Genomic DNA, 51,348 nt, shown 5'->3' on the forward strand with positions numbered 1-51,348 from the left:
AATCCCTCACACTGCTGAGGGCAGGCAGCAGAGGGCACCCGTCCATCGCAGGCCCGGCAGGGAAACACCATACAAAAATCCAGCCCTAATATTATAACGACAGCACCTGTCTGCAACCTGGGCCCCCCCCCCCAATGCCAGGTGCTGCCGAGGGCTGGGCTACCAGGGGGCTGCAGGTCGGGAGTGAGGGGCACCGACAGAGCTGGGAGAAGCCCAGGGCAGAGAAACCAGGGGGCTGGTTTTGTCTCTGCTGCTGTTCCCAATCTGGGTGGATTTACACTGACAATGGACAGCCCTGATTGCTGGAACCTTATCCCAGACCTGGGCCGGGCGGGGGGAGGCTGCCACACACAGAGTCCCCCACCCCCAGCCTCTCAGACTCCATGCCCCCATCATAGACCTCCCCACAATGACATCCCCGGGACCACCTCAGCCTCTCCCCCACTGACTGCCCACCCTCCAAAGTGCAGACCCCTCCCTTCACAGGTACAACACAATCCACCAGCTTGCGTGCACACACGCACACACACACACAGCAGGCCCCGTCCCCTCCAGCAGGGGGCAGCCACACACCCACCCGAGCTCTTAACATACACACACACACACACACACACACACACACCCCCTCCCACAACTGGCCCCTGCTATGGAGGGATTGCACTGCCCCTGGGGCCCCTCTCCAGCCCCCGCTGACCCTGCCCTGACTCCCCTGCTGGGGCCTGCCTTGGGGGGCGGCTGTGCCCAGAGAGGGGGAGGCCGGGCGGGGGAACCGATTGGTCGAGGCAGACACCCCCCCCCAAGAGGTGGAGTCAGAGACAACTTAAAAGTTGGGGGGGGCGGGCACAGGGGGTGCAGGGCGAGAAGGAGGCAGCACCGGGAAGGAGGAGGAAGGGTGCAGGGTCCGGTGACGGGTACCCCCAAACTCTCAGCTCCACGGCCAGTGAGTGGGGAACCCCTGGCCCTATGGGACGAACCCCTTCTAGGGAGAGGGCAGAGAGAGGAGGGGAAAGGAGGATCGAGGTGCAGGGATAAAGAGGGGGAACCTCTCTCCAGCCAGGGGGGCTGGGTGCCAGGACTCCTGGATTCTCTCCCCAGATTTTGAAGGGGGAGCTAGTGGTTAGAACAGGGGCAGAGGGCTGGGAGCCAGGACTCCTGGGTTCTCTGCCTGGCCCTGGCAGGAGAGTGGAGTCTGTGGGTTAGAGCGGAGAAGGGTTGGGGCTGGGAGCCAGGACTCCTGGGTTCTCTCAGTGGCTCTGGGAGAGGAGTGGGGTCTAGAGGTTAGAGCGGGGGGGGGAGGGGCAGAGCTGAGAACTAGGACTCCTGGGTCCTACCTGATCCCTCAACGTTGTTACTTGGCTCTTCCGTCCAATGCTGTCCTGTCCCCAGGGGCTGAGCCGGACCACCCAGCACTGACCCTCTGGAGCCATGGCGGGGGCTGGCGACTCGAACCGTGAGTGGGGTCCCAGGGGAGGGGGCCTGCCAATACTCCTTCCCCATGCAGAGTTGGGGTGGGGAATGGGTTCTCGCCTCAGCTCTGGGACGGGTGTGATGTCTAGTGGTTAGAGCGGGACTGGAAGCCAGGACTCCTGGGTTCTTTTCCCAGCTCTGGGAGAGGTGTGGGGTCTAGTGGTTAGAGTGGGGGGGGGAGGGCTGGCAGCCAGTTCTGTGGCACATTAATGAGAAAGCAGCTTGGCACAGACTCCCCGGGGCTCAAATTCCTTCCCTGTCTCCCCCCACCCAGTCCCAGACTAATTAGCCTCCCGGGTGCATTGTGTCCCCCGGGATGCTGCATTCTCACGCTCTCAAATTCGGCAGGCCGGGTGGGGAGGGGTGATCAGGTTCCCCCCACTTAATCCCGGGGATCACACCTGGGAATTACAACAGCCTCTGTCCCGAGGGGGGGGGCTCTCAGAGGCTGCCACCTGCCTGCCGAGACGGGACCTTGCCCTGCAGCCTGTCCCAGTGGCCCAGACCACGCACTGAACTACAGGGGAGTGCTCCCGGTGGCAGAGGTATTAGGGCTTTTACCCTTGCTTAGCCACTAGGGGGCACAGCACACAGCCACGGGGGCACCACGCACTGCAGGCAAACAGGGTGACAGAGGTTAAAAATATCCCCCCTCAAAAGTAGGGGTGAAGGCTGGAAACCCAGGGCTTGGCTAGGAGGGGCTAGCAAGTCAGGAGTGAGAGGCACTGACGGAGCTGTGGGGGGAGCCCAGGGCTGGGACAGCAGAGATCCTGACCCCCCCCCTCCCCCATCTCCCTCTCAGACATTATCAGCTCCCCCTACAGGAAGGCTCCAGAAATGCCCGGCCTGGCAGGGGGGGCTCCAGCTGCTCCCCCCTCCCTGCACTTTGCTACCCCCACGCGCCGGCGCCATCGCACCAGCTTCACCCAGGAGCAGCTGGAACAGCTGGAGGCCGCCTTTGCCAAGAACCATTATCCGGACATCTACGTCCGCGAGGAGCTGGCGCGGGCCACGCGTCTCAACGAGGCCCGGATCCAGGTACCTGGTGGAGGGAAGCAGGGCACGGAGCTCAGCCAGGGGGCTCAGCGTGGGCACTCTCCCTTGGCAGGGAGCGCTCGGGGGAAGGGGTGTTATGTGCAGCTGTTCCCCAGCTGCCACACCCCAGAGGTAGCTGCACTCAGCACTGGGCAGGGCATTGCTGAGGTCCCAGCTGGGCGTACTCGTGCATGAGGGGCTCTCTGGGCTGATGCGGCTGGGTCTGGACAGCGTCCTTCTCTTTCCAGGTATGGTTCCAGAACCGCCGGGCGAAGCAGCGGAAGCAGGAACGGGGCCTGCTGAAATCCAGTCCCCCCCAGGGCCTCTCTGTCGGGCCGGTGCCCACTCCCCCACCCCGGCAGTACCAGTACACCCCAACCCTGGGTCCCCACCACCACCTCCCCCGCTTCCCTGCCTCCTACCCCCCAGGGCTCCCGCCTCCCCCTGGGCAGTTCCCATGCCCTCACCCGCCGCCACCCTCCCGTGCCCCCGAGGACTGGTACAGCTCCCTGCGCGCTATGACTTCCCCTCCTGTCCCCCCACCCCCCATCATCTCTCTCAGCCTGGACCCAGCCACCCACTGGAACTGAGACCCACGGGGGGCTGGATGCAGCATGGAACGGTCATAAAGGTGTTGAAAGGCCTCTGCCTCCGTCTCCTTCATTCCAACACATGGGGATGGCTCGCCAGGCGCTGAGACGCAGCCACCTCTGGGGTGGGACAGCTGAGGAACAGCCGCATATAACATTGCGTGGGGATTACTCAACCGGCACTGAGATGCGCTGCCTCTCATTATTCTTATTGACTATAATAATTCAATATGGGCAAACAGGACATCAGAAGTAGTAACATTTTTTTCTTTGTGCTTTGAATGGGCTAATTTCCTAACAGCAAGAAAAGTTATGAGCAAAATAGACGGGGAAGAAACATGTAGATAGTAAAATATGAATGAAAATGGGCCGTTTTCTAAGAAAAGTTTACCAGATGATCAAAAAGCCATAATTCAAGAAATCAAGAAAGTGGATACACTTGGCTAAAAGCACATGCTCTTTCAGAGGGGAAGTGAAGGCATCCATTAGAAATTTAAAAAGCCACATATAACAAAAGGAAAAAGGAGGAGATACACAGCAATCAATATAAATTAGAAGTATAGAAAATGATAAGAGAAGCTAAAGGCAAGAGAAGAAACTCTCTGGTTGGCTAAGGACATTAAGAAGGAGACGTTTTTTAAGCATATCCGGAACAAAATAGATCCTAGCACAGATGGAGATAAAAAAAATGTTAAAAATGGTGCAGAAAAGGCAGAAGTGTTCAGTCAACATGTCTGTCCCATATTTGGCTAGAAGCAGGATGAGGTACTCAGATCAAATGAGGGTGACTGAGTGAATAGGGAGAGACGGGACGTTCTTCTTGAATTGTGGCCATAAGGCAATCAGAGCAGGACTGACTGCCGCTATCCTGCACCATAGGCAATTGACATCAACTTCACTGAATCCAAATAAACCTAACTGACTTTGGTTTAATACCTCCGGGGCCGTTGTGTTCCAAATGCAGTTGTGTGTGCGTGAAGGGCTGCACAGGTAATCCCTCCAGTTAGTGGCCCCTTTGAAGCCATAGGTGCAGGTGGACTAGGTCAAACTGGATTCCCCAGGTACCAAGAGATGATCTGGGGAGAACAACCTGGTTTTAACCAGGCTCCAGGCCTCCTTCCTGAGCCAGAAAACAGTCAGGAATCCTTCTTCACAGAAGGCCCCAAGCCTTCGGGAAAGGGTGAAAGGACTGGGCCGACTGAAGTCCATACGACTGCGGGCTTGTTCTGTGATGAATAGTAGATGGGTGATTCTCAGCGAGTCGGTTTGCCGTGCGGATCGGTTCTCAGCCCTGCGCTATTTAACTTCTTCATCAGCAAGCTGGAAGAAAACATAAAATCAGTGCACAGAAAGTTTGCAGAAGATACAAAAATTGTGCGGGGAGAGGGAATAACAAAGAGGACGGCTCTTGGATCCGGAGCGATCTGGATCAGTGGGTAAACTGAGAACAAGCAAATGATATGTGTTTTAATACAGCGAAATGGAAAGATTGACATCTAGGAACAAAGGATGGCAGCTGGACTGAAAGGCTGGGGGACTCTCTCTGGGAAGCCATGACTCTGAAAAAGATTTGGAGATCCTGGAGGAAAATCAGCTGAACAAGAGCTCCCAGTGTATAAACAGAGGAACCTCACGTCAGAGCAGGGAGGTGGCTTTCCCTCTGGATTTGACTCTGGTGCAGCAGCTGCTGCTGCGATCCTGTGTCCAGTTCTTATGGCCACAATTCAAGAAAGACGTGGAACAATTGGGGAGGGGTCAGAGAAGAGCCATGAGGATGATTAAAGGGTTAGAAACCCTGGCTGAGAATGAGAGATTCCAGGAGCTCAATCTATTTAGCTTAACAAAGAGAAGGAGAAGGGGTGACTTGATCCCAGTCTGTAAGTACTGACATAGGGAACAAATATGTGGTAACAGCCCATCAGCCCAGCAGAAGAAGATCTCACATGATCCAATGGCTGGAAGTTGAAACTGGACAAATTAAGCCTGGAAATAAGATGTCCATTTTTTACCATGAGAGTAATGAACCATCCGGACAATTTCCCAAGGGGCGCAGTGGATTCTCCATCACTGGTAATTTTTCAATCAAGATGGGCTGTTTTGCTATCAGATCTGCTCTGAGAATGAGTGTGGGGACACTCCTGGGCCTGTGTGAGACAAGAGAGCCAGAGCAGATTGTGACAATAGTCCCTCCCAGCTTGGGAATCAACGAATCCATTCGTTTTCTCCTGCCCGATCCCAGGGCAACACTAGGGGATCACCGGCTCGCTTATGAGCACGCACATGCGGCTCTGTCCTGGTTTGTGTCATGTTTTCCCTGTAGCGTTTTCACCGTAAGAATAAAAAGACTAAAACCGGCTCGTCCAGGACATGCGGTGAGGGATCTATAACTGGGGCACTCATGCTGTGAACCGTCTCCAGCGAGAAGGCGTGCGGGGGTGCTCGGGCAGCCAGCCTCTGCTGGGCATCATGCGGCAAAGGCAGGGATCTGGGCAGCTTGGAGGCACTCCATGAGAGAAGAAGGGAGTGAGACGGGGGTTCCCACTCAAGCAAGATGACGGCCAGGAGAGATGAAAACCGAATGGTGGGGGGTGGAGGGGGCGTGCTACGCCACAGGGGTGTTGTGTTATGGTAGGGTCTCTTGGGCGTGCAGAACTCCTGTTTATTATGGTAGGGTCTCTCAGGACCATAGCAGCTGGTTTGTTATGGTAGGGTCTCTCCTGGCTGGTTTGTTATGGTAGGGTCTCTTGGGACCTAGCAGCCAGTTTGTTATGGTAGGGTCTCTCCTGGCTGGTTTGTTATGGTAGGGTCTCTTGGGACCATAGGAGCCAGTTTGTTATGGTAGGGTCTCTCCTGACTCGTTTATTATGGTAGGGTCTCTTGAAACCATATCAGCTAGTTTGTTATGGTAGGGTCTCTCCTAGCTGGGTTGTTATGGGAGGGACTCGGGGGACGGGGGAGGGAGCGTCCCGGGGGCGGGCGGGACGGCAGGGTCTCTGCATAGCCGACCAGGCCACGTTGTTATGGTAACCAAAGCTCGGGGTGGGCACAGGGCAGGACCCGGATGTCCGCGCGGGTCGGGGGGAGAGCGAAGGTTCGTCAGCATTCTCAAGCAGAGAGCTGGGGGAGGGGGGAACTGAGTTCTGAGTTAGTGGAAGGGACCCGGATGTTGCCGGAGCGGGTTGGGCTCAGCGGCGCTCTCAAGCAGGGGGCGGGGCTCAGGGATCCAAAGGACCCGGATGTTGCCGGGGCGGGGCTCGGCCATGTAAGGAGCCGGATGTTACTGGACGGGCGGGGTTCAGCGGGGTTCTCGAGCAGGGGGCGGGGCTCATGTATGGAAAGTACCCCGGATGTATGCGGGGGGGCGGGGCGGGAAAAAGTGACCTGTTGTTCTCGAGCAGGGAGCGGGGCTCAAGTATCGGAAGGACCCGGATGCCCGCCTGTGGCGGGAGCGGGGTTGAGTCATGTGTAGGTCCCGGTTTGGCGGGAAAAGGTGGCGCACGATGGCAGTTGGGCAGGACCCGGATGTTCGCCGCGTGCCAACGTCCCGGATGGGCGCCGTTAGGCTAGCCGCTCCTCCCCGGGAGTCCCCGCCCCCTTCCCTCGCGCGTGCGCCTCTGCGCTCGGTCCAATGGGAACACAGAATGCGCATCACGTGGCATGTGGGCGGGGCCGTTATATAAGGCTCGGGCGGGCGGCGCCTCGGCCGCGTTCTCAGCAGCTCCAGCCCGGGACGGTTCTGCTCGGTGAGTGGGTACTGTGGGCTGCTCGGTTGGGGGCGGGGGCCGCTTTCCTCTCCTCGGTGGCTGGCTGGCGGCCAATGGCGGCGACTTCTCGTCCTCTCGGAGGGGAACCGGGAAGCTCACTGAGGCCGCAACGGCGGCCCGGATGCGCATGCGCGGCCGGCGGAGCTCTGCTGGGGCGTTGGTGGCTAGGCCTGGGGTTCCTCGTCGGTTCGGAGTGGGAGGGGACGGTGCGCGGAAGCGGCCTCAGCTACGCGCATGCGTGGGGGGTATCTGAGAAGGTTGGCGGCCTGGGGCTCCTACGCGGTGGGGGGGGGGGTTGTGGAACGCGGGGGGCGCCTGCCTCGTGCTCCGTTAGGTTCTGCGGGGCGCCATGGAATGGCCGGCGTTCCACCCGGCGCTCGCCTCGCTACCGGGGCCACGTGACCGCCGCCGCCATCTTTTCTGCGCGGGACACAAGATGGCGCCCGTTGGGGGGGGGCGGGGCCATGTGGACTCCCTGAGCATGGGGGGAGTTGGGGTTCCGGGGGTGGGGCGTGTGGAGTGCGGGGCAGGTGGGATAGCGCTGGGGTGGGTGGGAGCAGAAGGGCCTGCGTTTTGGGGGGGCTTGGAGGAGGGTGTGTTGAGGGCCGTGGGCTGGGTCAGGGTTGCAGAGGCAGACTGTGGAGAGGTGTCCTGGGCTCTGTGGGGCAAGGGCACCTGGAAACAACCCTGGTCTTAGAGCTCTCGATTGGCCCCGTGGGCAGTGGGTTTGCGAGCTTCATCCGGGATGCACGCCGTGCCCCAGACCCTGGGGTCCCTGCAGTTACAACTCTCCCTCGATTAGTTAGCCATAGGATGGAGGTTGGCAGATCAGTCTGGGAGCTGGTGGTTCGATTCCCCCCCACCAGAGACCTAGAAGGAATGTTAGGGTCTGCATGGTGCTGTTGTGGAGCTTGGGTACCCGCAGTCCCTATAACTATCCAACGATCCTTTTTCCTGTAGGGCCTCAGGAGCAGACAGAGAGGGGGGTCTGAGGGTTGCAGGCTCCATAAGGCCCCCAGGGAGAATGGGAACAGCGGTGATGTCCAGCTGTTCTCAAGGAGTATTAATTGCTCCCTGCCCCTGGGGGAGATGGGGATGAGAGCTCTCTGCTCCTCACCAATGTGGGGTGGGCTGATGCTGACTCCAGAGTGAGTTTCCTGCTGCAGTTCTCCTTCTCTCCTCTTCCCCCCACACCCCCACCCCCCCCCCCCGCCTTTCCATGCCAGGGATGTTCTCAGCCTTGGGACTTGAGGGGAAACTTGGTGCAGCTTTGGGGTGTCCCTCCTAACCACCTTGCATCTCCTTTCCAGACTCCTCCTCCTCACCATGTCTTCTGAAGAAGGAAAACTCTTTGTGGGTGGTCTGAATTTTGAGACCGACGAACAAGGCCTGGAACAGCATTTCGGCACTTTCGGCCCCATCTCTGAGGGTAAGGATTCGGTTATATCTCTGCACTTGGTCTCTAGGGCTGGGTGAGGAGTATTGGTTTTTCTGGAGCCAGACTCCTGGGGGTCCAGTCATGGACTCAGATCCTTATTGCAATAGGTGCTTAGACCTCTGTTCCAAAAGTCTGTTTTATTCTAAGCTTTAATACCGGCTGCCTAGTAAGACTTACAGATCTTGGTGTAAGGACATATGCCAATACCTCATGGCAGGTTCAGATACTGTGGTGTGGTGTTGGGGTGTCTCTAAGACCAACATCAAGTAATTGACCAGTATGTAATGTCTGCAATACGTAAGGATGATCTGTAGACACATGCCAATTCCTGTGATGAGTAGGCTCAAATAATTTTTGGGTAATCATACTTTATTTCATCTTCCAGTGGTGGTAATTAAGGATAAAGAGACCCAGAGGTCCAGAGGCTTTGGCTTCATCACCTTTGCCAACCCAGAGCATGCATCGGATGCCATGAGGGCTATGAATGGAGAGGTGAGGCTTCCTGCAGCAGAGGGAGAGTTAGCAGCGTGGTCTGTCCATGTCCATCTGTCCCCCGTCCCCCCCTTACCCCCAATTGAATAGCTCCCCATTTCACAAACATATCTTGTTTTTCTGCAGTCCGTGGACGGACGTCAAATCAGAGTTGACCATGCCGGGAAATCTTCCCGTGGATCCAGAGGTGGCTCATTCGGAGGCAGGGGACGAGGTCGCGGCTACTCCAGAGGTGAGTTGAGCAGCCCTGCTATTCTGAGCTGAAAGCCAGCCGGACCTTGGGGGGAAGAGCATTCATGTCTTTGTCCTTTGTGCTGCAGGAGGTGGAGACAGAAGCTATGGTGGTGGTGGCCGCTATGACAACCGAAGTGGAGGTTACGGCGGGTCCCGGGATTACGGTGGCAGGTAACTGATGCACAGTGGTGGCTGGTACCCTGCTGGTGACCAGTTAGAAAGGGTTCAGGGAGAGCCATTGGAATGATGGATTAGCAAACTTACTTAGTGAGACTCCAGGAGCTCAATCTATGTAGCTTAACAGAGATAACGTTAAGGAGTGACTTAGTTCCAGTCTGTAAATCCCTATGTGGAGATCAACACTTAGATATTGGACTCTTTAATTGAATAGAGGTCTAACACGAGCCAGGTGCTGGAAATTGAAGCTAGACACGTTCTAGAAATAAGGCATGTGGTTTTTAAGCAAAATATGTTATCTACTGGAACAACTAAGCGAGGGCTGTGGGGATCTTCCATTGCCGCTAAATTTTAACACAAAACTGGGTGTTAAAAAAAAAAAATCTTCAGTTCCTTCTTAAACTTGGCATGCCTGTCTTGTATGGGTCAGATTAGATGACCACTGTGTTCCATACGCCCTTGACTGTAAGGGCAATGGAGAGCCAATGTAAAATGCTTGTGCATTGCTTTCAGAAGTCAGGGAGGATATAACGACCGCTACTCCTCCGGAGGCTCTTACAGAGACAATTATGACAACTGAGGTAAGTGGAGCTGAGAGAATGAAACACAGCACTTCTCTTGCTTAGCAGGTGTACTTAAACCTTTGCAACGCACCATCTTGTGCTGAGCAGTGGCCGTAATCAAGGCTTAGTAGCCGGGACGCCTCTCTTTATCCGCCTTTAACGAGCCTGTCCGAATCTTATTGCCAGGCCTTGGTTCCGTTACCCTGGTCGATAGCTAGCATTAAATGCATGTGGAGGCTTAGAATTCCGTTTAATGCCAATGACCGTCATCGAGTGCCCAAGTGACTAGCTAACTGGGGGAGGGGGAGTCTTGGAGATTCCTAGCCTCACTGAGCCCAAAAAATGTCTAGGAGTTGGTGAAATGCTACAAACATGTCCGTATGCTTCAGTGCCTTTACGATTGTACCTGCTTCTTGTCCTCAGCTCGCAACGAGTAAAAACCCTTCCTGACTCAAGATCGTCCTTCCAATGGCCGTATTTATAAAGAGTTTTGGAGCTACGCTGAATCTTATTGTTTAGTTTTATCTACCTGTATCTTCCCTTTTGTAGTCTTGTCACACACAGCCTGACAGCTTCTGCTACGAGATGGCCCGTTGAGACTTTCCTCAAGAAAGCTCTTGTTTATTTTCGAGTGGTTTTTTAAGCATTTTTTAAATCTCTGGTTTTTCTTTTTTCTCCTTTTGATTTGTCAGCAACCCAAGGTTTCTATTAAATTGCCAAGATGGGGCCCTGAACTCACTTTAACACACTGTGCCCACAAGCTGGAGTTTTTAAAACAAAGTGCAATGATACCTTGGAGTTCTGTTCCTTTAGTGTATAGCAAAGGAGGGATAAAGTTTATGGCAGCCTTTAATATATCTAAAGGGACATGTGACTCATACGTTCAATTGGCAGAAAAAAGGTATTTTCACTGTACAATGTAACAATCTCCAGAACTTAGACTTGCAAAAACTTTCCACAAGAGGTTCTTGAAAATGTTTGTTTATATTGTCCTTTTTTACTGGAAGAAATGCGCATAATTCCATTGGTATTGTATTTGAAGTGGTGAAGGAATTCCTGTATTCCGTTCTCTGGCTTTACGAAGCCTATTAAAAGACCGTCTGAAACGAACTCTTTGCTCTCGACATTTTGACATTTCGTTGCGCTGCACAAGACAGACAGAGGAGGGAGTGAGGCTAGGGTAGAGAAGACTGTTTCTGATCCCATCTTCGCTGACTTAAGTGTCACTGTACGTGGGACCAGAAGGAAGTCTAGTCTGGCCATGATCTGTCAGTATAGCGCAAACATTAAACCATATTATCCCCTCTGTCTGCCTTGTTGAGCAGCCTAAAATATCCCAAGGGGGTTGCAGTCGAATTCTGCTTCTGAAGCTCTGCAGCCACATCAAGGACAGATTCCAAACTAAACTGGCAAGGATGCTCAAATCTGGGTCCAAATTAGCCTTAAAACCAGCACAGGTTTTGGATGCTCTCTGCAGCGTCTTGCAATCCAAATGTTGCGGTCTTGTGCTGCCGCACGAGAGACCAAGCAAAACTTCTGAGCCTAAGCTGGAAGCTCTGGCATTTGGATTTGGTGGTGGAGGTGATTTAGGGGCATCTTTGGTTTCCTTAGAAACCAAAATGAGATGCAGCTGGCTGGCCAGTGACGCCGGAGGATCTTGGATTGTCTAGGCTACTCGGTTCCTAAACAGCATGAATCCGTAACTGAAGTGTCTTGAACTTCAGCCGGCATGTCCATGTCTTCCATTAGTACTCTCCGGTCTTTGTAGCAGTGGCAACAGAAGCTGGAAAAGGGACAGTAACTTAAACCACTGTCGCTTGGCTCCCCAGGGGCCTGAGTCTCATGGAGCCTGACCCATATGCCATGGGGATATGGATGCCCTTCGCTCTGTGTTGTGACACTAGCTGGGAGGGTGTATTTGCCTGCCCTTCCCAGGGTGCATGGGAAATAAACCCGGCAGAGATGAAATCCTGCAGCCTCATCCAGAGATGGTGAACCAGGGAGGTGACTTCCCTGCTTGCAGGGCAGGCCCATGGCAGCAGGATGGTGTACCAAATCATTCCATTAACAGGCTCCCCACCTTGGGGGCATCTCGACCTCTTCTCGTTTTAAGGGCTGTAATGCTTTGATCTGTCGGCCAAGCGGTAGAGGTGCCGCTCTTGGACTGGCAGCCATGGTGGTTAGCACAGAGCTAGGGTCAGAGGCAGTCAGATGGTGTCGGAGGGGTAGGTGGGCCTGTTGTAGCTAGCCTTGTCCTGACCTTACCCGCTGTGAGCATTCTCTGCTAGCGTATGGAAACCAGTGTCCTTCGAGACCCCGAAGTGTGTTGTGACTCTCCTTCAGTGCGATCCGTGTGAGACGAAAGCTGCTCTCTTGCCTAGTTCATATGTGGATATAGTCCTGTAATTCGAGGTAACTCTTTTGCTCGTGTCCGCATCTTCTCCAGAGTTCGTCCCTAGGGTTAACGCCGTTTTTTGACTGACTTTTTTGGGGGCATGTGAGTTCTGCCTGACCCCTACCGCTGTTGGGGGGGAGGCAGTCTGGACTGTACAGAACACCCAGCCTCCCCCTCGCGATCATTGCCGTTTGGTCCAAGACTCTTTAATCCATGCCTTGTGCAGCCCTTGGACTTGTGTCTGCTGGGAGGGGCTGTTTCCAGTGCAGCAGGGAGTGGGGGGATGCCATGCCGGTGCCTCTGGACCTGCCAGGTTAAATTGCTATGCGCTGGTGACAAATAGACACCTTTTTTTGGTAGGTTCTCAAACGTGGGGGCGGGGGGAGCCTCCGTAGTGACTGACTCTCCAGGGCTGGCCAATGGGTGGCATTGGCCAGCCCTGGAGTAGCCTGCTCAGACCGCCGGGTTCAACCAATGGTTTGTAATGTGCTGGGCAAGTGGAGAACAGCGAGTAACACTGATTTGCTTTGGCAGGTTGAAGAAGATGGTGTGCTGGCTGCTCTAACCTGAAAAGAAGGGGGATGGAGACTGGAATGGACAGTTCGGCCCAAGGTACAGAGCCTGGCTGTGCCCCACATCTTGTGGCCAAGGGCATAACCACTGTGGCTATGGAGCAGTGTTTTTCCCCCAATACCATGGGGCTGGAGTCGAAGTGGTTGGGGGGGCAGTGACTAGCCAGAAGGACATGGCTAGCGGTGGGGGTAACTTACCCATGATTTTGGAAAAGAAATCGCTTGCCCAGACCCTCCTGAAGCATAAACCTGTTCCTCTCATTCCAGGGCGGACAGCACGCGCAGGAGTCGCCGCGAGGGCACCCGCACGCTTGAGCTGGCCAGGCCCGGTGGCCACGGTTGGGGGTTTCAGGCCCTGCTGAGCCCATTAGCCAGCAGGGATGCGGACAAGCTGATCCTTCCTAGTCCAGAGTCCTTTAGTGTAACAATAAAGGCTGTTGGACCCAGTGTTTGTGGTGAGCTTTAATTGGGGGGCAGAAGGGCTGAGGAACAACTCCTTTTGGTACCCCTGCATGGGGGGCCAGTCTCCTGCCAGCCCAGAGGAGGAGCTGATGTGGGGCTGGCAGTATCATCACTATTGCCTTGTCTGTGCCCCAGAGCCTGTGGAGTGATGACAGCTGCAACCTGAGAAGGGAAGGTGGCTAATGTCCCGGGGGTGCATGTTTCTGCCTTTCTCTCCCAGTAGCTCTGGCCTGCTGGTCCGAGTGGAAGCTGAGCAGGTGCCCAGAAAGGGGCCTTATTTAGCCTGCTCAGAGCTTGACCCTTCCTGTTAATGCCACCACTCCTTTCCCCTGGAGAGGAAGCAGGTCCCTGTCAGAGGCCCAAAACTTAAGCTCCTCGAGCCGCTGGCCTCTAACCATCTCCATCCCACCGGGCTCACTGGCCAGACGCTGGCACCAGTTCTGGCTCAGGAGGAAGAGACAGGGCTGGGCATAGCCAAGTGCAGTCTCAAATCATGGCACTGCTGCTTGGGCTACAAGACTAGGGCAGCCATTCCTGGAAGGAGGCAAGCAGCCATGGCTCCTTGCAGCCAGAGGCAGGCTCTGTCAACCCTCACTGGAGCTGCAGGGCCAATGGCTTAAACTGCCAGCCAAGGCAGGTGGGCTGGAGTGGGAAGTGCCTAACAGCCCGGCCCTTACTGGCCAGGTATCTCAGCTATGCTGTGCAACATAGGATGCCTTGGGCACAAGGGGGGCAGCGTCTCTCCATTCCCTGCCTGGCTATTTAAGCTCTTCTGGGGCCAGCAGACCTGGGGCGGCTTTGCCAATGTGTCAGGTGGCTGCCTATCGTCCAGCAGTTCAGAGTCTCTCCAGTCCCTGCCTTTGGCCATGGTTCCAAGGGCGGAAGGCACCAGTGCTGTGTACAGCAAACAGTCCCTGGCCGCTCCTCACGGCCGGCCTGCCTCAGAAGAGCCACTCCCTGGGTGGAGGGCGTTTATTGCCCACTGAGTGTGCTCAGAGGGGGGTGGGAAGGAGTTTTACATCTTCCTGCAGGGCTCCTCCCTGCTTCCTCATTGGGCTGGGGCTTTCCAGCCTCAGCTGGGTGTGGAGCCTTAGGGCCTAGGTTGCTACATTGCACCACTTGCTTAGGCCAGCAGAGCCTGTGGCACACTCCCCTACCATGGGGTGAGGCCTAGCCCTAGTGAAGCAGCCTGAAGCATGGCACCCAGCCACTGCTCCCAAGGCCCCTCTGTTGAAAAACCTCCTCTCCTGACAGAGCTGTCTCTTGGGCTGAACTGGGCTCAGTTTTTAACTTGAGGCAGCTGGGGCCAGTGAGGGGAGAGTGGGTGCTCCCGGGGGGGTGGGGTGTCCTTCCCTAAAGCCCCAGTGGGGAAAAGCCTTTTCCTTCCCTCCCTCATTGTGTGGGGCACCCTCCCAGCTGCCCCATCCCCAGCTCTTGGCCTAGGCAGTGGGAGGCTGAGGCAAGAACTGTAGCGTGTGTACCCCCTTTCCCCAGCCAGCATAAGGTGAATCCCCACGTTTGTCAGATTTGAGCTGGGCCTCCTTCAGGGGGTGGGGCCTGCCTTGCTCGCTCTAGGGGGCAGCGCTCGCGCTGACTGAGGGGCCCTACACGAAGAGCTCAGCGGGCTGGGCTGCCAGCGGCAGGCGTGGCACGGCTCCAGGGGTTGGCTGCTATGCCCTAACTACTAACCAGCTGTGTGGAAGAACCCAGGGAGCCCCCACCCCCTCCCAGCTGGGTACTGGGACTTGGGCAGGTGACAGGGTCTCCTCCTGGAAGGAGCCCCCCAGCTCCACCCCACTGCAGCGGGCACCAGCTGCCTGGTAGAGCTGTTTGCACCAGCTCTAGGTGGGGCAGAGCTGGCCCCCTCCCCGTCCAAACCCCGCAGGGGGTGTTAGTGAGCCCCTCCCTTAATGATCCACAGTACTGTGGGGCGGGCAGGCAGGCGACACCCCTCCCTGGCACCCCCTACCCCACCCCCAGCCCCCAACAACCCTCACCCTTCACCCACAGGGCAAAGTACGGGGGGAAGGGCAGGTGCAGAAGGCTACGCAGCTCTGCACGGATGCACTTGGGCACAGTTCCGGGGGGGGGAAGGTCTAGGAATCTCCTGCGTGAGGGGCAGATATCGGGTGGGGGGGGGGCTGGTTTTCACCCCCTATTTATAGTAGTCCCGCCCCCTGAAGCCTCCAGCCAATCCGGAGTCCAGTCTTCGGGCCCGGCTAGCGCGGTGGTCCCGCGGCCCACCCGCCAATCAAGGTTCCAGGCGGGGATAGGGGCGAGGCCTAGGTTCTGTCCGTCACTCTGCCTCTGCCCGCGAATCAGCGTTACTGGCACCTAGGGGGCGTGGTCTTTAGCCTGTTGTCTGCGCTGGCCATTCCAGCCAATCGGCGTTCCCGGCAGGAAGGCGGCTTTTCCACTAGCCAGCCCGGGCTTCAGGCTGTGAAAGGGCGTGATCCTGCCGCTGTCTGTCACTCAGCCAATCAGCCGTCCAGGCTCTTGGGGGCGGGGCCTTGTTTCCCCTGGCCCTGTTCTGACTCAGCCAATCAGCGCTCCCGGCGTTGCGCGGGGGCGACCCCGCTGGCTAATCAGGGCTCCTGGCTGTGAAGAGGCGTGACTCTTTGTTTTGCCGGCCAATGGGTGTCGCGCGCTAGTGGGACGTGACCGTTGAGGGTGGCGAGCTCCTCCCCCCCAACTTCCGGCCGCCAATCAGGGCTGGGTGGCGGAAAGGGGTGTGGCCTGCGCAGCCTCGCTCTCATCCTCCTCGCTTCTCCCGCCGTCGCCGAGGCAGCAGCACTTCCTTCGAGCTCCGCTCCAACGTGTCTGGTGAGCGATATCGTCCGCCCGTTCGCGAGGCTTGGAGTGGGGGAAGACCGGGGGGCAATGGAGAGCGCTTTGCCTGGGGGGTGGGGGTCAAAATGGCGCCGTTCGCCTCCGCCTTGGCTGGGCCTTCGCGGCAGGGGAAGTAGCGCTGCGCATGCGCGGCGGGCGCCGAGGCAGCCTTGCGCTTGCGGCTCTCCCCTGCCTCGAGGCGGGACACGGCGCCTGCGCGGAGGCGGTTGGGAGAAGGCCGCGAGCGCTTTGGAGCCGCCGCGCATGCGCGGCTGAGGTGGGGGAGGCGCGCGCCAGCGCGCGCTTTCTGCTGCGGAGTTTGGGTGGTTGCCACGTGCGGCGCCGCCGGCGGGGCCCATGTGCTCGCTGCCATCTTAGTGAGACTCGGCGGGGGCGGCCCCTTCCCGCCGGGGGGGGGGATTGTAGCTCCCCGTTAGATATAGTGGCGGCAACAGCACCCCCCATGTGCTGCCCCCTCCCCCTCTGGAGGGAAGGTGGCTCCCTTTGTCCCCGCAGCCTGGCGGGAGCTGCCCGCCCCGCCCCTCATTGTGGGGGCTGGGTCTCTAGCGGCCTGGGGGCTGCAGTGACTCCCCCGGCATCGCTTGCAGCAGCCCCTTTGCGCCCCCCGCGGGCTGCTCTCGTGCCCCCCATAACGCAGCTGGCCGCTGAGCTCTGGGAGAGGGCGATGGCCGCCGCTGAGGTCTGGGCTGGGCTGAGGGAGTGTGCCTGGCCCTTCCGGCCGGTCCCTCCGGGCGCCAGGCTGAGGCCCGGCCTTGCCGCAGCTCGGTTGGTTTTTCGTGCTTTAGCGGGTGGCCCTTTGTTTCAAAGCGGGATTTTTTTAAGTTTTCACAGCTGGGGGGGTTAGCGCTAAACTGTTCGAACCCAGGTTGTGAGGCCACGAGTCCGGAGAGGCAGCGCTGCGCAGGGATTCTTAAACCTAACGCGGGTCCTTCCTCCGCCGACATCCATCTTACTGCCTCTCCGCTCATGGCGCGTCTCCGCTGAAAACGACGTTGATTAACATTTACCAATAAAAATCAAATCTGGCCCTGTTCTTTGTGCTATCATCGTGCCATGCGGCGGGGGTTGCCCCTATGCAAGGCCCTGTAGGAACATAGACCAGCCATCGAAGTGTAAGGGGAGATAAGCAGATGGGGGAGTACAAGGAAACAATGAGGCAATATTGATTGGTAGTGGTTCAGCACAACAGCCTGAGGGTTGAGTGGGGTTTTTTTTTTTTTTTTTTTAGTTTTTTTTTTAGTTTTTTTTTCCCCGGTTGGTATCATGGTAAAGGAGGGATTTTGGGGAACTCCCTAGATGTTTATGGGGAGTGCTCCTGAGGGGGAGGGGGAGCATGGGAGGAAGCATGAAAGGGCTTGTTTAAAAATGTAAAGTGGGAGATTGGCTAAGCCAAGATGGGAGTCAATAGCAAGTGAGGGATGATGGGTAGTGAAAGGGCCTCGAAAGTGAAGACAAGGAGCTTAGTAGAGAAGAAGTCAGGTGAGGGACATGGGGTAACGTGGTCTGTAGCAGCTCTGAGATCTCACATGCAAGAAATGTCCCTTCGTCTCACTTATGACGTCGCTTGCACTGAGTTCCTGAGTCTTTGAAAAGCTTAAATAATGCCTGCCATTGCAGAGGATAATCTGGGCAAACCAGGCCCGTACCATTGGGTGTTCCTGCATGAGAGGGAAACTGGCCTGGATGACACAACTGGTCTAATGTGGGGCAGCAGCAGAGGTGGGGTGGGTGCTGGCCTGGGTGGGTAGAGTGTCTGCAAATCTGCAGACATTCTCTTTATATCCACGGATCGGATGCAGATACAAATGTTATATCACGCTCTGGATGGGACAAGTGATCTGATGGGGTACAAGGCAGGAATACTGGGCTAGATATACATTTCATTGATCAGACACATGGACCATATACTGGGGTAGATGGGCCTGTTGTTTTCAGTGCCGCTGGGGCTATTAGTGGACACTTTTCCATTAAGCCAGGAGTTAATTTTGGAGCTTCTTTGCTAACAAACCACTGCTGCAGCCCAAGTCCTTTCCCCAGCCGCCTGCAAGCCCCTATCCTGGTGCGCTCTGCTGACCAAGTGTTTGCTTCATCCACAGGTGACTTCAGCCATGGCATCTGACGAAGGCAAGCTCTTCATCGGAGGACTCAGCTTCGACACCAATGAGCAGAACCTAGAGCAGCTGTTCTCCCCCTATGGTGACATAGCAGAAGGTAAGTTTGCCTGTTTTCCAACCCCACAGCAGAAATCAGCCCCGTCTCCCTCACTAGGAACGCAGTGATGTCCAAAACTCAGCTTTGCTGGTTTTCCAGCCATGGAAACGCATTCACCCAAGCACAAAACGTGCAGCCTGCCTGTTAGCGTGGGGGCTGCCTGCCTATACATAAAGGGAGGCAGGTTTGCAGGGTTTGAGTGAAGTTTTGGGAGAGAAGAAGTTAGCATGGTTTAAAAATTTCCATGGTTGTTTAAATAATGGGGTCTGAAAAGAAACTGGGTCTCTTCATGGAAAGCGTCTATTTCCTGCAGGAAAAACACCGATATTTCAGCTGAAAAGTCCAGAAAGTTCTCAGTTTTGGCCTGAAAAAAGACTGTCTCGGGCTCTGATTCAGTGGGACGCTGCCTCACTGCTTCCATTCTCTGTGTTGTCTCAGCTTTCCTGGCCAGCCCATGATGCCCCATGGTCAGAAACTCTCATAGTGCACTATGGGAGGAGAAAGGGGGCTCTGTGGGAATAGTTATCTGGCTGGACAGAAGAATGATTGCATGAGGCTTTGCACTGCCATTTTGGTTCAAAATACTTTGATATGCAGACTTTGTCAGAGGATTGGCATTTTTCCATAAAAAAAACTTCAACAAGAAGGTGGAGGGAGTTGTTTTTCCCCTACAGCAAATTCCATTTCCTAACCAGCCTTGGCTAACAAGCGTAGAGATTTGTGGGAATTCGCCTTTCGTTTTCCAGCCATAATCTAGTCTCTGATCCGCTGTGTAGCCCTGTGGTAGGCAAAGATTGTGTCCGAAAGCAGCTCAGGGGAAGGAAAACAAGCAAGAGTGATTTAATTTGATTGTCACAAAGAATAAAATGACTTTATAACCCCAACTCGCTTTTAAGCAGTAGCAACCTTTGGCCAGCAATGTAGTGTTCGCCACGTTGGTCCCAGGGTAGGAGAAACTCAAGGTGGGTGAGATAATCTCTTTTATTTCCTGTTGGGCAAAAGAGACAAGCTTTCGAGCTACACAGAGTTCTTCTTTGGGTCCTGTGTAGCTTGAATGTTGCGCACGCGTGCGCCTCCCCCCTCCCATATTACTTCCCACCCACCTTGTGTGTCTCCTGTCTTGGGACCGATCTGGCTACAACTACACTGCAAACATTATTAAGCATGTCAGTTACTGCTGAGTCTAAGGGCCACCCAAGAATAGGGCCCCACTGTTCTTGTCCAGTGCTAGCACAGCAGAATAGAGTCCTTGCCCTGAAGAGCTGACGGACTACTAGACCACACCCCCGCAGAGTGGGGGAAAAGGGTTGAACACACCAGCAGGGAGGGCAGTAAACACCATGCGTTTTTGGAGGGGCAGATGGCCCCAGTTACATTTTCACGGAGTCTGGATGAGAGGCAAAGTGCCAGGCCCGGGGGTTGTGGCTAGCGCTGGGGTGGGAGGACGGTGCAGTTGGGTGGTGTGTCCTGGGGCCCGCTGGGGGTGCTGACGCCCTGCCCCTAACTCTTCCAGTGGTGGTAGTGAAGGACCGGGAGACCCAGAGATCCAGAGGCTTTGGCTTTATCACCTACCGCCGTCCAGAGGACGCCAAGGATGCCATGAGAGCTATGAACGGGGAGGTGAGTGGGGGCATCCCATAGGGGAGGTGACTGAATTTACCATGTCCCCCCACCCATCAGTGCCTGGCGCCCACCTGGTTCTCTTCCACTCTGCATAGCAATTCCAGAGTACCCACAGAGAGAGAAATAATCCTTCCTGCCTCAGCAGCCGCCCAGCTGCCGCCCTGAGTCGTTGTATTGATGCAGCGTGTGGAGGGCGATGCGGGCCAAAAGGACAATCCTCTGGGCTTGGACATACCTTGCCATGGGCCTGCCCCTCCCCACCCCCATCTGCATCCCTGGCTCTGTCATGGTCCCCCTTCCCTGTTGGGCATGCAAAGCCAGAAGCCCCACTTCTAACTGCATCCTTTCCTCTCCCCAGTCTGTGGACGGACGTCAGATCCGAGTTGACCAGGCTGGGAAATCATCCCGTGGCTCTTCTGGGGGCAGAGGCCGTGGTGGCTTCTCAAGAGGTAAGTGTCCTGCCCTGGCTGCGCCTGTTGGTGCTGACTGTTGGGTACAGCCAGTGCCTAACACCCCCTCATGGTTTCTCCGCTGCAGGGGGTGGAGACCGGGGCTATGGTGGTGGCCGCTATGACAACCGAAGTGGAGGCTACGGCGGGTCCAGAGATTACTATGGCAGCAGGTGAGCGGGGATCGGAGGCTGCCCCAGAGCACGGGCTGCTGTGATCTGTTTACGGTAGTAGCTAAGAGAAGATCAGGGTGGGGTGCCCTTCGTCAGGCCGGGTGGGCGAGGGACTTGATTCAGAATGGTCTGTTTGTAGCTAGTGACCAGTTGAGATCAGGGCCCTGTTAGCTCCTCTGCCATGTGGCGTAGGCTGCCCCCTGCCCTTCACCCAGCATCTCTTGGTCCAGCTCATGGTGCGGTGTGTGGGGAGAGAACTTGCCTGACATTCCCTTCCTGGTTCCCTGTGCAAGTCTCTTGCTTCAGAAGCCACCCTCAGCACTGGGGCTGTGACCCTGGCACTGCCCGTGTGTGTGAAATTGACACAGAAGTGATTCTGGAAGCACAAGAAGCTGGCAGAGAGCAGGTGCGACTCTAGTGCCCGTGTTTTCTAGAGGCTGCTGTGGTGTGGACAGAAACCCAGCCCTCCGGCCTCTGATCTAGCTTGGTCCCTTGCTGGTCTCCCAGCACCAGCAGGACTGAGATCCCCTGGCTAGGGGTGTTGAGAACAATGGGAGTTGCTGGGGGCTCTGCCAGTCCCCCCAGTCTTACATCTGTGCTCTCTCCACAGGAATCAGGGAGGATATGGGGACCGCTACTCTGGAGGCTCCTATAGAGACAGCTACGATAATTAGGGTGAGTCTGTCCCAAAGGATCCGGGCCTGGCTGAGCTACCAGGTCTCTGTCCGTCTGTCCGTCCCGCCCACCGTCTAGCCTAAATGCATGTGGAGACTTTAACCCCCCAGGGACTTTTTATCCATCCGACTTCGTTCTTAAAGGGGCGCTGTTGGGCCATCCTATAAAACCCAGAGCTGCCTTTTTACGCTTTAAGCCGACTGGGGAAAACGCCCGCCAAACTGTAAGTTTATTGCAGATTTAACTCGCCGCCTTCCCGTAGGACCTACTCAAAATCAATGGGGCACCCGCCCCATGGCTGCGGACGATGCCCAAACGAGGAAGTAAGTGACGGCTCGAAGCCGACCTTCTCTCGGGTACCATTAGCCGCCAGGGTCCTCCTAAGAACACCACCTTCTTGGCTCTCTGGGGAGGGAGGCAGAGGCGCGAAATACCACCAGCATATCTGTGTGCTGCAGCGCCTTTATCATTGTACCTGCTTCTTGTCCTCAGCCCGGCACCGAGCAAGTCCTTTCCGAACTGAGATCGTCCTTCCAATGGCCGTATTTATAAAGATTTTTGGAGCTTCGCTGAATCTTACCGTTTAGTTACATCTGCCTGTACCTTCCCTTTTGTAGCCTGGTCACGCATAGCCCTGAGAGGCGAGCCCCCTTCCAGAGCCCTTCACCCCCCGCAAAGCAAAGATCGGTCTGGTTTCAGGAGTTCTTACGCATTTGGGGTTCTGTTTTATTTGTTCTTTTCAATTGGGCTTCTTTTAATTCACCAAAATGGGGGGCGGGGGCCTGTCTCTACCCATTCTGACCCGCCCTTCCCAGGAGCTGCGCCAGCCATGAAGGGGGTTTTCATTTTTTTATAAACACCTTTGTAGTTTTGTAAAGTTTCTTTAGCGTGTAGCAAGGGGAGAGGCAAATCTCTCAGGTATAACAAAGGGAGACTCACGACTCGTATGCAAAAGGTATTTTTCCTGCGAGATGTAACCGAGCCAGAGCTTAGATTTGCAAAAACTTTCCGCGAGAGGTTCTCGAAAATGTTTGTTTATATCGTCCCTTTTTTTTACTGGAAGAAGCGCTCATAATTCCATTGATTGATACTGTGTTTGAAGTGGTGACGGAATTCCTGTATTCAGTTCTTCGGCTTTACGGAGCCTATTAAAGACAGTCCGAAACAAACTCTCTGCTCTTGACGTTTCGCCCGCACGGCCTGTAGCGAAGACGGCCGAAATCTCACAGGTGTGGATGCTAGAGAAGATGGAAGGGAGGTGGGCAGAGGGTGGGATGACCAGAATTCCATTGCAGGATGACAGGCATCGAGGCAGCTGTGAAAAAGGCATCCCTAAGAACGACCGTATGGTCCATCTAGCCCTGTATCCTGTCTCCAACAGCAACCAGTGCCAGAGCATCAGGGGGAGTACTCAGAACAGGGCAATTATGGAGGGATTCATCCCTGTCTGCATTTCCAGCTTCTGGTAGTCAGAGGTTTAGTGTTGCTCCAAGCATGGGGTGTGTCCCTGACCATCCCTGATGGTACGCCAGCTGGCCGTGGACTGAAGGAAGGGCTTCTCCTGGGCCCTCATCTCTGCTGGTGTTGGTGATCTCAGATCCTTGGTAAGAATCCAACTCTCCCTTGACCTAAGTCACAAGTTGCTAGGGATTGGGGCCCAGCTCGGTGCTAGGGGTGGATGCAGCCATGTTGGGTGGGGAGGCTCTGCCCTGCCCTGACCCACCTAGAGAATTCCCTGCTAGCATGAGACAATAGCACCCTTGGGGCAGACCAAGCCCAACCCAGGTAGGATTTGAGAACAGCTCCCACGTTCCTCCTCCAGAGTGTGCTGTGCAGCTGACACAAGCTGTGGCCCTTCTTTAGAGGGTGGGTCTGACACTGCGCCCTTGGGGGCAGCCTGATCTCCAAGGCTAGCCTAGTGGTTCCTGGCCTGGGGGCCCACAGGGGCTTTCAAAGTAGCCCGCGGCTCCCCTGCTGGCTGCAGAAGGGAGCCACTGCCGAAGGACCTAGGCGGAGCACGTTTCCGTGGGTGCAGGCTCCTTGCTACAGCCAAGAGGATGGGAGATCAGTGCTCTCCTCCCCCGGCTGTAGCAGGGAGCATGGCAAAGCGCTCTGCCTGGGTCCATAGGCGCTGGGGTCCCTGCTGGAGCCGGAGGGAGGGGAATGCTGGTCTCCATCTGCCTGGCTGCAGAAGGGAGCCACTGCCTAGGGACCCAGGTGGAGCCCACAGGCCTACAGCATATGTGATTTCCCTGCTGCAGCCAGGGCGATGGGAGATCAGTGAGGAGGCAGCCTCCTCACTGATCTCCCATCTGGCTGCAGTGGGAGAGGGGCCCGCTGGCAGAGACTGGTGACCCTTCAGGCTTGTAGTAATGATATCTCTGGCCCTCAATCCAAAGGTTGGGAACCACTGCTCTATCGCTCTGGAAGCAGCTGTGCCAGAGAAATACCCATGGTGGTGGGAGCACAGTGGCTCCCACGCTGCTCCAATGAACAGCTCTTCCCACCTCTTTGTAAAACCTGAAAACACCTACGGCTTATCGCTCAAGCGGGGAGACTCACCCGGAGCTGGGCTTGTGCCCGCTTCTCTCCCTGGCGCTGTTGTCTCCACAAAGCAGAGCTGTCCACTTGGCTATCACTTTGCATCCAGGGCTGATTTCCAAAGGGGGAGAGGGAACACAGAGCGAGGCAGGAGCTGGTAGCAGACCTGGGAACGGCTGGTTGAAAGAGCAAGGGAACGGTTCAGGGCTCTGCAAATACCGTAATAGCACGGGGCTGATCAAAACTGCAGTGCAGGAAAAAGCTGACTCAAGCACCAGTTTCTCCTGCAGGAGCGGGAGTTTGGCTAGCTGCTTGGATCAAAAGGGGTAACAGTGGCACATCAGAACCGCTGAGCTTCGGTGCTGGGCCAGTGCCAGGTGCTTCAGAGGGCGTGAGCAGACCAGGGCAATTATCCAGTGATCCATCCCTTGTCTAGTCCTAGCTTCTGGCACTGGGAGACTTAGGGACACCTGGACTGCGGACTTGTGTCCCTAACCATCTTGGCTAATAGCCGCTGATGGGCCTAGCCTCTGGGAACGTCTCATTCTTCCTTGGTCCCAGTTCTACTTCTAGCCTTCACAACGTACCCTGGCGAGGAGCTCCGTGCAGGGCCTGTAGGTTCGGTAAAGAAGTCCTTCTCTTTGTATGTTTTAAACCTGCGGCCTCTTAATTTCAGTGGGAGACCTTGGGTGGGGGTTATTCAGCCTTGTAAGCATGGCTCCATCACCCTGGGCACAGGCTGGGGCCAGGTATCAAAGCTGCTACACGTGCAGTGAATGCTCATGGGCGCTGGGCTGGGCTGCAGCCTGCCAGTAGAACCCTCTCATCCCCCTGCAGGGCCAGAAGGGAACGAGGCTGGAGCCAGGGGCAGTCTGCAGTGAGCTGTCTTCAGGGGCCTAAACCACCCCCAGCATCCCCTTGGCTTCCAGCTGCTCAGTGGTGGTGCCCTCCAGCTGTGGCTCCTGGGAAGCTGAAGCCCCAGAGGGCAAGTGACGGGGAGGAAAGCTCAGGTAAGGAGAGACTGGCCAAGCTGGGACCTGATCTTGAGCTGGGCGGCAGGCAGCCAGGACTCCTGGCTTCAGGCAGCGGCTCTGGGAGAGGAGCTGGGTCTAGTGGGTTGGTGCAGGGGAGCCAGGACTGCTGGGTTCTCCTAAGCTGCAGTGTGTATGTGCAGCACTCTTCCTCCTCCTGGAGAAGGTGGACAGCCTCCACTAGCTCTAAAGTTTGAGGCCTCCAGTCCCCCCAGCCATGGCGTGTCACCAGCTGAGTGGCTGTCCTGGCCTGGCTACCTGTGCAGTCTCACTTCTGAGCTCCAGGAGGAGTTTGCCTCCGCTCCATGGAGCTGCACTGTCAACTGAGACCAAGCGGTGCCACCCGCAAGGGAGCATCTGTGCAGACTCTCTGCACGCCAGCTAGGCTGGCTTCGTTTACAGCGACTGAATCAAACCCCTGTGAGGCCACTGCTTCAGGGCCGAGTAAAGCTGGGCGGTTCTCGCCTGCACTTACCTAGCGCTAAACTCATTTCTCCCAGCATAATGCTGGGGGTGGGGTTGCAGTGGTGTGAATGTCCCAGGACCGCCTGCAGGGCCTACCTTACATTTGCACCATGCAGAGATGTTAACCCAGGAGAGCCCAGTGAGAGACAAAACTGGCTGCTCCCTCGAGCAGAAGACGGGGCCCTTTTCACCCCACCTTGCTCTAGGCTAGTTCTCTTTAGTGCAGATTTCAGCAGGGTGTAAAAAAGAGCGGGGCCCTGGATGCTGAGCCAGTCAGCTGTGCTGAAGCACTTCATTCAAATGGCTCCGCCTCACCCGCCTCGCCCTGTTTTGTGAACTCTGGAGAAGGCACCCCCCCGCCCCCCAGGCCCCAGATCAAGTCCTTCCCACCCCAATCACCTCAGCATCATTCCAGGAAGTCCAAACAGGCACCCTCCCCAGAGCCAGTCAGCTCCTGGGCTGTTCACACAGCTACCCTCCCCCAGCCTCAGGTAAGAGAACACAGCTTCCCCCAGCCCGCTCGGCCAACGGGCTGGGACTTGCAGAGGCGCCGTCTCCGGCTGCTGTCTGCGCCTTGGCGCGCCGCTGCCATTTGTTCTCCCAGCAAAGCGCTACGAGCTGTCAGCCCAGACAGCGCTTCTCAGCTTTTAGCTGAGCCAGGAGCCACCTCCACCTTCCCTCGCAGCCTTCCAAGCGCAGACTGGCATAGGGTATGAGGAAGGGGCTGGGAGCCAGGACTCTTGGGTTCTCTTCCTGGCTCTGGGGAGTTGGGGGGGGGGCCTAGCCTGCTAGAGGGGGTGTGAAGCTGGGAGCCAGGCTACTGGGTTCTATCCATGGGGAGGGCGTCACCTGAGTCAGCTGCCTTTCCAGACCAGCCTGCGTTAGTATGTGTGACTCTGCGCCAGTGATGGCAGGGTTAGGGAGTAAAGACAGGCACATCTACAGGGAACCTCACCCCTGCAGAACCTCCATGACCTGTTCCCCAAATCTGCCACCTGATACAGGGCTATGCACCTCCATGACACCCCCAAAGGTCATTTAAGCCCCCCCCACCTGGCTAGCTGCTGAGCAGCTGACGGGTGCCCAGCTGGCAGACTGCAACAGCCATGTCGGCGCGTTTGTGGTAGGGTCAAGCCCAGAAGTGTCAGGCTTTTATTCTCTATTTGCTATATAGTCAGGGACTCAACAGCCCTGAGACCAGCAACGCCCTCTCCATCCGAAAGCAGCACGTCCAGCCTGCAGGCTGGACCATGGTGCTCCACCAACTCAAGCCCTGTTGGCCAAAAACTGCTGACAAAAAGAGTGCATGCCAGGGGGAGGAATCACCGGAGCTGGTTTGTTCTCTAGGTTCAGGGGTTCTCAAATGAGGGATTGGGACCCCCTCAAGGGGTCGTGAGCTGCCAGCCGCCTCGCATGCAGAGGCTGCAGCTGTTCCCGCCCATGGCTGATAGCCAGAGCCCTTCAGAGCTGGGTGGCCTGGGCTGGGTGCTCTGAAGGCAGTGTCGCCCCCAGCAGCAGCACGGAAGGCTGGCAGGGCATGGTGGGGGGGCATTACAGCCTGAAATATTTTCAAAGGGCATCCCAGGAAAAAAATCTTTGAAAACCCCTGCTCTAGGTGCAGCTAAGAGCCCCCCCCCCCCCCCCCCCAATGCACTAGAAGAAAAAGGCAGGCACCAAGCCAGGCGACAGCATGGGAGATTTGCCCAGAATTCTGCGTGGTGGTTTCTAAAAAAATAGCAGAGCAGCACAGATGCAAGGGGGAGAAGCTGAAAGTTATTTAGAAGCACATCTCCCTGTAGCTTTACAGGTGGGCCACAATGCCAGGAAAAAGTATACTCAGCAACACCCCGATGTGTTAAATGCGTATGGCGAGTGAAGATAGAAGTTGACAGCAACTTAACAGCTAAAGAATACATCCAGGAAAATAAACTGGTTGGGAAATAGTTATGGCACCCCCCAGCCTGAATTCTGCCTGTGTCAGAAATGTCCAGCTCTAATCTTTTCCATTTGCTTTTCCTCCTGTAGGGTCACTCAGACAATCAGAGCATGGGAGGCTGGCCTCCTGCAGTTGGAAGTCTTTTCAAGCATCCGGTTATCAAATGCACACAGCCCACTTTACTGCATTTCGGTCTCTGGCTCCCAGTCAGCCAGTAGGTCCAGTAAAGAGACCAGTTATTTAAACTCTCTGCTCTTTACCAAAAAGGTTACCCCTGACCCCAAAGGGTCAGCCACAGCACCAGAGCAATATCAGTTTGGATCTTACCCAAAGTACCACGCTGCCAGTCAATCCTTTAGTAACGACAACTGAAGGTTTATTATAAAAAGGAAGGAACAAACTATAAGAGAAAGGTTAGATTAAAGCAATCAGACACATACAAATGATTTGAAAGTCCATATACATCAAGTTTCTAGAAGAACTGTGGAGTTTGCAGGCTTGTATAGTCCCTCTGGTGTACATCCAGTACCTGGATGGGTCTCAGTCCTGTTTCACAGCTTCAGTAGCAGATGACTGGATCCAGAGGTAGGTTGGTGGCTGAACCCAACCGAAGACAAGATGGATCCCAGACCTCTGCCTTTTTATGTCCTCTGGCCCCCACCATGCTGCTTGTGGAATTTCACAGGAACCAAAATGGAGTCCAGAGTCACATGAGCAAGTCCAGGTGACTCATCAGGTATATCCCTGGCTTCTCCCCTGGGCCCCTTGCACCTGTGAATGTCTCAATGGGCCATTAATCAGGCTAGTGCTGCAGCCGTCCTGTCTGAGGTGTTACCCAGACAGCACAATTTGAAACTGATAAACATATCCATAACGTCTATTACACATATAACACATGAACATAAACATCATCATCTTAGCACATTACAGCCTGTCTAACAGTACCTGACATGGCATATCTTACATGAATTACTATGATTTTGACATACTGATGTCCAACAATATAATAAATGAGGCTGTTCTCGGTGGTGGCAGATGACCCCCCCCCCCAATCCAGCCAGCGTGACAGCCCCAGTGCGAGTCTGGTGTAGAAGGGAGTAATCAGAGCTCCTGGATACACCTCAAGGGCCCCCCTTATCCAGCCAGCGTGACACCCCCCATGCAAAATTGCTGCAGGAAGGGGTGTCCCTAGACACTGCTGAATGCATCACAGAACTTTTCCCTTTTCAGTTTTTAACATGTTTCAAGGGTTTTACGAAGTATCAGGCTCATGGTTCATTTTGACAGTTTCTGGCATTAGCAACGAATTACAAGACTTAACACTGGCCCTAGTATTAACAGCAAAGTCATGTTTAGGCTTTTCTTTGTAAGGTTCACTATGGAGGTAACAATCTTAGTCAGTTTTTTACAAACATTTGTAAGGGTTCAGGTGAACCTGGCCGGTTGGCGAATGCTTGCCTGTGGTGCTTTAACAGGGCTAACATCTGCTTCTGGGCAAAATCCAAACCTTTCCCAAACTCAGTGCTCTCCAGCGGAGTTTCTTTGTTGCTTTCTGCAACTAAGTCAACCAAAGGGACAGATAATGTTCCTTTGTCAGCACAACAAATCATATTGACGGCTGCCTCCCTTTCACGATACATTTTCAGTCTGTTAGCATGCACCAGTTGCTCAGCGCCTCTTCCATGAGGCTTCCTGACACTATAGGTAACCTCATTAACCCTCTCTACAACCTCATACGGTCCATCCCAGAGGTCCTGCATTTTATTTCGCCTCGCCGGGATTAGTACAAGCACCATATCCCCAATTTCAAAAGCTCTCTCCTCAGCATGCCTGTCACACCAGGCCTTCGGAACTCCCTGACTTCTCTTAAGGTTCTGCTGAACCAGACCCATCGTGTCTTGCAGGCGCTCTCTAACCTGTGACACATACTCCCCCACTGGTTGTTCTGGCACCTCTACGTCACCCTCCCAGGAATCACAAATCAGATCCAGGGGTCCCCTGACCTGCCTCCCATAAAGCAGCTCAAAAGGAGCAAACCCTGTAGACTCTTGGGGTACACCCCTGTACCCATACAGCAGATAAGGCAACAAGACACCCCAGTCATTCTGGCGTCTGTCCACATACATCTTACATAGTCTTCAATGTCCCACTAAATCTCTCTACCAAACCATTGGTCTCTGGATGATAATGGGCAACTTTTAGATGACTTACTCCACACATCTCCCATAGCTGCTTAAACATGACTGACATAAAATTGGCTCCACGGTCTGACAAGATTTCCTTGGGAAAACCCACTCTGCTAAAAATAGTGAGCAGAGCTGTGGCCACCGTCTCAGCCTCAGCATTAGATAAAGCTACAGCCTCAGGGTGTCTGATGGAGAAATCCACCAACACCAGAATATACTTCTTCCCATTTCTGGAAGGTTTAGGGAGCGGCCCCACAATATTCACAGACACTCGCAAACGCCTCCCCAATGATGGGCAAAGGCTGCAGGGTTATCTTCTTAGGAGCCTTCAAACTCTTGCGCTTCTGACACAAATCACAGCTTCTGCAATAACTCCTCACTGTGTCAGACAGGTAAGGCCAATATGTTTTGCTTCAGCCTGTCACAAGTTTTTTCTATGCCCAGATGTCCTGCAAAGGGAGCATCATGAGCCAACTTTAATAACTCCCTTCTATATTCTTGCAGTTTGTCATGAGGCTGCTATTTCCCTGTAGGGGGTTTTCTATATAGCAAGCCCTCATGCATGAAAAACCTGCCTGCTCCTTCCACTAGCGCTAAGCTTTGGGCCTCCACTCTGCCCCCCTCCAAGGAAACATCCTCATGTTGAGCCCTAACAAACTCCTTCACTCAAATTCAGGGCCGTCAGGCACATCCAACCCACTTCTCAGCTGACAACACCGGCCTCCCTCCGTTCACCGATTCCCTCCCTATCAGACAGGGTCTCCATGTCAACACAATTTCTGTGATCTAACCACAATGTCATTCCCTATTAAAACATCCGCTGGGAGAAGCTCTCGAACTCCGACCACCATGTCACCTCTAAAACCTTCCCACTCCAAGTGGATTTTTGCTAAGGGCACCTTTACCTTGAACTCAGAAAGCACCACCAAAGTCACGCTCCTACCTGGCAAATAATCCTCCTCCTGGACTAATTTCTCTTTAACTAAGGTAATTTCGGAGGCGGAACCCCTGAATCCAGTGCACACAACCCCATTGATCCTGGCAGTCTTTGTGAGGCAACCCTTACTCCCCCCACCAGGGATCACTACAGCGGTAGCATTAACATGTAGCATGTTTGTTTCCAGATGCAAGGTGGTGGGGTCGACATTTATCTGGCCAGTCTCTGTACATAAGGTGACAGCATTTGAATTGATTGTGGTCTGGGGGGTTGCTGGCCTTGGATTATTCCTGTCCCCACGGTTTGGACAATTTGGCTTTATATGGCCAACGCATCCACACAGGTAGCATGCAGCAGGTTTTCCCCCTGGGTGAGCGGTTTTACATTCTGGGTTTGTATAAGACTTCCTAGCCAAGTTGGGACTAGTCTTATTCCTGAACCCATCCTCCCTTCTAACCTGCGACAAACAGGGGTTGCTTTTCCCTTGAGGCTTATGTCTCTCATGGTTCCTATTCTCCATGAAAGCATCCGCAATTCATGCAGCTTCCAAAATGGTGTCCGGGTTTTTATCAAGCACAGCTGCCCTGATATGGTGGGGTGCTATTTCCAGGAGCTGTTCTCTAGCAAACAAATCGATAACTCTGCTATAATTGTTCCAAGCTTTTGCCCCCTCAATCCACTTTTTCATATATCCAAGCAGATTATGAGCAGTTTCAACATAGGTAACATTATCAGACAGCTTAACATTTCTACATTTTAGCCTGTAAGACTCGGGAGTAAATTTAAACCTTTGCAATACCGCTTCTTTAAACTTCACATAATCTAATGCATCCTCCAACTCCATTTCATTAAATACCTTCCTGACTCTTCCGGTCAATTTGGTGAGGAGAACCGGCATTCTTCTCTCGTCAGGCACCTGATGAATATCACAGATTCTTTCAAAAGTAGACAAAAACTCCTCAATATCCTCATTATCTCTGTAAATGGGACAGATCCTTTCCAGATCTTTGATGGTGAGAAACAAAGAATTCTCAGGTGGCTGCGGCAGACCCTTTTTCCCTTCCTGGAGCTGGATTCTGGCTGTTTCCATCTGCCTTTGATGAACCCTTTCCTCAGCAGCCTTCAGCCCTGTCTGATGAGCTCTTTCTATCTCAGCTGCCTTTTGCTTTTCCCACAGGCGGAGTTCTGCCATTTCTCTCCCATGCTGAAGACGCTGGCTATCTTTCCAAATCTGCTGCCTATCTTCCGCAGCTGCTACTTCTGTGGGAGAGTCAGCTGGAGACCCTGTTTTCAGGTCGTTGTCTTTGAGCAGATCTCTCATTCTCTGCTCTGAGATATCCCCGGGAAAGGTTATTTTTCTCTCTTTACGTAACTGTTTAAGCTCTTTTGCGTTCATAGCATCATATGATCTCTGCTCACTCATCTTACATGAATTACTATATACTGATGTCAAACAATGTAATAAATGCCCCCTCTCCCCAATCCAGCCAGCATGACAGATACCTTTTATTTGCACAGGAAATAGAAATGTCCCTCAGAGGGGTTTGCCCGACCTGATCTTTAAAACCTCCAGCGATGGGTACCAGGGGCTCCAGAGTGGGACGACCAACATCAGGACCGACTGGTGAGAAGCAGGGCACAGACAAACTGATTGTGAGTTCCACATGTCGATTTAGCCAACAAAGTAGCAAGTGTAAACTCCTCCAGCGCCTAGAGAGTAACTCCACGTCTATCTGGTCACCAAGGCCAGCTCGCCTGTGTGATGGATGGTCCCTTACACCAAAAAAAAGAAAATCACTATGTTGTGGTTACGCCCAGTCCCAAAGGACTGGTCACTTACCCCACCCGGGTCACTTTCACTTAGATCTGACGTCAAAGCCAAGGTTTGTAAGCCAGTCCTGTGATAAACTAACTCGAGATTTATTAAAGAAACAGAAATGAGTTATTTACAAGGTTAAAGCAGGTGAGACACACACATGAGGTTACAGACTAAGGTTTCAAAAGGTGATAGATGCTATAAGAAGCAAGCTCTGTGTGACCTACAGGGCTACCCAGGCCAAGCACTGGGGATCTTCTGCTTATGCTTAGTAATCTTTGCCCTGCATTGGCCAAGCTGCGTAATCTTGTCCGGGGTTGATTCCCTTCCCCCAGAGTTCAGAGTCTTCATGGGTCTGGGGAAGCAATTGCCAAAGTCATGGTTCCTTGAGGTTTCCCAGTGGCTCCTTTGGTCTCAGCCCCTTCTGCAAGAAGCCAGCATCCATCGTTAGCGGACAGTGAGTTCCAGTTAGACGCTATCAGCGCAAACACTCAATGCCACCATAGACGCAGGATTGCTACATGCTGCATCCCACGTTGTCTCTGTCGGAGATGCTCGGGCACAGGGGAGGCAGGCTGGTTTCCAGCTCTACATCTGCCTGAGATGCACACACACACACACATCCCTGCAGGCGTCATTCCCTCCAGGAGGGGGCGGCAGACACACACACAGGTGGCAGGACACACAGATGGGCTCGTATCCCTCCCCCCTCGGCAGGCTATGGGGCAGAGGGTCAGATGGGAATATGGGGCCTGTGGAGGACATGGGTATCTGACCATTCACCCCTGCAGGCCCTACCCAGGGCCCAAGCCCAGCCCCTCTCCTCCCATCCCAAGCTGTGGGGCCAGCCTCGGGCAGGCGCTCGGCCCATTAATGGCCCAGAAAAATCAGGCCTCTGTCCGCAAGGGCCACCCACATTTCCCACCCCCCGCAGAGCCTCCAACCCTGGCAGCAAGTCCGGCCAACCCCTACCCAAACAGTGCAGCACTTTCCTGGCACCTGAGAGCAGGACAGTGCCAATGTTTGGGCCGGGACTGACCGGGGTAGGGGCGGGCATCCGGCTGGCACCACCTCGGCATCCGTGCCCCCAGCCCCACAGAGAGTCTGTCCCGAACCTCACCCAAACGATAGAGCACTTTCCTGGACAGTAGAGCAAAGAAAGTGCTATTGTCTGGGCGAGGGGCGGGCAGGGGGGGCACTGAAATTCCATTCCTATCCCTGCGGGGGGTGCATCAGAGGCCTTTTCCCCAGCTGCTCCCCAGCCCAGAGGGTAGCCCACAATCCCGCAATCCTCCCAGTGTCCTGGAGAGGGATCGCGGCCTGAGGGGGGTTGGGAGAGGTGCCCCCCCCCCGCCCCACTCCTGCTGCACAGCCTGGCCCAGGCCCCACACAAACAATATAGCACTTAGTTGAATCTGGTCACAAAGAAGTGCCAGTGTCTGTGTGGGGCCTGGACGGCCACTTCGGGAGACTGGGCCCCCCCCAACCACGCAAACATCCGCAGACAAGCTACAGAGCGCTGAGACAGTCTGTCCAGTCAGGGACCCAACACACCCCTCCCCAAATGAAAATCACACCACTAGCTCCTCCCACTTTCCATCAGTAGACCTCAAAGCACTTCAGCACAGCAGCCAATATCATCGTCTTTATTCTGCAGGGAAACTGAGGCAGAGCAGGGAAAGTGACTTGTGCCAGTCACCCAGCAGCAGAGTTGGGGAGCGAAACCCAAGAGTTTCTGCGTCTAGGGCTACACCAGGCATGCACACGTGTGTGGGTCTGTGTGCACACGCACACACACTTACAAACACACAACTCAGTGTGCAGTTTTGCCATATTAACTATAAGATGTATCATTTTTCTAGGCCCAGATAATGCCAGAATGAAGAGACTTGATTATTCAGACTAGAAAATGAAGGGCTTGTCTACATGCAGAGACAAACTCATCTGAATTTGCCTTCATTAAAGCAGCTTAGTCAGTTTATTCATTAATCTGAATTCAGGTTAACTGATGTGATTTACCCAGTCCGTGCATGGCTGCTCCTTCAGAATTCAAGTGACCTCAGTTTGGTTCAGCCAGTTCACTCTGGCAGCAAATTCCTCTAAACCGAAGTGAGGCCACTTCTACCATGAACGTGCATCCCCACAGCACATAGAGAGGTAAAATGTGGCAGATAAATCTGAAGAGAGTGCATTTGAAGAACTTCAGATGGAGAGAAGATGCGACACACAGAGCAGTACCTGGAAAGTACAGATGATCATACATTTGATACCATAGAATACATGCAGAACTGGTTGAATGTAAAACAGAAGGGGGTATAGATCCGTCTGTATCTGCACAGACACTGGCTATATGAAGAGTTGCGTTGTGTGGCTGTATATAATGCAAGCCTCGTTATACACAATTTCCTATACACATTCTATGTGACAATTAAATTTGGGATTCCACACATCCCCAAACATTTTAATCCAATTTCTATTTAAATGGACAATTTCTGCTCCATTTTATAATCCATGCAATTTCTTTATTATAATCAAACTTGCATGCAGCATGCAGGTCCCGTGCATCTCATTTTATAACAAATTTGATTATAGGCATAGACACAATTTCTAAAGGTGCATTCTATGAGCTTGCAAGTCTTGTGCATTGTTTTATAACCAAATCGGAATAATATTGAGTGCCCACATTTACACACTCGTTTTATCGACATACCTTTGCTACACCATCTATACGATAACTAAATCTGAATTATAACATGTACACACAATGATGTCATAGATCATCTATATAGTGTGTGCATCTCATATTATAATTCATATGTATTACACATTAAACTAGCATTTATATACAGGTTCTATAATCAAAGGAGTTCTATGTACACATTTCTACATGTGTAATATAAAAATTGTATAGAGCAATCTACAGAACTGTGAATTATAAAATGCACAAAAATTTGACACTACAGTATGTGTGCATATCATGATTCATATCACATATAAAACACATTTGTCTATATACAGTTCCTGTATGTCCTATTTTATAATCAAATGTGATGTTATGTAGACATACTGTATGTAATTGTATATTATTATTTATATACACTATAATTTACATGTATTAGGTACAACATGCGTATTATATATATATAATATAACATACATATGTATGTAGTATATAAACAAAAGCTGTGTCACAAACTACACACTACATATACCCTACACACACACACACACACACACATTGTATATATAAGCAAACTACAAATTAAACTCTGTATAGATAGTTCATATATAAAACAAATGATACTATGCACACTATGCTATATTATATACATTTTAGGATATAAACACACACTCTAAGTGTATAAGCTATATATCTAAACTACACAAACACAAAAATTATACTATATACACAAACACTATTCTATACACATTAAAGCAATATATATTACATACACTAACAAACCTAGTATCTATATACTATATAAGCACATAGTAAATACACACTAATGTGTATATATGACAACCCATACACACACTAAATTATGAACTGTGTTTATATAAAACAAATCTTACCATATACACAATATACTATATATATATACCACTAGATATAAAACTATTACACACTATAGGTAACTATAGCTATAGTCACACAAACTAGCATGTCTGAAGGCTCTGCATGTTATCATTCACATTTCGACCCAGTAGAATGGAGAGGAATGTGTTTCTGGTTCTCTCGCTACAGGCAGTGTCTGTGCAGACACACAGTGTATGTGGCGTATGACATATACACTATACAACACCAGCCATCTATAGTTATGGGGACAATTCCTGTGTGTGTTTGAGAATTAAATTTTGGTCATTAAATGTTGAGTTGCCTGCAGGGCCGGCTCCCAATGACACAAAACTGATTTGTGCAATCCCAGCTCTGTGCAAACTGCCCTGGGGTGTGTGGAAATGGGGCGTGGCTCAAATGCCAGTTTAAATAATGCCTGTCTACACACACAAATACACAAAACCGGCATGGAAGCCACACCCCATTTAGAAAGAGTGTTAGAAATAAATGAGCAGGAATCCATAAACCGGCCTTTGCACACCCGGGTCTCTGTCCGCCCTGGAGCCAGTTACTCCGGGAATCCCTGTGCCCTCCCCCCCCAACACACACACACACACACACACACACACCCCAGCCAGTCCTGACCAGTCCGGAGTCTCCATGCAGTGTCTGTGCATTAGGAGTTTTCAAACCATGGCAAATCTCTCCCCAGCCCACAAGCACTAGGGGGTGTTCGTGGAAACCCATGGGGCGGGGGGGTTCCCAATGCCCCCTGCACCTAGCTGGACCCCTGGGAAGCCGGACAGCCCCACCCGGGCCCCACCGCAGAGCGGCCGCCACGGACGCTGCCAATACAATGAAGCACTTTCTCAAGGCTGGTCACAAGACAGTGCCATCGTATTGGTGGCCTCCGGCCAGCGGGGGCAGATGGGCCCCCCAGTGCAGAACCCCCCCACAACCTCCCCCCAGCCCCACCTGCCCTTAGGGATCCCCAGCCCCACACCTCACCCCCAGCCCCTGGTAACCCCCAGCCAGTCCCCCACTGCCCCCCAGACCCGCTAACCCCCCACCTAGCCCGAGTCACATCCATACCCCACTGACCCCCCCACCCAGCCCCCCACTGCCGCCCAGCCCCACTAACCCCCACCCAGCCCCATGCGGGCCCCTAGTCCAACACACCCTGTTAAACCCCACCCAGACCCACTGCCCTCGAGACCCAATTGACCCCACCCACCCAGCCCCACCCTGACCCCTAGGGATCCCCAGCCCCACATCTCAGCCCCACTGCCCGAGACCCCACTAGCCCCACTGCTCTCAAAACCCAATTGACCCTGCACCCAGACCCAGAGCTCCTGCCCAGCCCCTACCCCCACCCAGCCCCCTAGGGATCCCCAGGACCACAACTAACCCCACACAGATCCCACTGTCCCCCCCCAGGCATCACTAACCCCAGCCCCACAACCCAGCCCCCACTAACCCCTCGCCCGCTGCCCCTTCAGATCCCCAGCAGGTCAATCCCAGACCCGAATCCCACACACAACCCCCTGCCGCCAGGTCTTCCCAACCCCACAGCTCACCCCTGAGCCCTCACTCGACCCCACACCCACCCTCCCACCAGGGCTTCTCAGCCCCCTACGGCTCCACTAACCCCCTGCCATGCTCCACACCACTCTCAGGGATATCCAGACCCACAGTTCAGCCCCCCAGCACAAATCATAGGGTGTAAGGAGCCTCCACAGGACACCCAATGACCCCGCACCCAGCCCCACAACTCACCCCCACATCCATTACAAGGAACCCTCACCCCACACTCTCCTAGACACCCCTCACATTCAACCCACTGATCCTACCCCAAGCGCCTTCCCCAGACCCCCACCACCACTCAGAGCCCCCCCAACATCCCCTATTCACCCCACTACACCTCAGCCCACCCCTCAGCAGAAAAGGGGGAGTCTCCCTAAGACCCCCCAGTCCCACACCAGCCCCTAGACTTCCTCAGTCCCAGATCATCCCCCCTCACCTCACCAGATCTGCCCCGACACCTGGCCCCATGCTCTGAATTTGCACCACCCCCCAAAGATGCTGCAAACTGAGCCCCCTTCCCCCCAAAACCCCCACCCCCCATATACCTGCCATCTGCTGGAGCTGCCCTCCTGGGATCTAGATGCCCCCCCAGTTCTCAGGGTCTTATAAAGGTTGCGGGGGCATCTCACAGGCTGGCCCCTCGTGCCATTGGCCCCAGGCTTCCCTCCACTCCCAGCCTTTCCTCCAATCAAGTTCAAGGCCCCCCCAACTCTTGGAGAACAAAGACCAAACCCCCCCACACACACACACACACCCTGCCCAGCCCCTCCTAGGTGAAGAAACCAGGGGTGGGTGATGGGTGGGGGGCTGGATGGGCCATTGACCCCTCGTCAGCCGGAGACAATGGGCCTGGAGAGGTGGGGGGGGGGTCGCTCTGCATACCAATCCAGCCCCATGGTCAGCGTGTGGGGGGGGGTGTCCACAGGGCAGCAGCAGGCCGCTGGGGTGGGAGAGAGAGCTGAATTCCTGAGCTGGGGGGAAAGTCGGGGTTGCCAGGATCAGAGCCATGGGGCCCCCCAGGCTGGTGTCCCCCCCTGCACTCCCCAGATCAGACCCACGGGACCATCTACCCTGGTGTCACACTCCCTCCCTGCCCCCTGGGAGCAGAGCCATGGGCCCATCTAGCCCGGTATCAGGTCTCTGCCAGTGCGTCACCCTGGCTGCTGCGGAAGGCAGTGGGGGAGTCCGGCTGAGTCTGGTCCCCCTGCCCAGCCCCCCAAAGTTGGCTCAGACCCTGGCGTGACAGGGACAGCTTGAGCCTCCCCCTACATGCAAACAAACCACTCCCCCTACATCACCCCCCAGGCTCCTTCCCCCAGGAGTGGGGTGTAAACGCTGGTGTCCTGGCCAAGTCCGAACCCGAGTGAGTCCAGCTGCTCTGCCCCAGAGGTAGCTGCATCCCAGTGCCAGGCGAGCTGTCCCTGTGCAATGTTATGTGTGGCTGTTCCTCAGCTGCCCGCCCCAGAGGTGGCTGCATCTCAGTACCACCGGGTGAGCTGTCCCCCTGCAGTGGGTGCCAAATGCTTTGGGATCCTTTCGCAGCTGGAGGAAAATTTCTGTCCTTTGGGCCCAGCATGACATTCCCTGTGTCAAATGAACCCCCACTGCATCCCCCGTCCATCTGCGTCCCCTCCCCCCATCATCTTCCCTCCAGCAGGGCTGGGCAGACCAGAGAGATGTATGTAGGCCCCGTGTGGGGCGGGGGAGGGGGAGTGAGGCTCTGGGGCTGGGCCCTGTTGGGGGGCATCACCTCTTTTTGAAACGGGGGGAGCAAGATGGGGGCTATTTGGCCTGAGGATTTCCACCAAGCGGGGGAGTGAGGATTTTTTGCTCTCTGCCCTGGGGCGGGGGGTCTGCGTCTGAATGGGAGAGGGGCTTTGCCCAGCCCCACTCCACCCCCCATGAATCCCAGAGCTGCTCCTGGGAATCTCCCCAGCCTCCAGCAATGAAGGAAACCCCTTCTACATCTGATCCTGGCCCTGCACCCGGGAAGGGGATCCCCCAACTCACAGACATCCCCGCTCCTGAGCCCTGGGGGCCCCAGGCTTTTCCTTGCAGAGGGGACCCCCCCACACACACCTTCAGCCCATGTTGACCTCAGCTGGAGATGGGGCCCTATCTCTGCAGCGGGATCTGACCCTCCCTCCCCAGGGATTGACCCCTGGGGGGGCCGGGACCAGGCTCTTTACGAGTCCTTCATTAAGTGCTTGGCCAAGGTCTGGGCTGAATGTTCCCCCTTGTGAGGGTGACTCACGCGCCCCACCCAGATTCAATCACGGATGGGGGGGGAGCATTGTCAGGGGCTCTCTGGGGAAAATCCTGCCAGCCCCAAGGGAAAGTCCAAGCTGCCTTCGCTGGTGCGGCTGGGGAGGGGCGGGGGGCCAACGGGCCCTCATAGGGAGCTCAGGGGGGGCTGCCCTAGAGAAATGAAACCAGGCCCAGCAGGGTGGGAGACATTTGAAGGTCATAGGGCCAGGGATTGAACCCAGGAGTCCTAGCAGCCACCCCCCAAACCACTAGCCCCCCACTGCCCTCCCAGAGTCCTGGCTCCCAGCGTCCTCCGCCCACTCTAACCACTAGACCCCCCTGTCCCCTCCCAGAGGAGAAGGGCCCTGGGCCATCACCCCACCCGGCTCCCAGCATCCCTGCAGGCCCTTTCTCAGCCGCGTCCCTCACCCCATAGTGCCCCCCCCAAACTCCTCAGGCCCCAGCTCCCTGCCTCAGTGCCGGGCGCTATGGGATAGCTCCCAGAATGCACCTGGCTTACGCTAACCCTGGCTGCGGGTCCACAAAGCCCCCGTCAGCCCCTGCTCCCTGCCTTGGCCCCAGTGCCGGGCCGGGGGGGGGGGTGCAGCTCTGGTGATGGGGGGCAGATGGGCCAGCATGGGGGCCATCTCCAGTGGTGGGGGAGGGGGCAGACGGACAGACGGGCTCGGTGATGGGGGAGGGGGGCGTTCGCTATTGTTCACTCTGGGCCTTTCTGTTTGCCTCCCCCCAGCTCATTTGCACAGTAATCTGGCTGAGCCCTGGGCCCAGATTCCTGCATATCAGTGGGGCCGAGGGGGTGGGCAGGGCCCAGCGGGGAGGGGAAATCTGGCAGCCACAAGCCCAGTTTGTTCTTGGGGGGCAAAGAGGGGGAAGGGAGGACTGCTGGGTTCTCTCTCCAGCTCTGGGAAGCAAGAGGGGACTAGCGGTTAGAATGGGGGGGGCTGGGAGCCAGGACTCCTGGGTTCTCTCCCCGGCTCTGGGTAGGAAGAGGGGGCTAGTGGTTAGAATGGGGGGGGGCTGGGAGCCAGGACTCCTGGGTTCTCTCCCCGGCTCTGGGAGGGGAGCGGGGTCCAGCAAGTTCAAACAGTTTGTGTCTGGGGGCTCTCTCGGGGTGAACGTGTGGGGAGGCCAGGCTGAGGGCAGGGAGCCAGCTGGGGGATGAAGGTCTGGGGGTTCAAGTGGACAAAAAGAGGCACGGTGGGAGTTCAGGGTGAATGTCGGGGGGGGGGGCACCATGGAAATTTGGCAGGTGACAATTTGGCATCTGAAGTGTAAGGTTGGGGTGAAGGTGAAATGGGGGGTTCTCAGAAACCGTGGTGAAAACTAAGGCAGGGAGCTCAGTCTGCATCTGGGGGCGTGGGCGGGGTCCAGGAGTTTGGGGGATAGGTACAGGGACAGGGGCTGAGTTTGAGGGTCGAGCATGGGGCTGGGAGCTGAGTTTGAAGGGACAGGGACAAGGGGTGATGGGCTGGGAAGGGGGTTACGTGGGAGGGACAGGAGCTGAGTGTGGGGGGGACGGGGAGATTATTTTGGAGCACTGAGTTTTGGGGTGGGGGCTGAGTGTGGGAGGCTGAATTTGGGGGGATGGGACGGAGATGGGCGCTAAATTGGAGGGGGCTGGGATGGGGGTTACACTGGGGGGACAGGAGCTGAGTTGGGGGGGGACAGGCTGATGGGAGGGGGCTGGGAGGTGTTTTACGCTGGGGAGATGGGAGCTGAGTTTGGGAGGACGGGGCTTTGCTTGGGGTGATTTCTTGGGGGCCTGTGCCGGGCTGGGGGGGGGCCAAGCCGGGGGGGAGGTGGCAGTGGGGCAGGCGGGAGGGGGGGGAGCCTCCTCAGTTGACTCTGGCTCCTGCTGGCCGGCAGCTCTTTGCATGTCAATAGCCCCTGGAGCCAAGGGGCCCAGCCCCACTCAATGGGCCATCTCCTGCCCTTTGATATTCACGGCTCCGGGGCCCAGCCCTGATGGCCGGGTGGGGCGGGGATGTTAGACCTTTGGCCAAGATATCCCGTCCCCTGTTGTTCTCAGCCCCTCTCCCGACGCTAAGGCCCCAAACCTGCCCCCCAAATCACAATGTGCGACCCTCCCGATGCTGGGACGGGAGCCAGGACTCCTGGGTTCTCTTCTGGGTAGGGAGTTGGGGGGTCTAGTCGTCAGGAGCAGGGGGGCTGGGAGCCAGGACTCCTGGGTTCTCTCCTGGGCTCTGGGAAGGGAGTCGGGGGGTCTAGTCGTTAGGAGCAGGGGGGCTGGGAGCCAGGACTCCTGGGTTCTCTCCCGGGCCCGGTGAGAGGAGTGAGGTCTGGATGGTTGGGGCTGGGAGCCGGACTCCCTCTCTTTGCCGCCCTGCAGCGTTCAATCATCTGGAGAGAAGCGAGGGGCTTGTTCTGCTTCCCCACAGGCCTGGGTCTCATGCCTGGCTGGCCGCACTCGCCGGGCATGGCTGCCGGGGGCTGTGAGCAATCGGGGGGTGTTTTGTCTGGCTGACACATTGCAGGCTGCCACGAGGAGCCCGAGGACCTGGGCAGGTTTGGGGCCGGGGGCCCTCCCCGAGAGGGAGAGCTGAGGCTGAGCACGGCTTCTCCCGTCTCGGCTGTAACTAGCAGAGGGCGCGCCTAGGAAAGAGATGCCTCCCCCCCAGGCCATGAACCGAGAGCTTCTTTGCAGCTTCCTAAACCGTTCTGCCAAGAGGGACATGCCCCCGCCGTGCCGGGCGCTGCACAGACCCCTACCGAGATCTGGGCCCCTTGTGCCAGGTGCTGCACAGCTACTGGATGGGAGACAGTCCCTCCCTGCCCATAGATCTCGCCGTCTAAACAGACAAAGGGCGGGTGCGGAACTGAGGCATGGAGCCGGGATGTGACTTGCCTGGGACCATCTCCTGGGCAGCTGCAGAGCAGGAAATAGAGCCCAGGGCCCATCGTTCCGGGGACACTCTTTCTTGGTAAGGTCACAGCCTGATTCTCAAATGTGCTGCGCAGCGGACAGCTCTGCTTGACTTCCGGGAGGCCTGGAGCAGTTCTGAAAAACCAGGCCACTTACTCGGTGAGCACCGGTCTTGCCAGCCTGGCTCAGCCCTCGGGCCCATCTAACCCGGTATCCCGTCTCCAACCGCCCAGCACCAGGTGCTGCAGAGAAAGTGTAAGAACCCCACAGTAGCAGATGTGGGGTGATTTCCCCCCCCCCCATAACCCCTACTACCAAGGCACTGAGTATGGCCAGAGTAAATTCAGAGTAAGGACAGAGTAAACCCTGACCATGGACTGCGTAAATTCAGAGCAGTGACTGAGTAAACACTAAGCATGGCTAGAATACATTCAGAGTAAGGTGTGACATTTTCCCTCGGTTGACATCCCTAGGTCGATTTAATTTTCATGTGTAGACCAGGCCTAGGAGTCAGGACGAAATAACCCGGAATGTGGACTGAGTAAAACGAGAGTAAGGGCTGAGTAAGCTTTGAGTGTGGGTGTAGTAGAAGCAGAGTGAGGATTAACCTAGCTACGTCACTCGAGGGGGTGAGAACTTCACGCCACTGAGCCGTGTAGTTAAGGTGACCTAAACCCTAGTATAGACACACTGAGTGGACAGAAGAAATTCCTTCACCCTAGCTACTGCCTCTCGGAGAGGAATAACCCCTTCCATCGCTGTAGGAAACCTCTCTGCAACTCTGCCGCGTCAGCACCTCTAGTGTGGACACAGGCTAAGTAAACCACGAGTACGGGCCTGGCCTCCTGTGTAACAAAGATTGGAGAACTTTCCCCAAATAACTCTGAGAGCAGATCTCTTCGAGAAACGTCCCATCCGGATCGAAAAATTCCCAGTGATGGAGAATTTGGGAAACTGTCTCAATGGTTAATGACTCTCGCGGTTAAAAATTTACGTCTTTTTCCCAGTCTGAATTTGTCTAGCTTCAACTTCCGGCCATTGGATCGTGTGAGACCTTCCTCTGCTAGCCTGATGAATAGGGAAATATTCCTGATGGGGGAAATATTTGTTCCCCCCGTCTGTACTCCTAGACTGGGAGCCAGTCACCCCTTCACTTTCTCTTTGGTGAGCTAAATAGCTAGAGCTCCTGGAGTCTCTCACTCAAAGGCAGCTTTTGAACCTTTTAATCATCCTCATGGCGCTTCTCTGACCCCTTCCCAATTTATCAATGTCCTTCCTGAGCTGTGGCCACCAGAACTGGACACAGGATCCCAGCAGCCATCGCACCAGGGCCAAATCCAGAGGTCGCATCACCTCTCTGCTCTGACGCGAGATTCTCTTGTTTCTACAGGCCTGGATCGCATTAGCTCTTTTGGCCCCAGCGTCGCACTGGGGGCTCCCGTTCAGCTGATTGTCCACCTCCCCCCCAAATCGTTTTCAGACACTGCTTCCCCTGCCAGAGTCCCCGGAAGTGTTTCTGTCGACATAACTAATGCTGCTTGGAAGGTGGCATTACATCTTGCAGGAAAAGTCAGTGGGTTGACGCTAACAGTGCCTCAAAGCATTTGTCACGTAGACGAGGCCTGACTACGGCCAGGACACGCTCTCAGCAAGGACTGAGGAAAATCCTAAATTCTGGGCACACACAAGCACTTATGCTGGCAAAATGTAGGTCCCTCGGGGGCTGGGTGTTTCTCACACCCCTGAGCGACGGAAGTTTTGCTGGCCTCAGTGCTCGTGCAGACAAGGCCTCTCTCACCAGCAGAAGTTGGTCCGATAAAAGATATTCCCTCCCACTCCTTGGTTCCTGCCTGAAGTTCGGCTCAGCCAAAGTCTTTTCCCCAGCAATCAGCCATCCAGGCAGTGGTGATCCTGCATTCATAAGACAAGCACGGCAGCTTGTCTCCAGGTGAAGGACATTGGGTGTCTCTGTGCGTTCTCCTGACGTACCAGACTGAGTCTTCGATCTCAGCCATAACAGCACCCAGCCCTGCTGTGTGCGCCTTCCTATAGATTCCGTCATCTCTTGTCGACTTTGCAGTCGTGGTTGGCTGGTGGCGCCATATGACCAGCCAGGAGCAGGGAGCTCAGTGCCTCGTACCTTCTGCCTAACCAGACCCTCTTGATCACCTCTGGGTTGCCTGTCTTCACTTCCAGACCTTACGAAGGGAGCTTTCAGTGTAGCTACACGCCTCCTTAGATGTCGTCCCTACCTACCTCTTACAAAACAGGACAGGGTACAGAAAAGGGCAACAAAAATGATGAAGGGTATGGAAAAGCTTCCATCTGAGGAGAAATTAAGAACATTGTGATTTTTCAGCTTGGAAGAGAGACGACTGATGTGATGGAGGTCTATAAAACCATGACTGGTGCGGAGAAAATGAATAAAGACGTGTTATTTAGTCCTTCCCATAACACAAGAACTAGGGGTCACCCAGAGAAAGGAATAGGCAGCAGGCTTGAAATGAACACAAGGAAATATTTCTGCACACAACACACAGTCAACCTGTGGAACTCCTTGCCAGAGGATGTTGTGACGGCCAAGACTAGACCAGGGTTCAAAAAAGAACTAGATACGTTCCTGGAGGATAGGTCCAACAATGGCTCTTAGCCAGGGTGGGGAGGGATGCAAAACCATGTTCTGAATGTCCCTAGCCTCTGTTTGCCAGAAGCCGGGAATAGGTGACAGGGGATGGATCACTTGACAATCGCCTGTTCTGTTCATTCCCTCTGAAACGCCTGGCGTTGGCCACTGGCGGAAGACAAGAAACTGGGCTCGATGGACCATTGGTCTGACCCAGTCTGGCCGTTCTTATGTTCTAAAGGTTAGTGCCCTCCTGGCTCTTGGTAGACACCTCACATGTCACCCTTTGGTGCACTGTTACATAGACGTCAGACCCAGGGGATCCCTGTACACCCCTCTGCACCCCATATGCCCTCTGCTAAGGGGTTGTTAGGTCATAACAGGGTTTAGGAGATGGAGAGACATCCTCCCATGTGGGGCGAGAGAGGAAAAATCAGGGTGTTCAGAGAAAGTCTGAATGAGAGAGAACGTGATACAGGGATGGAAAATAACAGATAGATAGATAGATAGTCTTGCCCCGCTCCGATCCATTCAGAGAAGATCGTTCTCCTAGACCGTCACCTGGAGGGCGCCATGCTGCTCTTCGCCTCCTTCCACTCCCCTTCCTCTAGGGCAGACCCGAGCTCCTTGTCTTTCCTTTCAAGGCTCGTCGCTGCCGATTCCCACCCTTCAAACCACCTCTCCCTCACGGCGAAGCGGTCAGCTCCCCTCTCCCGCCTCCCCCACCCACTTGTTGTATTCTTAAACAAGCCCCTTTGTGCTTCTTCCCCCACAACTGCCCATGCTTGGGAGGTGCTCCTCGCCCGCATCCTCCAAGCTACCTCGTGGCTCCCCTTCAAATGCCAACAAACAATACACCCGGGAACAAGGGGTGTCAGCCGGGTCACAGGGTGGGAGGCGCTCTCCCGGGAAGCCATGACTCTGGAAAAGATTTGGGGCGCATGGCAGCTAATTGGCCGAACCTGAGCTCTCGTGGCCACACTGTGGCCAAAAGCGGCTCAACTGGAAGAGCTGAACATCCTCTTTGGCCTTGCATGAGGCTCCTGGAGACAATCTGCAGCACCCGGAGGTTTCAGGAACACGCCAGCACTCCCCTTTTCTGAACTCAGCTCCATCCCTCCGATCACACGAAAGCAGCAACTTCTTCTGGGAACGAATCCGGGAGAAAGGCTAACGTTGGAGCGAGGCAGAACGCCCGAGCTTCCACGGAGGTGAAAAGCTCCCTGGAAAACGTCCGTAGGGCCAGCTGAACCCAGCCACCCAAACTCAGCCAGGGGATAAAGTTTTGCTTTAAAGGAATCAGGTTTGCAGCATCCAGGATTCCTAGGACATGGGTCAGAAAGAGACTTCCTAGGTCATTGGGACCCAGGGACTTCCTTGGGTCACCTGGCAGAAGACACCTGGGGCACAAGGTTTTACAGGGATGCCCTGGGTCGAGTATATGGAGAACAATTCACTAAAAGTCTCTACCAAGAGTCTACTGACCTCATCACCTTTGTGAAATGTACGTAGGGGGATATGTAAGAAGTTACGTGGCTATTCTGGTTCTTTTCAGGCAGGGGATAGGAGACACTTCCACAGCACCGAGACCAGTTGGTCGCTCACTACACTGAGTCATCAAGCGGGGGAACTGGGCTTGTTTAGCCTGCAGAAGAGAAGAATGAGGGGGGATTTGACAGCAGCCTTCAACTACCTGAAGGGGGGTTCCACGGAGGATGGAGCTAGGTTGTTCTCGGTGGTAGTAGACAGCAGAACAAGGAGCAACGGTCTCAAGTCGCAGGGGGGGAGGTCTAGGTTGGACATTAGGAAAAACTTTTCCCTAGGAGGGTGGTGAAGCACTGCAATGGGTTACCTGGGGAGGTGGTGGAATCTCCATCCTCAGAGGTTTTTAAGCTGCGGCTTGACTAAGCCCTGGCTGGGATGATTTAGTTGGGGTTGGTCCTGCTCTGAGCAGGGGTGGGACTAGCTACCTCCTGAGGTCCCCTCCAACCCTGATCTTCTATGATGCTGTGATTCTAACTCTTGTGACAGACTCGCTACACCTCACACCTGGGTCATGCCATTTAAAAGGTGCCGTAATATCACTGTTTGACATAGAAGGCTGGCCATCAATGCTGGTTGGTAACGGCGTTGGAGGTGAAATGAGGGTGTCTTTCTGATGCTACGTCTGGAGACCCAGGATAAGACAAGGGAGACAAACCAGGGTTTTGCCATGTAAATGGGAAAGAAAAATAGGGTTGCAAACGCTGGATTGTGTCCCAGAGTGTGACAGCTTGTTCCTCTGTCTGGTCGTTGCGTGTCTCACAACGGAGGCGTATTGGCATTACTGAGCCTGATGCTCACCATGCAATCACGTGAGAGCCGCTCGGCCGGAAAACAAAACCAGCAGGGGAAGGTTCTGAGTAAAGACAGTGGATTTGGGGGGAGGGATAACTGGGGCGCTGAGATGCACCCTGGATCTTTCACTGTGTTCTGTCTTAGCAAAGGGGGGCCAGGGCCAACGTGGCTGGAAAACGCTGCAAAGACGTCGGGTGAGCCGAACTTCACCGTTTCTTCCTCTAATAGTTGGAAACCTTCAAATTTCTCACTCCTGGCTCGTGCGTCCCCACTGGTTCTTCTGCCGACATTGTCCTGGAGCGTCAATAGCTCGTCCGCCTTCCGGGGGCTTCCCCGGGTGTTTATAGAAAGTCATCAGAGCCCCTCGCTGGAATTCACCTGTCTTGAACACGGGGGACCAGAACGGGATACAGTAGCTCAGATGAGGCCTCATTGAAGCCTTTCCCAGTGGCATTTGTCCGTCTCTATCTCGACTGGAAATACCTCTTCGGAGCCATCCTAAGATCCAGTCGCCTTTTTTCACAGCTGCATTGCCTTGGCGGCTCTGGGTCATCCTGTAATCAACCCACCCACCCTCTCGCTGCCGTCCTCCCTCATTTCCAGTCGATACGCCCCCAGGCGACAGCAGACATTCTTTGTTGACTAATACATGCTATCTATCTATCTATCTATCTATCTACCTGTCTATCCCCATGCACGGCCATCTATCTATCTATCTATCCCCATGCACGCCCATCTATCTATCTATCTATCTATCTATCTATCTATCTATCCCCATGCACGTCTATCTATGTATCTATCTATCTATCTATCTATCTATCTATCTATCTATCTATCTATCCCCATGCACGCCCATCTATCTATCTATCTATCTATCTATCTATCTATCCCTATCTATCTATCTATCTATCTATCTATCCCCATGCACGCCCATCTATCTATCTATCTATCTATCTATCTATCTATATATCCCCATGCACGTCTATCATCTATCTATCTATCTATCTATCTATCTATCTATCTATCTATCTATCCCCATGCACGTCTATCTATCTATCTATATCTATCTATCTATCATGCATCTATCTATCTATCTATCTATCTATCTATCTATCTATCTATCTATCTATCTATCTATCCCCATGCACGCCCATCTATCTATCTATCTATCTATCTATCTATCCCCATGCACGTCTATCTATCTATCTATCTATCCCCATGCACGTCTATCTATCTATCTATCTATCTATCTATCTATCCCCATGCACGTCTATCTATCTATCTATCTATCCCCATGCACGTCTATCTATCTATCTATCAATCTATCTATCTATCTATCTATCTATCTATCTATCTATCTATCCCCATGCACGCCCATCTATCTATCTATCTATCTATCCCCATGCACGTCTATCTATCATGCATCCATCTATCTATCTATCTATCTATCTATCTATCTATCTATCTATCTATCCCCATGCACGTCTATTTATCTATCTATCTATCTGGTATATGGATCCATGGCCTCCCAGGTGATATGGGTGGGGATATCTGGATCCATGGCACTCTGGGAGATATGGGGTGGGGGTATCTGGATCCATGGCCCCCGGGAGATATGGGGTGGGGGTATCTGGATCCATGGCCCCCTGGGTGATATGGGGTGGGGGTATCTGGATCCATGGCCCCCCGGGAGCTATGGGGTGGAAGTGACGGGGTCTGTATGTCTGTCAAATTCTTTCCTCTCACAGAAGTTGCTTTTTCTCTCCTTCTCCCCTGAGGCCCAAGTTTCCTTGTTTGTGCCGTCATTGTGGTTCTGTCTAATTAGTCACAGGGGAGTGTCGGGGTGGAATCGGCTGCCGAGGGACCTAGCACTAATTGGATTCGTTAACGCAGGCCCTGTGGGGTTCATTATCGCTATTTGCCCCCAGGACAAGCATCTTCAGCCTCCCTTCGGTCTCGGTGCAGCTAATTCTGCTTTTAGTCAGGGGACAGTTTTCGAGGGGGAGCGGGGACTGGGGAACCTGCCGTAGGGCTGGGAACGGGAGTTGGGGCTCCCACGCTGTCACCCCCTGCCCTGCACACTGAATTGACCAGATTGGAGCCAGCGCTCCCTAGAGGGGAAAGACCCCCTGTCCCGTTCCCTGCCCCAGCTGCATTTCCCAGGTATCACCCGCCCGCAACCAGGGCTGCATTCAAGGTGTGGACAAGGGCGATCCAGTTGATAGAGTGTCCTTGGACTTCCAGAACGCCATTGACAAGGTCCCTCACCGAAAGCTCTCAAGCAAAGTGAGCGGTCACGGGATAGGAGGGAAGGTTCGCTCCTGGATCAGTAACTGGGTAAAAGACAGGAAACAAAGGACAGGAAGAGTTGGTTTTCACAGCGGAGAGAGATAAATAGCGGGGTCCCCCCAGGATCTGCCCCGGGACCAACGGTGTGCAACATATTCCTACATGAGCTGGGAGAAGGGGGTGAACAGTGAGGTGACAAATCGCTCAGGCTAGGTCAGTCCAAAGCCGGCTGCGAAGAGTTACCCACGGACCTCGCAAAGCTGGGTGTCTGGGCGACGAAATGCAACGTGGATAGGCGCAAAGCAATGCGCATCGGCAAACGGAAGCCCAAGGATACGTGCAGAATTCGCTGTTGCCGCTCCAGATAGAGATCTTGGCGTCGTCCTGGCTAGTTCTCCGAAAACATCCGCTCCATGTGCAGCAGCAGTCAAAAAAGCCAACAGCGTGCTAGGAGCCCTTAGGAAAGGGATGGATGATAAGACAGAAAATATCCTAGTGCCACTGTGTAAATCCACAGCACGCCCACACCTTGGATACCGCCTGCAGATCTGGGTGCCCCAGCTCAAAAAAGATGTATTAGGATTGGAAAATGTACAGAGAAGGGCAACAAAAATGATGAGGGAGCTGGAACAGCTTCTACAGGAGGAGAGATTTAAAAACCGGGGATTTGGGAAAGAGACGAGTAATGGGGGATCTGAGGGAGGTCTATAAAATCCTGACTGGGGTAGAGAAAGTGAAGTGTTAATTATGCCTTCACATGACACAAGAAACCGGGGTGACTCGATGAAATGAACAGGCAGCAGGTTTAAAACCAACGGAGGAAGTTCTTCTCCACACAACGTCCAGTCAACCTGTGGAACTCCTCGCCAGGGGATGTTGTGGAGGCCAAAAGTAGAACTGGGTTCAAACAAGAATGAGAGAAGTTCCAGAGGACAGGGTCCCTCAGTGGTTATTAGCCAAGATGGGCAGGGGCGCCAGCCCACGCACTGGGTGTCCCTAAACCTCTGACTGCCAGAAGCTGGACGACAGGGGATGGCTCACTCGATGATTACTCCTGGTTCTGTTCATTCCCTCTGAAGCATCCGCCACTGGCCTCTGTCAGAGACAGGATTCTGAGCTAGACAGCCCATTGGGCTGGCCCAGGACGGCCGGTGTCACACGCTGATTATTTTCCAAGCACCATGTTCTGTGTCGACCCGTCATCTAGGTGGTGAAAGCCTGGGACACTCCATCCAGGGGTGGTGCATCCTCTACTGGGCACCCCACAGCCAGAAGTCCGGATGCGACTGGGGTGCTGCTGTATCGCAGGGGGTCCCCCTCCCTCCTCCGGTGGGATCCCAAGTCCCCGATTCAAGGGGGAACGAAGAGCACAGCGGGGGCCGTGGGGGACTCTTGGAGTCTCACCGTTTTTCCTAGTATCTCATCTCGACCTCCCATGCTGCGAATTCAGCCCATCCCTGCGTGTATGATCTCTGGCCTCTTTCGAACGGGCCCGTTACAGACATCTCAGGTCCCCCCTCAGCCTTTTTTTCCAGACCGAACAGGTCCAGTGTTTGACCCTTTCCCCAGCGGGCAGGTTTTCTAAACCATTGATCATTTTTGCTGGCCTCTCTCCACTTTGTGCCCATCTTTCCTGGTGTGCGAGGTGCCCAGAATTGGACACATGGCCCCACCGACGCCGCCCCAGCGCTCCCTCCCGTGACTGGCGTATGACCCTCCTTTAGT

At 54.5% G+C, this 51,348-nt stretch overlaps 3 protein-coding genes across 6 annotated transcripts; all 3 read left to right on the plus strand.

Annotated features, from left to right (window-relative positions):
* Positions 1-1,425: 1,425 nt before the first annotated feature.
* Positions 1,426-3,092, plus strand: LOC137155941 (homeobox protein prophet of Pit-1-like). The gene is made up of 3 exons (XM_067552417.1): positions 1,426-1,450; positions 2,270-2,505; positions 2,751-3,092. Exons 1-3 carry the CDS (start codon positions 1,426-1,428, stop codon positions 3,090-3,092), a joined length of 603 nt encoding a protein of 200 aa, XP_067408518.1.
* Positions 3,093-6,741: 3,649 nt separating this feature from the next.
* LOC137155849 (RNA-binding protein 3-like) lies at positions 6,742-13,174 on the plus strand. Of its 4 annotated transcripts, none has more exons than XR_010920609.1 (8): positions 6,742-6,835; positions 8,167-8,285; positions 8,680-8,786; positions 8,913-9,018; positions 9,107-9,191; positions 9,711-9,778; positions 12,690-12,767; positions 12,995-13,174. XR_010920609.1 is itself a non-coding variant. In XM_067552296.1 (7 exons), exons 1-6 carry the CDS (start codon positions 6,750-6,752, stop codon positions 9,775-9,777), a joined length of 567 nt encoding a protein of 188 aa, XP_067408397.1. In that variant the 5' UTR covers positions 6,742-6,749; the 3' UTR covers position 9,778; positions 10,184-10,870. The 4 variants fall into 4 exon arrangements, 2 of the variants coding, with proteins under 2 accessions (XP_067408397.1, XP_067408396.1); XR_010920610.1 differs by having other exon boundaries at positions 9,714-9,778; XM_067552296.1 differs by lacking the exons at positions 12,690-12,767; positions 12,995-13,174 and adding an exon at positions 10,184-10,870 and having other exon boundaries at positions 9,714-9,778.
* A 2,701-nt stretch (positions 13,175-15,875) lies between these two features.
* Positions 15,876-22,339, plus strand: LOC137155858 (cold-inducible RNA-binding protein-like). Its single transcript, XM_067552310.1, has 7 exons — positions 15,876-16,012; positions 18,136-18,250; positions 19,764-19,870; positions 20,232-20,322; positions 20,411-20,495; positions 21,106-21,170; positions 21,663-22,339. Exons 2-6 carry the CDS (start codon positions 18,148-18,150, stop codon positions 21,167-21,169), a joined length of 450 nt encoding a protein of 149 aa, XP_067408411.1. The 5' UTR covers positions 15,876-16,012; positions 18,136-18,147; the 3' UTR covers position 21,170; positions 21,663-22,339.
* The last annotated feature ends 29,009 nt before the right edge of the window (positions 22,340-51,348 follow it).

Source organism: Emydura macquarii, unplaced genomic scaffold (assembly GCF_026122565.2).
Source record: "Emydura macquarii macquarii isolate MOO-44397 ecotype Brisbane River unplaced genomic scaffold, CSIRO-AGI_Emac_v2 contig_1386, whole genome shotgun sequence".
Classification (NCBI taxonomy): domain Eukaryota; kingdom Metazoa; phylum Chordata; order Testudines; family Chelidae; genus Emydura; species Emydura macquarii.

What these genes read in the sequence shown, in the direction of transcription:
- LOC137155849 (XM_067552295.1), top strand. Translation starts at nt 6,750, where the DNA reads ATGTGGGCGGGGCCGTTATATAAGGCTCGGGCGGGCGGCGCCTCGGCC. An exon ending in AGGTCGCGGCTACTCCAGAG is followed by an intron (nt 9,019 to 9,106) that starts GTGAGTTGAGCA and finishes TTTGTGCTGCAG; the next exon opens with GAGGTGGAGACAGAAGCTAT. An exon ending in TCCCGGGATTACGGTGGCAG is followed by an intron (nt 9,192 to 9,710) that starts GTAACTGATGCA and finishes CATTGCTTTCAG; the next exon opens with AAGTCAGGGAGGATATAACG.
- LOC137155941 (XM_067552417.1), top strand. Translation starts at nt 1,426, where the DNA reads ATGGCGGGGGCTGGCGACTCGAACC. An exon ending in GGGGGCTGGCGACTCGAACC is followed by an intron (nt 1,451 to 2,269) that starts GTGAGTGGGGTC and finishes TCTCCCTCTCAG; the next exon opens with ACATTATCAGCTCCCCCTAC. An exon ending in TCAACGAGGCCCGGATCCAG is followed by an intron (nt 2,506 to 2,750) that starts GTACCTGGTGGA and finishes TTCTCTTTCCAG; the next exon opens with GTATGGTTCCAGAACCGCCG.
- LOC137155858 (XM_067552310.1), top strand. Translation starts at nt 18,148, where the DNA reads ATGGCATCTGACGAAGGCAAGCTCTTCATCGGAGGACTCAGCTTCGAC. An exon ending in CTATGGTGACATAGCAGAAG is followed by an intron (nt 18,251 to 19,763) that starts GTAAGTTTGCCT and finishes TAACTCTTCCAG; the next exon opens with TGGTGGTAGTGAAGGACCGG. An exon ending in TGAGAGCTATGAACGGGGAG is followed by an intron (nt 19,871 to 20,231) that starts GTGAGTGGGGGC and finishes TCCTCTCCCCAG; the next exon opens with TCTGTGGACGGACGTCAGAT.